The 69,594-nt window shown below is 46.8% G+C and overlaps 5 protein-coding genes across 5 annotated transcripts; 3 read left to right on the plus strand and 2 right to left on the minus strand.

Moving 5' to 3' along the window:
• Positions 1-5,063: 5,063 nt before the first annotated feature.
• On the minus strand, positions 5,064-25,414 carry BKA58DRAFT_450075 (uncharacterized protein; the record flags this gene model as incomplete). The annotated part of the gene is made up of 4 exons (XM_046174338.1): positions 5,064-16,877; positions 16,937-21,376; positions 21,489-24,765; positions 24,980-25,414. 4 exons carry the CDS (start codon positions 25,412-25,414, stop codon positions 5,281-5,283), a joined length of 19,749 nt encoding a protein of 6,582 aa, XP_046020667.1. The 3' UTR covers positions 5,064-5,280.
• Positions 25,415-26,041: 627 nt separating this feature from the next.
• Positions 26,042-27,543, plus strand: BKA58DRAFT_325289 (dimethylallyl tryptophan synthase GliD1; the record flags this gene model as incomplete). The annotated part of the gene is made up of 4 exons (XM_046168002.1): positions 26,042-26,230; positions 26,284-26,813; positions 26,874-27,381; positions 27,451-27,543. The coding sequence occupies 4 exons, from the start codon at positions 26,042-26,044 to the stop codon at positions 27,541-27,543; spliced, it is 1,320 nt and encodes a 439-aa protein (XP_046020668.1).
• Positions 27,544-27,766: 223 nt separating this feature from the next.
• Positions 27,767-29,309, minus strand: BKA58DRAFT_444614 (cytochrome P450; the record flags this gene model as incomplete). The annotated part of the gene is made up of 2 exons (XM_046174079.1): positions 27,767-29,028; positions 29,108-29,309. 2 exons carry the CDS (start codon positions 29,307-29,309, stop codon positions 27,767-27,769), a joined length of 1,464 nt encoding a protein of 487 aa, XP_046020669.1.
• Positions 29,310-31,693: 2,384 nt separating this feature from the next.
• On the plus strand, positions 31,694-33,360 carry BKA58DRAFT_424733 (uncharacterized protein; the record flags this gene model as incomplete). Its single annotated transcript, XM_046172904.1, has 4 exons — positions 31,694-31,934; positions 31,998-32,111; positions 32,176-32,308; positions 32,361-33,360. The coding sequence occupies 4 exons, from the start codon at positions 31,694-31,696 to the stop codon at positions 33,358-33,360; spliced, it is 1,488 nt and encodes a 495-aa protein (XP_046020670.1).
• A 3,704-nt stretch (positions 33,361-37,064) lies between these two features.
• On the plus strand, positions 37,065-41,952 carry BKA58DRAFT_450092 (ABC bile acid transporter; the record flags this gene model as incomplete). The annotated part of the gene is made up of 2 exons (XM_046174339.1): positions 37,065-37,135; positions 37,197-41,952. The coding sequence occupies 2 exons, from the start codon at positions 37,065-37,067 to the stop codon at positions 41,950-41,952; spliced, it is 4,827 nt and encodes a 1,608-aa protein (XP_046020671.1).
• Positions 41,953-69,594: the final 27,642 nt, after the last annotated feature.

The following is a 69,594-nucleotide window of genomic DNA, read 5'->3' on the forward strand; positions in this document are numbered from 1 at the left end:
TAGGCTTTATAATAGGCGTAATATTAACTAGAGTAGTAGTTATAGGCTTAGACTATTAAGAACAGCTAAAGATAGTTTAGTAGAGTAACTAGAAGTAGGTAATAGTTATCTAGAGTATTAACGCTATAGAATAGGTAATTCTACTCTTTATTATCTTTGCTAGTAAGCACTACCTCTCTACCTAGTATAAGAAGAAGAATCTATTTTATAATTAGGTTATTAGAGTCTCTAAGAATAGCTAGATAATAAATAAGCTTAGTCTTAAGTAGCTAGAGCACTTTAATAATTATACAAAGAGAAGAGTTGTTAGTAGCTACTACCTACTAGTTATTAATAGTTATAAGAGCTATAACTTACTTAAGTTCTAGTAATACTATAAGAAATAAAAGATTATTACTCTATATATACCTCTATACTTATTGTATCTACTATAGCCGCTTAACGTTAGGTGTTTTAGCCTATTAAAGAAGGCGTATAAGTGCTAAGCTAAGAAGCTAATACGTAATAAGATTACTTATATTACTAAAACAGAGTTCTTACTATACTTTCTTGCTACTTAAAACACTTTAATTATAAAAAGTAATATTCTAGAAGACTTTTAAGGCGCTAGCTTAGTTCTATTTAACCTAAAGGCTATAGTATTAATACTTAATATCTGTCTACATACTCTACTATTACCTACTATTAAGAATAGTCTCTAGTAGTTGTAAACTCTAAGTAATACTCTAGAATTAGAGTCTTAAACAAAGCTAGTTCTTAAAAGGTTTTAGAGGTATATAGATAGCTTACCTACTTTAATAGTTAAGGTAGTAAAAAGCCTCTTAAAAGGCGCTAAGATAATAGTATATACTTTAGTGTTATTCTAAAAGTATATTACTAAGCTTAAAGTAGCTAATAAGACTACTACGCAATATAGATTATATAAAAGAAAGTAGATATAGTAGAAAAAGACTCTTATAGTTAATAATAGTTAGTAACTATTAACTCTAAAGAAGTTTAGAGCGCGTAGCGATAAAAAGAAGGTAAAGAAGAGAGTATATATTAAGGTAGGCAAACTATTACAAAGACGCTATAGACGCTGTAGTAAGGCTAGTTATAACTTACGTACCTATAAGTAAGATATAGTAGTAGATTTTAAGTAGAATAATCTATTATAATTTCTAATTATAGTTCTAGATAGTATTATATAGTAGTGTATAGTTACAATTTTTAGTAGAGTCTTAGCGAAGTAATTAACTTACTTGTATAATTAACTTACTTGTAGAGTATATTAGAAGTTTATAAATTCTAGAAATTCTTATACGCCTTTAACTATAGTAGACGCATTCTAGTCTTAGATAGCCTATACCTTCTCTAAGTCTATAGATACGCTCTTCTCTACTTTTATAATAAATTCTAAGTACTTTATACACTAGATATTAAATTTACACTTCTTTAACTCTAACTATAGTCTAGCTACTTTAAGTTAGTCTAGCACTACCTATATATAGCTATAGTACTAGAATAGTAGTCTATCTATAAAGATAATAATATTATTAAGATACGCTAAGGTAAATTTATCTAAGAAGTCTCTTAGAACCTAGTTTACGTAGCGCTAGAATATGCTTAGAGCGTTTATAAGACTAAAGAGAGTTACTAGCTATTTATATAAGCTAAATCTTATCTAGAAGACTATTATCTACTTCTATCTCTTTTTAATTCTTATCTTATAGAAAGTAGCTATTATATTAAGCTTAGTGTACTACTTAGCCTATCTAATTTAGTGTAGAGTTTCTTTAATAAGAGGTAGTAGGTATTAATTCTTCTTAGTAATAGCGTTTAACACTCTATAGTTAATATAAAATTATAAACTACTACCTAGCTTCTATATAAATAGAACTAGTAACGCTATAGAAGAATTACTTACTTATATAAATTCTTTGTCTAGAAGCTTATATAGTATCTTCTATAGTACTAATAGTTTATCTCTTAATATACTATATAGAGGTCTATACAAAATCTTTAGATTCTTACTATTCTCTTATTCTAGCTCTAGTTAGTAGTCTACCTTAAGCTCTTATAAGAGTAGAAGGTTCTCTCTCTTCTTAGATTAGAAAAGGTGTACGTATAACTATAGGTATTCTAGAAGTTACTAGTAAATTTACTCTACTATTAAAGAGGTTTTAATTTAGAGAGCTTTCTTAATATTATAAAGACTTACTATAAATATCTATACCTTATTCTTTTCTTACTAATTTTGTTATACGTGTAGTTAAAAGGTTATAGTAGAGATTAGAGAGAAGTCTATTTTCTCTTTCTATAACTCTATACTACGTATAGTAATACTATATTAGAGTAGCCTTAACGTGTACTAGCTAGAATTAATAATTCTACTAATTTATTCTAGCTATAACTTTCTAAGAATTATATTATAATTATATATTATAGAAATAATATATACTATAGTGCGTTGTTTTAATTCTCTAACGTTTAAGTTAAACTTTATAATAGTGTTAATAGAGCTCTTCTACTTATTTACTCTATTAATCTAGATTTAGAGTATCTCTATACGTAGTAAGCTCTTTAATTGTATAAGCTTCTTAGTTACAATTCTATAAGTATAATAACTATTATTAACTATAGTAGTAGCGTATTCTAAGCTATTTATTATAATATCTATTAATATAGAGAAGGTTACTACTAGCTATAACAGAATCTTCTAAGAAGATTATACAGCCTAAAAAGACTTTACTATACTTAGCTCTAGCTTACGTCTTTAAGCTAGAGCTTTTCTTTTTCTAACTTTTTAGAGTTAGTATCTATTCTTATAGAAGTAACTATAGCGACTATAGCTTCTTTTTCTTCTATATAAGTAAGTTACTTTCTAATCTTAACCTAGCACTAAGTAACTTTATAGCCTTAGTGCCTATATCTTAAATAGTCTTCTCGCTCTCTTCTTTTCTAAACCTAGGTCTATGTTCTCTAGAATTCTCTTTTTGTATAAGGCTAGAACGCTACTATAGTAGAAGTCTAATCTATTATATTATTATTACTAGGCGTAATATGTAGAGAGGTTATTAGTAGCGTATAGAAACTAAGTTAGTCTATAGCTTTAAGGTTCTTCTAGGTAACGCGTATTCTCTAGACAAATTTCTTATATAACTTATCTTTTATAGGCTAAAAGCCTACTTAGTAATGTAATAATTTCTTATTAAGAGAGTTTTTAAGATAGTTAATCTTCTAGATATTACTTACGTTCTCTAGGTCTACTTCTAGAAACTTTAGGTTAAAGGCCTATACGTAGAGAATAAACTTACTTTTTCTCTATTTAGTTATATAGATCTACTATATTACTTTCTTATAGATTATAGAGTCTATAAAGAACCTATTAAGCTACTTCTAAAGCTATACTAAAGATAGTTAGAAAGAGCCTTCTATTATACTTGTAACGTATATTCTTAAGGTAGTAAAGGCCTAACTCTTTGTATAAGTAATAATATAGTGTACTTAGACTTCTTTAGAAGAGTAGACTTACTAGTTTATAAAGAGTTTTGCTTATACGCGCGTTTTCTATTAGGTATAGTCTTTATATAAGCCTTTCTTAAACACCTCTATATTAGGTAGTCTTAGTTTCTTGTATTAATGTACAGTGTCTTAGTAGAGCGAAGGTAGTGTAGGTGCTAATATATTATAGAATAATACTCTACTTAGAGTTAGCACGCTTAGGCTCTAATAAGACACTACTTAAGCTAGAGTTTATACCTATTATTATAGCGCTTTATATAATTATTATTCTACTACTATTTAGTTAAGATTTTCTCTAAGAAGACTAATTATGTTAATAAGCTCTTATTATAAATATCTGTATAAGTTACTCTATAGTTAAGAGAAAGTCTCTACTTCTCTTACTTTGTTTACTTTATAGGTCTTAGCTAAGTCTATTACTTTATAGCTATTGTCTAGCTATATTATAGTTATACACAAAAGTGTTATTCTTAATTCTAACTTTATTACGTACAAGAAGAAAGAGTAAGAAATATATAATCTTTCTTCTTATATTATAGGTAGAAAGAGGCCTACTAATAAGTATACATTTGTTCTATATACAGAAGAAGAAAGATAAGAGAAGAAAGATTCTTCTTACGCGTATAACTTACCTCTTATAGGCCTTGTGCTTTACTACTTTAGTTAGCGCTAAGTTATACGTTATATAACTAGAGTAGTCTACTTAATATAGCGTAGCCTCTTACAAGACGTAGTCTACCTCTTTTATCTTCTTTATAGCTGTATGTTGCCTCTTGCCTACTTCTAGTAGAACGTTTACGCCTTTCCGCTTTATCTCTTCTACTAGAAGTAGAGAGTACACATAAAGTAGTGTCTGTAAAGATAAAGATTAGGTAAAGAGAAGCTATAGAGTGCTAACGTAGTTATAGGTAGAGTTAACGTATATAACTTCTAGCACAGACCTCTTTGCCTCTAGAGGCAAGCACTGCCTAGCCTTGTTAGCTCTTGTTAGCTTATTCTGCTAGAGGTAGCTTCTGTCCTTTGCCCCTAGAGGTAGTCTTTATCTCTTGCCCCTAGAGGCAGCCTTTATAGTCTCTTACCCCTAGGGGCAGTCTTTGTCTCTTGCCCCCAGAGGTAGCCTTTGTAGTCTCTTGCCCCTAGAGGCAGCCTTCGTCGTCTCTTGCCCCTAGGGGCAGCCACGTTTTTCGCCCCTAGGGGCAACCTAACCCTACCCTATCACTACCGTTTCGGCACATAGTATTACACTAGATATTGTACGTAGTTACAATTAACGCTTCTAGCAAGCTTATAAACACGTGCTCGTAGCATCTCGTGACAGAAGAAGAGCCTTTAAGCTTGTACAAGACCAAAACTAAGAAAATCCATTATTTATAATTGTAGTGGTGGTGCGCAGCTATCTACTCGCCCAACAAGCCCACCACCAATTCAATCGCGACGTAGGCGCGATATTAAGTTGCCAGCTAGATTTAAGTAGACAGAATTCTGCAATACTATCTCTTAATCGCAACACCAAAAGACCTTGCAATAATAGCTATTTAGTGCGACTTAACAGCCTCATCTTTGTAGTAGATTTGGTGGGGCGGAGCGGGCGTTTCGCCGTCCGGCACGGTAATCCTTGGTATCGCGTCCGGCCGCATCGAAGACTCAACTAAAAAGAAGCTTCTACCTAGTAAAGCACTACAATCTCCTCTCGTTATATTATACATTGTACTCATCTCTATAGACCTGCAAGAGAGCTACACCGTAAGAAGGAAATAATAAATCAAATTATCTTGGCTAAGATTCTGCCGTCATATCAGTGACATCCCACTCCAATGCGTTCGTCTTTGCCATGCTGTGAGAGCCCTGCTCGATCCTCCGGACTTGTTCACCAAAAGTCTCACATTCAACTGCGTCTTGAGGACTCAATGAGAAACCTTGTGCTTGCGCAAGTCCGGCGACCATGGCTGCCCCAATTGAATCACCACCTTGCATGTAGAACGAATCCGAAGGTGCAAACTGTTTTTCCGGTGCAAGACCTAGCACCCGGCACCATATTGCCTGAAGCGAGCGGGATGTTCTCGGTAGAGCTTCCTGGATGATAGTGGCGGCCTCAGCTTGAGTAATCCTTCGCAGTTCCCGGCGAGCCTCGATCGGGAGTCGAACGCCACCCAGACGCTTTATTGACTTTTCGGAGAGCTCTGTGACACTTTCTTGAGCGCCCTTCAGTATGGATTCGAAGTTGACAGTCAGGACACAAAGCAAGTTCTCTGCGGCTTCTTTGGGCAACGTCTCCTCACTGAAGAGCATGGTCAAGTCTGTCCTATTCTCCCCCCTCGACACGCCCGTTACCCATACGTCCACCTCATCACATAGGCCCTTGTACGCTATCGAGCCCCGGTTTTTCCATTGCAGAACGCCGTCTGATCCGGGCTTTGAGGGGAAGGATGAATCTGAAGATGGATCCCAAGGGTCGATATTCTGATATTGGACCATACTAGAGAAGCGCGTTGTAGATGGCCAATCCGTGCAGCTTTTGACTATCCTCCGGAGCCCTAGATGCTCAAACGATTGGGTCTCGATATGTTCTCCATGTACCTGATCAAGAGCCTCGCCGATCGTCATGGTATCTTTGCTGGAATTGATAGATTGTTGCGCGCCCAAGTTGACACGTACCGGGATCGTGGTAATACATGGTCCAGTCATGGAATATACATCCTGGATTGGAGCACTGCGCCCGGAAGTGAGGGTCCCGAAGACTACGTCAGAGACACCAGTTGCGGCTTCCAAGGTAATGGCCCAGGCAAGGCAAAGCGAAGCGTGAACTCTCCGCTCTGTTGTTGACGGATTGGGCAGGCTTATATACGCGGTGACTTTGCGGTCTAGTAGCGGACGGCTGGTGTTCGGGCATCTGACAAGATTTGTCATGGTGCTGCCATGAAGTCTTGTGCTCCAGAAGGCCTGCGCTTCGGCGACCTGGGTTTGTAGATTCAAAAGCTGGACGAGACGCGAGAAGCTTGGCTGTGGTGCTATCGTACTTCCATTGTAGATGGCGATCAGGTTGTCCAAGACACTTGATAGACATATCCCATCGTACTGAGCGTGGCTCAATCCAATAGCCAATAGACCATGGGTCGTTGTATGCTGTAGCAAGCGAAATCGAGTCGGGTTGTAGCAAGCTGACGGTTCACCTGGGCAGCTCTCTTCGATGAGATGAGGTACATGTGACATGTCACTATTCCAAAGAATTTCTTGGTAGTCAACCGCCATATTCTGAACTTGCGCTTGGTACAAGGTGGCCCCACTCTGGAAGAAAAGAGTCCGAAGCACAGGGTGTATTTCCACAACTTGATTGCACGCAGCTCGAAGCTTGGATAGGTCGTGACCACCAGTCACCTCGATGACAAACCATGCGTAGTAGGCACGATGCCATCTGTGATTCGATACAAGGGCCACTTCCTGGAGTGGAGTGACAGGGAAAATGTCCTCTATTGTTGTGTGATCTGGCATGTTCTCTTCCAGATCTTCCTTGGCTAAGCTGAGTGCATCATGACAGAGTAGGGAAAACGCTGGCGGGTCCTGTCGTATCAATAAGGAATCAGGGGACTTGTTGTCTTGCATCAAGAGAGCCATCTCCGATAACCCTGAATTCTTGTATATAGACGCCACAGACACATGATGTCCGAGTCTAGCCGCAGCAGCGACCAGTCCAATCGCCGTAATGGAGTCGCCGAGATCAAAGAAACTGGTGGACTTGTTGAGTTCAGACTGGTCGCATTTCAACACAGAAGCCCAGAGATTCCGTACGATATTCTCGGCGTCCGTGAATACCTCATTGCTCTTTGGGCGTTTCTCCGTTGACAACGTCTGCATGTGTGTTTGGAAAACTTCCTGGACAGCCTTGCGATTTACCTTTCCTGTCGATGTCCTTTGGGCGTTGGACAGCGGGATCCAAACACGTGGAATCATTGTCCTGGGGAGGATTCGCGCCAATTTGCCACGGATGTTCGCACAATCATCTTCAAATATGGTTTTTCTGATGGAAGATGACGGCCCCTTGTAGCAATCCTCGCTAATAAATGCCACCAGGATTTTGGTTCTTTCTTCATTACCAGAATCAAGGGCTGCAACGATTGCATTGACGCTCGGGTCTACTTCGGTAATGGCACTCTCAATCTCTGCAACCTCGATTCGTACCCCGTTGATCTTGACTTGCGTATCTGCGCGACCAAGATACCGGAATGAGCCGTCGAGATCCTGGCACACTAAATCGCCCGTGCGGTACAGCCGTGGACACAGTCCGCGCACCCACACTGGGCTATCGAAGAAGGCCTCACGCGTCATCTCTGGTCGATTTAGATAACCTCGAGCTAAGGTTCCCCCAGCCACAAGTTCTCCGATTGTTCCAATCGGGGCCAGACGAGAGAGACTGCCAGGCTCGACGGCCCAGCAATTGCCGAACAGCGCTCGACCGATCTTGTTCTTTTCCTGATCACCGAGAGTGAGCTCATGACCTGTAACGCAGCCGGCTGCTTCTGATGGTCCATATTCGTTGAAGACGCGCAAACCCGCCTCGAAGAGCGGCAACAGATTGAAATTGATGGATTCCCCACCCATAGCAAGAGATCGAAGGGAGGGAGTCCTGCTGAACTCAATCATGTGCGCCTGAGTTGGAGTGAAGAAAGCGTGGTGCACGTTGTATCTCGTGAGCGTAGCCTCGGCACTCTTGTGCATTTCATCTTCGGATGGCACACAAATAGCACCGCCAGTGGTCAATGGCTCCCATATTTGTGACAGGTGGACATCAAAGCTCCACGTGGATCCCCAGAGTGTGTTGAACGTAGGGTCGATCTCCTTCCACTCAGTAAGCTTGAGTATCGTGATTGCCAGGGGTCCATGCTCCATAACACAGCCTTTGGGGCGACCAGTACTTCCACTCGTGTAAGTGATGTACGCAACGCTGTTCGCGTGAGGCTTTGCATCTTTCGAGTCACGATCAATATCTACAGGCAAGTCATCCAATATCTGCCTGCTTATCTGCAGGATATCTCTGCCTGAGGCAATGTGCTCTGCCGAATTGATCGCGCATGGTGAAAACAGTACGATATCGGCATCTGAATCTTCCACGATCTGCGAATTTCTCTCCACGGGACTTGTGGGATCCAGAGCAATGAATGCAGCGTCTCTGATGCTGAAGATTGCAGCTTGGATTACAACCGCCATGGCATTTCTTTCGGAACACACAGCAATACGAACCTCCGATCCTGCTCGTCTCCTGAGGCGGAGTCGCAGCATCGCAGCCAGTTTAGTTGCTTGATCCAGTAGCTCGCTGTATGTCAGAGTCCCATCGTGAGCATTGATCGCAATAGCGTTGGGGTATTTTGCTGCGACATGGCGCATAGCATCCACAACAGTGCCTGTGGGGGGCATTGGCGTACCACTGCCTCGCATTGCAATATTTTCGTCGTGCTCAGTGATCAAAGAAATGCTCCCGAGACTCCGCTTGGTGCCCATCTGCGGCTCCGTCAACTGTTCAATCGCCCGTTGTAGATGGCTCATGAACAGCTGAACATGAGCCTTTTCCATTGCCTCGGGTGCATATTGTATCTTCAAACTTACACTACTTTCGTCTTCGATCGTAACAGCTACTAGAAGTAGTCCAGGCTGTGCCATCTCGGTACCTGTACGACTGAACAAGTCAAACTTCGATTCAGAAAGCCGGGTACGAGGTTGGACCACCAACATGCTGCCCATCTCTGCTATTGACTGGCCAAATATTCGAGGAACGACCGTATGTGCAGCGTGTTGGTGACTGGCCGCGTCCAAAAGGAACTGACTGGCGTCTTCAAACATTTCGTCTACTGTACGATCATGCGAGCAGTCGGCGCGGAAGAACGACGTTGTCATGAGCGGTCCAACTATATCTGAAGCGGCCTGAAGCGGAATGTTGCGCCCTGATTGAACGGAAGGATAACAAACGTCGCTCGCATAACCGTATCGAGAGAGTACCAGTGCATATGCGCAATGTATGATCGTCGCGATTGAATGGGCGGATGTTCTTGTGTGCGGTATCTTCACCATACGCTCTGCAGTCATGGTCATCAAAGTCTCGCCCGGGTTCTGCACGGTCCGATAATTTGGGAACTTTACAACAGACGCGCCCTGCACTGATTTCTTCCAGAATGCTGCAGAGTCATCTTGCTGTTGTTCGAAGCGGATAAAGCGACTGAAAGAAGGGTTGCCTTCCAATTGTTTCCCGTTGTATATTTGACTGAGTTGACCGAGAAGTGCTTCCTGTACCCACAGGTCATAGATGACATGGTGCATCGTTAGTCGGAAAACCTTTCGTCCCGTACGAGAGGAATCGAGGCTGTAACTGGACAACGGTTTGTTGAGCAGTACCCGTTCTTTGTCCCAGGCGCCAAGGACTATCCGAGGATCTGAATCAACGACAACTTGAATGTTGCCATATTCTTCCGTGTGAATGATCACCGTACGCATAATGGAATTCTGCATGACCACTGCTTCCCAAGACGAAAGCAAACGCTCTGCATCTATATCAGGTGCCAGTTCTAAATCGATGGTGCACCAATATGCCTTCGGGGTTCGCAATGATGCTGCAATAAGTGAAGTCTGCATATCAGAGCACGGATAGGCATCGCAGATATGACCCGCCGGTATGTTCAGCACATCCGCGAGACGGGTCTGGAGACTGTGGCGATTACTGGGTCCAGCTACCAGCATCTCGAAGGGTTTGGGGTCTTCGAGAGCGTTGCATTCTTTACCGACTTTGTGCATCAGCAAAGCCATGTGCTCCAAAATTGGTTGGGCGAAGACGTCCTTGTATGTGACCGGGTACCCAGCCCGCTGCATCATCGAGACCAGTACAATGACTCCGACTGAGTCTCCTCCAATGGAGAAGAAGTTGGTATCCAGCCAGACATCTTCTTCTTTCACACGCAATGCACGCATCCAGAGTGCTCGCAGTTCTCTTTGCTTCATCGTTTCGGGGGTCCGTTTCGAGGAGTTTGGAGCGTCGATAGTGAATCTGCTCAGCTCTTCCGCATCATAACCCTCCATTTGTTGCGCGATTGCCTTTCGGTCAATCTTACCGGTCCCAGTCATGGGTATCGTACTACAGATATACAGAGACGGAATGAACGCTGGGGGAAGCGAGCATTTCAGTTGTTCATAAATCGCTCTCTGAATCATGACATCTTGACCGTGGAGAGAATCATAGAATAGTGATATCTCGTCACGGCCGCGCTTGTTCGAGACAACTGCGACTGCGCTGTTGACATGTTCAACTCGACAAGCAACCTCTTCGATTTCTCCCAGCTCGATTCGAATACCATGGAGCTTAACTTGTGCATCGATCCGGCCAATAATTTCGATAACACCATTCGCGGCGAAACGAGCAAGGTCACCTGTCCGGTACGCTGTCGACGCAAAGCGGGTAGGAAGCCACGAAGGAGCCTTGATAAAGGCTTTGGCAGTCTGATCAGGAGCATGCAAGTATCCATCTGCCAGGCACGGACCGGTGATAATCAATTCCCCATCACAGCCCAAAGGCGCTAGTCTGTCGCAGTCATCAACCTCTGCGATCCACAGTTGGCTACCCAGAACTGCTGAGCCAATAGTTGAGGGACGGGTCTTCGAAGTCATTCGGAAAGTGGTGACGTTTACACTCGCTTCTGTTGGGCCATAAACATTGTACAGCGTCCGCTCTGGTACATTGGTAGGATCCGTCCACTTGTTTCTGACTGCCTCTGTCATCGGTTCACCACCCACAACAAGAGTGCGGAGGTTGGATACTTCTGCTGGGTCTAACATGTCCGCAACGGTTGGAGTGAGCATGGCCAAGTCCGCCCTGGATCTTCGAATGAAGGAAGAAATATTGTCGAATCTGTCGGCTTCAGAAGGAATGCAGACGCAGCCGCCAAAGCTCAGCGTTGGGAAAATATCCATTATAGACACATCAAACGTGTAGTTGCAAAACTGTAAGCTGCGTAATCCATCTCCTAACGCGTGCCCGAAGCAGTCTGCGTGTCTGACCATGCTACGAGCAACTGCACCGTGACTCACAGCAACTCCCTTGGGAGTACCGGTGGAGCCCGAGGTGTATAGAATGTACGCCAAAGACTTGCTAGTAGTAGCAGGGTATTCTGTTGAAGGTGGGGACATTTTGTTGACCGGTTGACGGTTGAAAAACAGCTGATCAACGCAGATGAATGTCTTGGTAGTATGCAGTGCCTCACGAAGCACCTTGGCTTGCTCACTTGATGCCAAAAGAAGCTCTGTGTTGCATTGTCCTATGATGTATGCCTGTCGCTTCGGTGGATGATCTGGTGATATTGGAACGTACGCCCCACCTGCTCTGAGCACAGCAAGTATCGTAACGAGCATGTAGCTACTCTTTTCGAAGCAGATCGGTATCGTAGATCCAGCTCGTACTCCAGCATTGGCAAGTTCGTCGGCCAAACTTGAAGACTCCTGGTCAAGTCGCTTATAAGTCATCGAACGATCATGTGCGAACACAGCTTCTCTGCCTGGCCACCTCTTTGCGGCGGCTAGAAATCGTTCGTGGAGGAAATCATCGGGTATAGCGGGTATTTCATTCCAAGAGCATACTAAGCTCGACTCAGCATCATTGCTTAAGTAAGAGAGGACTTCGGACACCTTGGCGGTACTGCTGTCGCGCAACTCTATGAGTCGCCCAAATGCGGTTCCAAAATGGTCAAGCAGCCTGGACACTGCGAGTTCCTCCAGTTCAGTAGAGTCGTACGAAGCTGAAAATGTCACGCCCGTTGGTGTGGGGGTACACTCGAAGACTAACCCGTAAGGGTGCTGTAGCTCTTGCTTGAGGCGAGTAAAGCCTTCGATTCGGTCGTTTTGGAGATAATCCTCTTCAGGTTCCCCGTTTGCAATGACGAACAAGTTGTTGAAATCACATGCAGAGGCATGCGCGGGCCCGATTGATCTGATCTTCTTGAGCCCAAGATGACCTGAGTCCATCGCTCGCACATACTTTGCACGTATGCGCTGGAGAAAGTCGGAAAGGGTTTCCGTTCTGTTGACGAATTCGACCACCGGTACAGACTGGATCATGGGTCCTATAACCTGTTCGAGCCCAGGTACAGCCGACGTGCGACTGGAAAGAACCGTACCGAAGCAAACATTCACGCCGTCACAAACCGCGTGTTGGTGGCGTGCGATAGTGAGCAACCAAGCGGCTCGAAGGATTGATGTTTGATTCGATCGCCAGGGGTCACCGCTACGAGCATTTGCAGTGAGAATCTCCGTAGTTCGATTTGTCAGCGGCTTGTAGCTAGGCGACTTTCTCGGCGGAAAGGGGAGGGCGATCGCTCCCTCTAGCAACGTCTTCCACTCTTCGATCATGCCGCTTTCGTCTAGACTCTCCAAGAACCCTATGTAATGTTGCATGCCGAACAGCCTTGGCGCCACGTCCAGAAATCCTTTCGTATACAGTTGCGCAAAATCGGAAAATATGTTCTTTAGCGTGATATCGTCGTAGAGGGCGTGATGTATGAAGAGCATGAATCGTCTAGCGCCGCCCTTACCGTTGAGTATGATCCACCGAGTAAGCTCTCCGCCTAAAGCCACATCGAACTGCTCAGTGGCTGCCCCCTCGGTATCGACTATCCTCCACCGCAGTTGCTGACGTATTGCAGCTTGGAGGAAATGGGTAGTCTCTTGATAATCGCGAACGATGCGTGTACGAAGAATTGGGTTTGACTGATACACAGTTTCCCACGAGGCACAGAATTTGCCTAAATCCACCTCTGGAGCCAATCTATACGCCAAGCAAGCGCAGTAAGATCCGCTTGAAAGCAAAGAGGCTGTGAAGAGTCCCTCTTGCAGTGGGGAACATGGGAAAACATTCTCAATTTCCTGCATACGGACGCCACAAATTTCGGCGACACTCGCGAAGAGATCCGTTGTTAATCTCAATCGTGATTGGTAGTGTAGTCCGAGAGTGGCATTAGACCCCGTTGCTCCAGCCAAACTCACAGTCTCGACTGCTTTTGCCATGTCGCCAAGAGCAGGATACTGGAAAATTGACTTTACGGAAAGTCTCCGATTGGTGTTGAACGCCGAAGAGAGCTTCATGGCGGAAAGAGAGTCGCCGCCCATAGAGAAGAAATCCGAGTCAGGGTAGATCTCATTGACGTCTACGCCCAAAGTTCGAGCCCACTGATCCCGCAGGTCATACTCTGATTGCGCAAACACTACGATTTTGCTAGTGTTCGAAGAAGATTGACACTGGCGCATCAAAGGCCCTTTTTCAACAAGCTTCCCTGCAATCTCTCCAAGCTTTCGTCGATCAAGCTTGCCAGATGTCATAGTCGGAAGGTGTGTTAAAGGAACAATGCTAGATGGCCGCATATGTCCCGGTAGAACCTTCGCAACATGCTTTGACAGCAAATCAATCCAAGAGCTTAACTCTTCCGTGAGCTGCAGCGCACTGGACTCCGAATTTCTTCGCCAAACATCTTTGCTCACTACGGCGAAGAGCGAATCTTCACCACTGGCTGATCTTGTCAACAACACCCCTGCCCTCAAAGATGGCTCAAAGCCCTCAAGGGCGTACTCTATCTCTTGAACCTCGATTCGGAGTCCTTTCAATTTGATTTGACTGTCGATCCGACCCAAGATGTTAATTTCACCATCCTGGGAATATCTTGCCAGATCTCCAGTTTTGTAAAGTCGACTTGGGTTAGCGGTCATCTTCTGAGCCCAGGGTAACTCGGTGCCATCAATAAACGCCTGTGAAGTTCTCTCGGGATCGTTTAAATAGCCATTGGCGAGCGTCGGTCCCGATATCAATAGTTCACCGGCAACGCCTAGTGGACAAAGCTGTCTGGGATCGGTTTGTCGTGCAATCCACAAGTGCCCAGATATTGACCGCCCAACATTAGTAGCTTTCGTTTTCTTGGTGATGTTTGTGTTCGTGGCGGAATCGATCGTAGTCTCGGTCGGCCCGTAGTCATTGATGAGCTGCACACAGCTACACCATTCCGATATCAGATTCTGATTGCAGGGCTCCCCGACTAAGATCAATTGACACAAGCTAGGAACTCTCTCCGGCTTGAGAAAACTTCGAACCACGGTTGGCGTGAGAATCGCAGTCTGAATCTCATTCTTCTGCATATACTGCACCAGACTCGACATTCGATCTTGCTCCGACGGTATGAAGAGAGTTGCGCCTGACGTAAGTGTGGCAAAAATCTCCATAACGCTCACATCAAATGTGTATGAGCAGAAGTGCATGATCCTGGAACCAGATCCGAAATTGAACGAAGAGATTTGATCGCGAATACTCGTAGAAGCTGCTCCATGAGAGATCACGACGCCCTTTGGCGTTCCAGATGAGCCGCTTGTGAACATGATGTATGCCGGGTCTTCAAAGCTCACAGTACCCGTCAGCTGGTGCTTTTCTCCTTGAGCCTGGAGCAATAGCAACAATGAATGATCAGTCAGGATCTGGCGATTCCACAATTGGCATCTGTCTTGCATTGAAGGATCACAAAGAATGATATCGCTCCCGATGGCGTCCTTCATAGATTGAAGCCGGGCTTTTGGTTGCAGTGGGTCCAAAGGCACATACGCAGCGCCAGTCTTCAGCACAGCTAACATAGCTACGACCACGGTTGCAGATTTCTCGAACATGAGTGGAACCCGGTCCCGACGCTCTACACCGTGACTGACCAGGTGGTGTGCTAGGACGGATGATAGATGATCCAACTCATTATACGTGTATCTCGTGTCGTCGAATACGATTGCTTCTGCTTCGGGATACCTAGTAGCGGTCTCTGAGAAGCGTGTATGCAATGATCGTGTTTCCGGAACGATAACTGTCGAGTTCCAAGCATCGATCTGCATCTCATCTTCATTGGTAATCATCATAGAGTCTTGTAAAGGCTGCATCAGCTGTTCGTTTCCAATTAAATCTCTCTCGACGATTTGCTTTAGGTGATTGCTGAGCCAGTCTGCTTCCTTTGCGCCAATAACTTTTCCGTCGTATGCCATTTTTATTTCTGCAGCGCCCCTAGAAAGCTTGCATTCTATCTCCAGTGGGTATTGGGCTGTGGGACGTAACGCTTCGCAAGTGTGTTGATCGAAAATTCCTTGGTTATTCGCCTCACTCTCAGGTTGAATAACCATAAGAGTCGTGAACGAGGTTGCCTTCCGAGCGCAGTCATTCAATTTGGCTATGTTACTGAGCCCGAATTGCTGGTGAGTCCTGATTCTCTGAAGATCATCTCGCATTGCTTGAAGGAGAGCCTGCTTCGACGCCATTGGCTCGACATCACACATCATAGGAATGGTGGTAAATGTCGGCCCAGCGACTTTCTCAAGTCCATCGAGATTGTCTAAGCGGCCTGACAGTACTAAGCCAAAGCAAATCGAGGAAGCGCCACTTTTATGACGCAGTAGAATGGCCAGCGCAGCAGTGAGTAACTCAGATGGAGACCACTCGCTTTCTGTCGAAGGCGGCATTTGCACTTGGACTATGCATTGCCCAGGCTGCCCAGGAGTCTCGAGACCCTCTGGGATAGGAGTTTGCGTTGGAAGCGTGCGATCCGAGAAAGCTTCCCATGCTTCTCTAGTATCGTCTTTCGAATGGACCATCTCTATGTGCCTGATGAACGTACGGTATGCCGGCCGCTCCAGTAGTGGCTGGGCTGACCACGTACAATGCAAGTCATGTGCAAGCATTTGTATCGAAAACGCGTCCATTGCTGCGTGATGGATGATGACATGCAAATAGACACATGCGTTCGTCCTCTCAAGGTAGAATACAGCCGGAAGATAAACCCGAGGAACTTGTTCATTTTGAAGGGACTCTTCAGTACTCGGAGGACCTCGTTGAACTACAGACCCGTTGCGCAGCACAGCTTGGACTGAAGCACCTTCAAATTCCGCAAGAAACACAGTTCGGAGAATCTCTTGGTGCTCAACAGTCTGCCGTACGGTTGTGTCCAGTCGGTCGAGATCAACAGATTTTGGAAGCGTGAAAGTTATCTTGTTGGTGTAGGATCCCGGGCTCTTTGCGGACGAAGCAATAAGCGCTATCTGCATAGGTGACATAGGGTAGGCATCGACTATATCGTCCAGGGGGGTATGGAGATACCGTCTGATGGTTTCGCGAAGTGATGCAATCGACACGTTCGCCAACAGTGAGAAGGGCTCAACATCTGGCGGTTTCCGTGTCTCACGCGCTTGATCAATTCCTGTGAACAGCTGGACCATTTGCTTCAGTGTCAGTCCCAGATGAACCTTGCTGACATCTGCGAAGTGGCCTTTTGCTCTCAATGAGAACGCGAGGCGCATGAGGCTAAGAGAGTCGCCCCCTAGTCTGGCGAATGTATCTACTATGGTCAACTACACGTACAGTGGAATAATAATAACATAAATGAAATCCACTTACCATTTGATCCTACTCCCTGTTTCTCGATACCCAGTACTTCTGACCACAACTCCTGTACGGTGAGCTCGAGTCGAGACATTGTTCCGGAACTAGGCGACTTGAGTGCTGCATGAGTTGCTTCTTGATCTTCAGGTGACCATGTCTTCGCAATACTTTGCAGCACATGACGATCGACCTTCCCTGAACTGGAACGAGGAATGGCGTTGACTACGATGATGGCCCATGGCTGCATGTATACCGGCAGATCCTGTTGAATGGAGCTTCTGATATGTTGGACGGTCTGAGTTTGACTGTGAGAGTTCCTCAATACAGTAGTAGTCGTCGTAGATGTCTCTGGCATATCAGAAGCAACGACTGTGATGAACGAGACCAGAAGAGGGGTTTCGTTCCGTCGAATAACATCCGTTACGACTTGATCGACGACTCCCGTGCGTATGATCGCAGTGTCAATTTCTGCAAGCTCAACACGCTTTCCACGAAGCTTTAACTGTCTATCAGCGCGACCTAGAATACGGATAGAAGAATCCGCATTGTATCGCACCAAGTCACCCGTTCGATATGCTTTCCATGCCTTGCTTTGTTGGTCAACCCAGGGTGGTGGCGTGACAAACGCCTTAGAGGAGCCTTCAGGGTTGTTCAGGTATCCATAAGCCACCGCTGGACCGACACATAGAAGTTCGCCCACTGCTCCTATTGGAGCGAGGCGAGTATGGTTGTGCGGATCGACAATCCAGGTGGACGTTGTTCCAATTCCGTTGCCAATACAATAAGGATCTCCCGACAGATGACAAACTGTAGTGGTTATAGTGGTCTCGGTCGGCCCATACTTATTGATGAGATGAACCTTATCCACCCATGTATCCAGGAGACTTTGGGAAACGAGTTCTCCGCCTAGAGCCAGCGTCTTCACTGTTGGAACATTTTCGGGGTTCAACAAACTAGCGACACTAGGTGTGAGAGAGATCCAGTTTGCTTGCCTCTCTTGAATTGTCTTCTCAAGCTCGAAAAGTCTTTCGTGTTCGGTTGGAAGGCAAATGCAGCCACCGACTGATAGAGTACCGAATATGTCTGTGATGCTCATGTCGAATGTGAGAGATGCGAACTGGAAAACTCGAGAGTTGAAGTTGAGATCTAGATGGTGCTGGTGGGCCACAATTGCCGTGCACGCAGCTATGTGAGGTATGAGAATCCCTTTCGGCTCTCCAGTAGATCCTGATGTATAGACTATGTACGCTAGGTCTTCTGGCTCTACTAGGTCAGGTGGATCATGGCAGCCGGCTGGGTCAGGAGTTTTGCTTGGAAGTGCATGAACAGCAATCTGTAGTAGGCTCGGTGGTGTTTCGAAGAGAGATTTACCAAGGTCGACTAGAGCGAATGCTGCAGCTGTATATTCAGCAATCCTCTTAACCCTTCTCTGGGGCCACTCGATATCGATGGGCACGAATGTCGCGCCAACTCGAAGGATAGCGAGGACGGCCGAAATCTGGTGCGGTGATTTGTCCATCCGGATGAGGATCTTATGGTGTGCTTTCACTCCATTACTCTTCAAGATATCGGCCACAGCGCAGACATGTAGCTCAAGATCCCAATAAGAGATGACCTGTCCACCGGGTCCTTCAATGGCTGGCGAGTAAGGGTATTTCCGTGCTGCAGCCTGAAAAAGCTCATAGAGATTCTTCTTCTGAGGCTTCAATTGGGTAGAGTTCCATCGCTGGATTTGCTCCAAGTCCTGTATAGGGACCATGTCGATATCGTTCAAAGTTGATTCATCATACACGCGGATTGACATTTGCTTTACCACGTGAAGATACTGCTCAGCGAGCCGTTGCACTTCCCCGAAACAAATCCATACAGTATCGTACGAGACAGAGAGCTTGATTCCTTCTTGCGTTGGGACACAATCCAGGGTGACCGCGTAGCCCCCGGGCATGGTTTCTTCGATCAATTCGAATGCAATCTTCCGTGTAGACTTTGGCTCTGAGATCTCCATGGGCTGTATCACCAACATCGTACGGAACTCGCAAGCATTGGCAGCGTCCTCAGAGATCTTCCTAATGTTCTGTAGGCCATAGGCACTGTGAGGTGACATTGCCGTAAAATCGTCCTGCTGCCGTTTCAAAAAGCCTGCGACGGATTCTTCTGGGTCCAGGATCACATGTGCAACAACAGCAGACATGGTAGGGCCGCGAACGGACTCAATATGTGGGAAGTCACTGGCTCTTCCAGAGAAAATTGTGCCGAAGCATGGATCTCTCGTGTTCTCATACTTCGCGAGAAGAAGAGCCCAGGCACCGCGAAGTATGGCTGACTTCAGTCTTCCTTGGCTAGGCCATGAGACTTTTGCTGCAGATGAATAGCGCTGATCTGCACGTATAGACTCGTGACTGTGGCGCGGCTCGTATGGCCAAGACGAACTCTGCGCATTCGAAAGATAAGCCGACCAGAACTGCCTTGTGCGCGGATGGTGCAAGGTCTGATGCTGATAGGAGATGAACGAAGCGAAAGTGGCTGATGGAGGCAGCAAACTTCCTTCGCAGTAGGCTGTGGAAATGTCTTGCAACAAAAGCTCTTGACTCCATCCGTCATAGGCGGCGTGTGACATGGTCACGGCAAATGTGTTGATCGATCCATCTTTCACGACAAGATCGAAGTTGAATAGATACTGGTCCTCCAATTGTACCGGTTGAGATTTCAGATCGGCGATGGCGGCGTGGAGTTTGATCCGGGGTGATGACGGGGCCTCTGGGCAAATTACTAACTGTAGGGCTCCTAGAGTCTTGAGTGCCACGATGGTAGTCCTGAGGATAGCGCTACGCTCAATGACAAGTGCTAAAGCCGCTTTGAAACGGGCTTCATCACAAGGAGTAATTGCAAATACGTGACGAGTCACGTAGAGGCCTTTAGATAGCGACGCGAGGGCAGCCACACCTTCCTGGAAGGGGGTACACGGATAAATGTCGTCCACAAGACTCAGAGCGAGCCCCGTGAGGCTCTCAACCTCTTGCGGGTCGACGAAACTTTTCAGTGAGAACTTTTGAACATCGGTACTGATTTGCGCAATGTGCTCTCTGGCCTCGGGTTTCTTGCCAAACATATGGTCGTACATAGCACTTAGAGTAGGATTACGGAAGATATCATGGACTGATATTCCAATGTTGTCTGTGCGAGCTGCGGCAACGAATTTCATCGCAGCAAATGAATCCCCCCCGATGTCGAAAAAAGAGGCGAATGGATCGATGCGGACACCATGGGATAGACCAAGGACGCGGTGGAGCGTGTTCCTAAACCAAGATGAATTCTTTGACTCTTTGCGGCCTGATAAGTCTTCATATGCAATTTCCTGGCATTTATTACCACTCTGTGAATGCGAAGTGATCATGGAGTGCTCATTTCGATAGGCTGCGATGAGCGCGTTGCGGTCGGTCTTCCCATTCGATGTCTTCGGCCATTGCGTAACGAAGAGAAACTGCGAGGGAAGCATGTACGTCGGTAACCGTGCTTTGAGATGGGTCCGAATAAGTGAAATTGTGGCGTTTCGACCAGGAGTTATCGTGTGGAAGGTGGTTTCCCCGTTCACAGATGCACCCATACCGTCGTCGATGAAAGCCACAAGCCTGTTCGAGATATGAATGACGGCCACGCTGCGAATATCCGGTGATGCACTGACAATGCTGTCATCGATTTCACCGAGTTCAATCCTGATACCATTGATTTTCACTTGGTAGTCTTTCCTCCCCTGGAACAAAATGTCCCCATTTCCTGTTCGACGCCCAAAGTCACCCGTCAGGTACGCCGTCTGCTCGGATTCTCTACTTCCGGATGGCATTATGGTGATGAATGAGTTCCTTGTCCTGGCAGGATCTTTCAGATATCCTCGGGCTACGGTTGGTCCTGAAATTGCAATCTCACCCAGATAGCCGGAAGGAACGGGTTTGCGATCTCCGTCCAGGATCCAGATCCTCGCGTTCATGGAAGCTCCAAGGTTTTGAAGCTCAAGGTAGTCCGGGAGTATTCGTGTCGAAGTTACCCCGATACAACCTTCAGTAGGGCCGTAGAGGTTGTACAGGCATATTCTGGCGGCCCAGCGGTCCGCGATTTCCCTGCTAAGTCTCTCACCCGCGAGCACCATTGTCCGAAGCTGCGATGCATCCTCTACCCGAATCAAACTTGCAACTGTTGTAGTGGCAATAACAGTGTCCACTTGCATCTCTCTCAGAGATTCCGAAGTTCGGTTCATACGCGAATACTTGGAAGGAATGCATACGCACCCACACCGTGCCCATGAACCGTATATCTCTAGCAGACTCAGATCAAAAGCAAGACTCGCAATTTGAAACATTCGGGTGCCCTGCTTCAGCTGGAATGAATCAATGAGACTGTGGACAGCGGTCGCGATATTTTGATGGGTGAGCTCTACGCCTTTCGGCACACCAGTCGAACCTGTACATGTAAATGTCAGCGATGTCTCATAAAACTACAGAAATTGAAGATGACCCGGCATAGCCTGAATGTTCAGGCTACCACGTAGGTCTGCTTCACTCGACTATCTTACCAGATGTGAAAAGGACAGACGCTGTGTCTGCTGATTGCCCCACGTGACTGCCCGGAGGCCTGACTTGAACCCCGTCTTCTTCTGGATTCGAGCTTTCGTATGTTTCTGGTTCAGCCATTTCCCATTCACTAACTCCTCGATCTACCGATGCTGAAGTCTGTCTGGGGGATAATGGAACTATTTTGTCTACATTGATGATCTGGCCTGCAAAATGGGAATAATTCGCACACGCATTTGATGTGCAGAGCAAGATGTCCGCTTTGACCCGTTCCATGACAACGTCTTGCCGTTTCATCGGGTGTTCGGGGTTGATGGGGACATATGCACACCCAGCTTGATGAATTGCCAGAATAGCAAGTACTGCGTAAGCACTGTTGCCAATGCAAAGTGGAATCATGGAGCCGGGTTCGGCGCCACGATGGAGAACGGTACGTGCAAGTATCATCGAAAGCCGCTTAACATCAGAGTATGTCAATGAGATACCCAGCTCCTGGTCGAATATTGCGGGTTCTTGGGGAGCTATAAGGGCAGATGCGTCGAAAATGCCCTCAACGCGCATCTCTACAGCGGCAGGTGCAATAGTCGACGTAATTATGTGCTCGAGATGGGTTTGCGATGGTGTTTGGAGAGATTTTACAGTGCGTTGGATGCCGAAGTACTCGAGTTGCCTGATAACGTCCTCAACGCGGTTGAGGATACAGCGCACTGCTTCTTCGGAGATGAAAGTCTCTTCGTACCTAGTGTCGATTACCAGGGTTTGATTCGATTTCATGGTCAAGCAAAGAACAAGAGGATAATCGTAGCGAGCCTCAGAGACACTCTCCAATACCAAGGGTCCTTCATGTATCGGTAGATCAAGTTCCGATTGAATGACTAGGAGTGCTCGAAATTCGCAAGCCGTTCTGTAGTTGGGTCCTAGTGCTTGTATATGTTGGAGCCCAAAATGGCGATGGGGTATCATATCGGACAAGGCTTTATGGTAAGATGCCGCGAGGTTGACGAATGCCATTCTGGGGTCGATCCCGGCTACGATTGGTGTAATCGCTATTGTCGGAGCGACAATGCCTTCTATTCCGTCAACAGCAGCATCTCTACCCGAGTGAACCATTCCGTAAACTACAGTTGGTGTATCAGCAAAACCACTGTACACTATGGACCATATGGCTCCTAGAAGTGCTCCTGGAGGTACATCACTTTCGGCGGCCAATTTCCGGTAATCACTTTGAATCGTCAAATTGAGCGCACGACTCTTACTGTGCCTTGGAACAGTGGATGTGACGGTCGGGTAATCTGTGGGAGATTGGTCCTTCATCATGTCCAGCCAGAAAGTCCGGGAACCACTCGACGCAGCATTTCGAATGATTGAGTGCACGAATTGGGTGTAAGGAGTCCCCCTCATAGCATCGAGCTCTGTTTGAGACGGTGACATCTCCTTACTTTTCATGCGCTTGTCGTAGAGATTACTAAGCTTTTGAAGCATGAGGGATACCTGTGCACCGTCCAGGATCGAGTGATGGATACGAAAATGGACAGTGGAGTCTTCATATAGGTAAGTCCATAATGGAGAGCCGAGTCCCATATCGAACAGGCGAGCATCCATTGGATTCAAACATTGGGCGGGAGCCAGGACTACCTGAAACATACCAAGATCGGGAATCATCGCAATCCTGGTCCGAAAGATGGGTTCCAAAGCAACAAGCTGCGACCAGGCGACATCGAAAGCAGGTTGGTCTAATTCATCCCTTGTACCCAGGGTCATGTCGCAGATGTATGTTCCAGGATGCTGTAGTGAGGCGGCCATGATTCCGCTTTGCATCGGTGTGCATGGATAGATGTTGTCAATACATTCTTGGGGGACGGAGCACACCGTGGAAGCCGCTTCCATTAGCCGGCACCGATCGATCTCAGCGTTTATCAGGGCATAAGGAACCTCTGCTTCATATTTCGAAGCTGTGTTGAGCCGACTTCCCGGATAGGTGAGCAAAATGGCTTGCTTCCTAATCGTATCAGCATCGCCAAGCGTCCGCATGGTGAAGTTGATCCCGTGAGCCCGTATTGCCGCGACCAGCCTGACAGCCACGAGAGAATGAGCGCCCATGGCGTAGAATGATCGATCTGTGGGGATGTTCATAGTATCCATGTTGAGTAACTTGGCCCAAATTGATCTGATCACTTGCTCGGGTCCGGCCGAGTCCAATATACTTGTGTCCACGTAGGTGTCGGATGAAGATGGAGATTCGCCTATGCTAGATGCTGCAGGATATGTTCGAAGCTGAAGTTCGGGTTGGGTGCACGACTCGAGCCATTGCGACAAGGCCTGGCGATCGACCTTCCCACTTGTGGTCAGCGGCGTATTTTGGAGGAGCCACCAACTTGTTGGGACTGCTGCAGTCGGCAATGACTTTTCCAATTCCTCTAGTACCGTCTTGGTCACATGCATAGCTTCTGCAGAAGTGTTCGGCTCCAGCGTGGGCACTGCTCCGCGGTGCGAACTGCACCCGTCCAGATCGACTTGTAGGAAACAACAAAGTTCGCCTTGAAGAGGACCGGCGCTCGGTAGAAGCACGGTAGTGGATTCTATGTCCGACATACACCGAATGGTATCTTCGATATCGACGAGATTGACTCTGTTGCCTCGTACCTTCACTTGGTGGTCTTTGCGGCCGAAACAGAAGATGTCTCCGCTAGATACGGTCTTTCCCAAGTCGCCGGTGCGATATATCCGGCCCTCTGGTCTCCCCAAGTGCCAGTGCGTCTCGTTGAGCGCATTGAGGTATTGGTTCATGACTTGGATTCCCGACACGCAGATTTCCCCAATGGTATCTCTAGGCAGCTCGATTCCGTGATCATCTCTGATGGACACCTTGCATCCAGCTAGCTCCTTTCCAATACAATGCGGCGATGAATTCGCCGTTATTCGATGAGCAGTAACAACGTCAGTCTCAGTCGGGCCATAACAGTTGAACAGCTGTAGTCTACCCGCCCACGCGCGAACGATGCCCTCCGTTATAGGTTCGCCAGAGCTAGCCAAGATTTGAAGTCTGCCATTCGCATTGATCCGTTCTGGATCAAGCAACTGAATGACAGATGGAGTCAATTGCGTGTAGTTCGTTTGCGTAGAGATCATGAAGGACGATATGTCAGTAAGAATCTCGGCGGTATCCCCAAGGATTAGACAAGCACCAATGCTGAGTGACATGAACAAATCCAGGGCAAATATATCAAAGGTGATATGTGCAAACTGAAGTATCCGAGTTTCCGGTCTTAGATGGAAAAGCTGTACCAAGGTAGAAGCATTATTTGCGACGGATTGGTGGGGAATCACTACCCCTGATAGGTGTTATGTGTCAGCCACTTGATGCAGATAAGGGAAGGGAAGGTTCAGACTAACCCTTGGGAATTCCTGTCGACCCGCTGGTCCATAGAATGTGACATGGACTCTCTGGGCTACAACTAACTTTCTGCAAGTTTTCACTGCGTTGAACACACACAGCGGAGCAGATCGATTCGTCCCAGACAAAGACACTCGTGGACAGCGGAAATTGCTGAAACTCAGCTGCATATTCCGGTGCTATCAAGAGGTGGCAGTCACCAAGCGATTGCAATATTGCGTTTTTCCGCTTGACCGGAGCTTTTGGATCAACTGGTGACCAAGCACACCCTAACTTCAGAACGGCCAGAATGACCGCGATAAGAGTCGGCCCTTTATCCATACAGATGGCAAACGTGTTTGCTTGCGGTAGCTTGATGGATCCAATCAACCTCGCTATTCTGTTTGCTTCCGAGTTGAGTTCATCGTATGTGATGGACCGGCATGATCCAAGAGTGTATATTTGGATGGCATTCCTATCCGGTGACGAAGAAACTTGACTCTCGAAGATGGTATGTAGGAGCCTCCGGCTTCTACTATGTTCGTCGTATTGCATCGTACCATTGGTTTGATGGCAGTAGAAGGCGTAAAGGTTGAAGTTTTTCAAGTTGTGAAAGTCTCTTGCTTGGAGAGCCAAAGAAATCTCTTATAGCTAGTGCCTGCATGGTTGGTTAAATTATCACACCACTACACATAGCTTAGTTACAATACTGCAGATACCCAGTCATCTTGGCAATGCAGGCGCTACTGCAAATTATGATCGAGCATCGCCGCATTCAGCTAGAAGGCATTTCGATATGTCATCAGGCTATACTGCATAATGCTAATAGGCACTACTGCATGCAATCAACAGCCACCACTGCATGCATTCAATAGCTGATACACATTGTAGTGAAATGTGGATGTTACGCAGACTACGTGCATTGCAGAAGCACTGCATATGCGTTGGGATGGAGGGAACTCACTTCAAGCCGGCATTCTGCGGGACACCCACTAGCCCACCACCCACCAACAGGAGGTACGATCATGCCTAGAGTAGGAAAATGGGCTTTGAGGCAAGATCATTGAAGCGCGTGATCGTGCTACATGAGATCATTAAAGGGTGCAAGAAGCGATTTCCGTTCTTCTAGCATCAGACACAACACACCGACCTTAGCCTTCCCTCATCGTTCTTTCTACCAATATGAAGTCTAGTACCATATCGCCAACCACGAAAATCTGGGAGTCTTTGCGGCCGTTGCTGCCGTCTCGCGGATCTGACTGTGATTATTGGTGGAATTACACCGGCTTACACCTTGCCTATCTCCTAGAGGCAGCTGGATACTCCACGGAGAGGCAGTATGAGGCTCTCCTTTTTCACTACCACCTAGTTGTAGGTCAAAACCTTGTCTGAATGGTAATCATGTTTTGCTAAATATGGTCAAGGTCCCGTACCTGGGACCAGCACCTGCCAGCGACGGCACGTTCCATTGGCCGACGGTGAATACGATTCAGGGCCCTCCGGTCGAATACTCGTGGAAATGGAACACAGGTACGGGGGCTCCGGAATTGCGCTACACCTTCGAGGCTGTGGACAAGTTGAGCGGCTCACCGAAGGATCCTCTAAATCAGGGTCCGTCGCGGGACATGCTGTATCACATCGCAAGCGCGTACCCCAGCGTCGACCTGGCGTGGACGAACCACTTCCTTGCGACACTCTTCGACCACGATCAACACCGCTATGCGCAGGAACAAGACGACGATCAGATCACTACGACCGTCATGATTGCTGCCGAGTTCGTCGAGCCGGGCCCGAACATCAAATTGTACCTCAAGTCTCGCCGTCTCGGCATGCGGGATATCCCTCTCGAGGTGTATAAAGAAGCCATCTTCCAAGCCAGTCCTACAAGTGCAGCCGCCACTGCGCTGTATGATTTCCTTGAAGATGACCCCGAAGGCCAACTCCTCAAGCCTGCGTACGTGCGATTCCACCCCTTCGCTGCCTCTTTCCTCATCATCTGACGTTCTTCTCTCAGAATCCTCGGCCTCGACTGCGTCGCCGCGCCAAACTCTCGCATTAAGCTATACTTCCGCACTCCGCACGTACGTTTCTCTACGATTCACACCATCATGACGCTCAACAACCGCAAGGCTGTCTCTGCGTCGCAAACCGAATCTCTACGCAAGCTTCTAGCCGCTGTCACTGGTCTCCCCCTGGATTTTCCAGATGAAGCGGACTGGCCCATCAATTCCCGCTTTGGAGATCTCGTGCACAAGCGGTCAGCCAAAGTACCGCTGGTTTATCCTGCGTGTGGTTTCTACTTCGACATTGCGCCAGGGAGGGAGATTCCCAACGTCAAGGTTCAAGTGCCGCTTTATGTGTACGGGCAGGAGGAGCAGCAGCTAGCGGAGGGCGTCTCTCAGTGGATGAAAGACAACGAAAGAGGCAAGTTTGCTGACCAATTCCTGAAAGCTTTGCCGCGCCTAGGGGATAGAGGTACTGCTCATGGCCCGGACAGAGTGAAGGGACAAGTTGTGAATGGTGTACATGCGAATGGCATGCATGAGAATGGGACGCATGGGACGCATGCGGGATTGCCGCGGGGTTTGCAGTCGTACTTGAGCGTCATGTTCACGCCTGATGACCAACTGGAAGTTACGACGTATCTCACGCCAGTATTGAGTGAGACTCCGTGGGTTGCTTGAACACAGCTTTGTGTTCGCTATCTGGTAGTGCAATGTAACGCAAAAGCAAGCAAACATATCACTTCAAGGGACTTGAGAGTGCAGATAAGTGACTAGCCGTTGATGCAGACGAAGTCCCGAAGTTGGGGCGGATAAGTGAGGTAAATGAGTGGGTCGCTGGAAGATCCTGGCCGCTTCTAGTTTCCTAGTCGCCGTTGGACATGACGCTTTCATCTTCTCTCCCCTAAGTACAACTGACTTCGCGGAGCTCCACCGAGACGATAGCCTTTTTTAGATCGTGCACCCTGACGTTTGATCGACGAAATACTTCAAGGACTGCGTTGTGGATCTCCACTTCTACCAGGTTCTTGCCCAAGCATGTTCGCGCTCCGTATCCAAAACGGAAGTCGTACCTCCTCCTTGCCTTCGTTGTCTCTTCAGTTGCCTCGACCCACCTTTCGGGCGAGAACTCCTCCAGCTGGCCTCCGTACAGTTCTTCGTTTCTCGAGATAATGTAGCTTGAGCTGGACACTACAGTACCTGGGGATAATCGAACACCGTTCAGTTCCACGTTCCGCGAGTGATCGATTACACGCGGGAACTGGGTAGGGGAAGCGGAGAGGCGGAAGGCTTCCTTGATACATGCTCCGAGGTAGTTGAGGCTACCGCTGTATTCATAGTTGACCTCACGACCAACTTGGGGTTGGGCAGAGATTTCCTCTCGAAGTCTCATGCTGCATTCCTCCCGCGCTGCTATATTCAGCAAGGCTGCGTTAAGGACTCTAGTGGTGGTAGTTGTTCCGGCCAGGATGGCGATGAGAAGCTCGTTCTTGATTCGATCATCGCTCATAAAAGGGTCTTGTTTGGTGTTCGTTCTCTTGTCCAGTATCTGACTCAGAAGGCAGTGCGGTGACGCTACAGGTTTCTGCTCGAAATACCTGACCCAGCCCGCATCGCGCTCTGCTTTTATTACCCCAAGCCCAACCTGATCAGTTGGCCAAGGAAGAAATAGCGATTTCCCTATGCGTGTCTTCCTCACTAGGAAACTCAGCGTTGGCATGAGGTTGTAGTACTCCAGATATCTGCCGGAAGTAGTGGATTTGCTCGACCGCTCCAGCATTGCTCGGATGTCAGTCCATTCCTCAACAAATCCAAAAGGCTCCCCAAATACCATGACTCCGAGGACGTCGAATGCCAGCCATAGTACACGGTCAGATAGTACAAACGGTTTGTCCTCGTGGGTAAGAAGTCGAGTCACCCATACATCGATGACTCGTTGGATCTGGGGCTCAAGAGCTTTCACGTTAATCATACTGTACGCGTGAGCCAAAGATCGCCGCGCTGCAACATGAGCAATGTGATGCTTTTCGGAAAAACAGCTGTCCGAGGCCTCGTTCAGAGTGGAGTCGTAGAAGTTGGATTTGTTGGACTTCATATGGTAGACTTCGGGAAGCATGGTAGGATCGGAGAAGATGATTCGGGTAGGTCCGTAGCGCACTACGGGGCCTTGGTTGTGATTCAGTATGCTTCATTTTGCGAGCGAGACGAGTTGAGTGCGAACTCTGAATAATATGTGAACACGTACCATACTTTTCATGGAGACGGCGGTGGAGTTCGTGGTGGTCGCCGGCTATATAGTGATACGCGTGGTAGAAGGACGTCACCGAGCCCCAGAATGGGCCAGGAACCTTTGAGAGGGGATGGAAATATCTCCTTCGGACAGCAACTCCAATGAGTACTACCACCAAGATGGTCAAGGATAGCTCGAGGCTTGTTTGGCCGGCCATCATAGACTGATAAACGCTGGGGAACAATGGACGTGGTAATTATTGAAGGGGCATCGAAAGCAGGTGCATTAAAATTGATCGGCCGTGAAAAGGTTCTCGTTCAATGAATCTGTACTCACAAAGGCAGTCGTTGCATTGTCCTCGACCTCGTAAACGACAAATCGCAAGCTCCGCCCCTCACACGTCGGCAGTCATTTAGTCGTCGCAGAGCTGCAAGCAAGCAAGCGGTCAGACTTAGCGATGGGGACAGATGCGCATTGCCAAGCTCTCTGCGCATCGTATACTCCATTATGGTTATGACTCTGGGCCCGCAGGCAACCGTCCATTTGCCACAGTAGTTGAATTAATGACGCTAGGCTCGCGCATACGGCCCACCTAGACCCATCTACAAGTCGATGCGCGGCATCTTGCAGCAAAAGTGCTTATAGCATCATCAACATGAATGTTGTTTCGGTTAGGCGGTGTGTGATGACAACGAGGATGCTACTTGTGGTGCATCCACAGAGTGCCAGCTCTAGTAGCTGGACATCGATTCCATTAGCTGCTTGAGTAGCCTCTCTGACCCTGTAAGCGTACGCATGACATTAGTTCTGCGCCTCTGCTTTGACATTACATATCCAGAAGATCATTCGTCCAGCTTGGAGCGGCAAATGGGTCCGCACTCGGTTGGGCAAGCTACCACGGTGGTAACCTTGGAAGCATCATGTTGCCAACGGATACTGAAGCCACGTGGCTTACTGTGTGAATGTTGCACTCTCTTCTGAATGCATGGAACCCAATATCTTAGACAATATTTCGACTGTTGAGAAGGGCTGGCAGTGGAACTCCAAAGAGTTAGGGATCCATTTTGACATTTCCATTCTGAGCAAGGAGCGGAGCGGAACGGGAAAGCCGGCGGCTCTTCCCGACATGAGAAAATCAAACTCCACTTCTGCATGTCAAGAGGAGCCGGACGAACCCGTTCCGCAGTAGGGGTCCTCCAGTCCACCCACGTAGTCCATAGTATGCGGGAAATGTTCTTCGTAGCCGATAGCGCTCCCAGAAAGCCCTTCGCGACGCTCAAAAAGCTATGCAACTTTTCCAAAACGGTAAGCGCAAGGCCTCACAAGCCCACAAGCCTCCCAAAAAGCGTCAAAAAGGTAGTGGTGCTGGTGCAGCCCGTGTAGAAGCTCCTAGTGCTGCCATGGCTGCCCTACCACAAAAGACCAAAACGCGTACAATCCAGAAGCCTAAAAAATACTCTGAATAGCAGAAACTCTTCGCAGTATAGTGATTACTACTACAACAAAATATCGCAATACTATCACGATTTGTGGTGGTTCTACAGCCTCATCTTTTTGGTATACTGATGGTTGTTGCCCGGGCATTACGCGATCCGGGCATTGCGCCCGCCAAGACGGTAGTGTGCAGGCTCCTGTAAAGCTGGCGAAGCGACATGCCTCATCACATGCAAGCAGCACAGCGACGCCCCCCGAGGTCCTCTATGCCATCCTTGCTCGAACATAGCCTCGGTCATGGGATCATTAGCGCAAAATTCCATATTGCAATCAACGTTGTCTCTCCCGCGTCAGCTGCAGAGGGCAATGACCCGCTGACCCACGTCAGCTGCCACAGTAGGAACGTGCTTGTTTGAGATCGTACCTAGGTGGATCGTTGCGACAGCAAACTTGTCAACAAATTCCGCATCAGTATTCCGTAATACTCATGTGATACATGTAATATTTACAATAGTGGATGCAACTAATCTATGTTGCACATGTCGACCGGCAAGACATGTCTTCCAGACCATGGTACCTGTATAAGAGACGACTAAGAGATATAGACACCACAGGGAAGTACCAGTATAATCGCTTATTAGCGTCACATTCTGCGAAGGTGTTTGGCGAAGCTTGGTTCCTCTACAGGGCCTGATAACGGTAGATGGGCAGCCTTTGCTAGTACAGGGTCTAAGGTAGCCGGCACCGGCCAAAACGAAAATACCAAGCGTCCTAACGGTACACGGTGTTGCCAATGACTAGTCGTCTAGGGCGCTGTGGACGCCCCAGGAGTGCTAGGGAGCGCAACACGCGTGTGAGTGGAGAAGTCTCTAAGAGTGGTTGCAAGAATTTGGTACTACTCTCATGCCGTCCTTGTGTCTGCACGGGCTTTAGCTCATATACAAGTCCCTATGCATAAGTCGGACATCGGTGAAAGACTGAGAAACTTATGTTCCGCGTCCACCCGCAACCCGCAACCCGCGCAAAGCGGAACGGATCAACGGCAGAGCGTTCCACGAGACCCCTTTGCTACTATACGTACATCGAGTCCCGCAACGATATCGAAGAACTGCTCTGTGCAACCTATCGCGAAAGAGCCTCATTGCAGCTTTGCCCATAACCCAAACTATGCCTCGCATCTGGCCAGCTGTTGCTTTGCTCGCTGCAACTGCGGTGAGCAACGCAATGTTACGAAGTGCCAGGTTATTCTTGGCCGAACAAGCGCTATGCCGCAGATACTACGCCATCCACAATCCTGCAATCGTCGCTCCCGATGGACGAGTCGACGAGCAGCAATGCAAGCTCAACGTCATTCAGGCTGAACTATCAATGGTCATCGGCGTGTTTGAAGCTCTTACGCTACTTGGTGGTAAGATTCTGTGTATGAGCCTGTAAGCTGGAAACCTTGAGATTGACTTCACATCTGTGATAGGCATTCTTGGCACGCCATTGACAATGCGTCTGGCCCCATCTATAGGTCTACGCAAGACCATTGCCATCAACGTGTTCATGATGTGTTGTACTGCGTTCTACTCTACTATCGTTAGTAAGTTGCTGGGCCTCATGTGCACCTCAATACATTGAACTGAATCGCTGACATTTCGATAAAGCCTTACTACCTGAGGTCTTCAATGTTCGCATGATCTGGCTGACCGGCTTCTTTGAGCTAGTCAGCGGAGGTGCACCCGCTCGCAATGCTTTGATGTACATACATCTGGCCGAGAGAGTGTCGCCTGACGCTCTGTGAGTATACTCACTACATCTGTTTCTCATGCATCTACTGATGTCCATCCAGTAGCGGGAATCTCTATCGACTGAGCACACTTCTCATGGTCATGAGCTTCATCGGCACTTCCCTCGGAGCAATCCTACTCGCAACGGATCAGTGGCTACTTTGCTTCCTTGGCGTGAGCTTTTGCGTCCTCGGCTTCCTGTTCGTCCCGTTGCTACAGGAACGCTCTTGGAAGGCCGCTCTACCGCCTTCGACTCTTGTTGCATCTCCCTATATGCCTCTTATGCAATGTGCAGGCGCAGGATCGACCGCATCCGACACTGTGAAAAGTGAACCACCTCGGACCTGGATGCGGTCCCTAAAGATGGTACTGAGGACGACCAGAGCTGAGGGGTATCAATCATCACAGATATTGGTGGACCTGCTTCAAGACCGAGTAACATTATTGAGCTTACTCATCTACTTTTGTTACGAAACAGCAATCTACATCAGAGCCGTACTCCCGCAATGGGCTTCCAAAAGCTTCGCATGGACGCTTGCCGAGGTGAATGCCGTCACTGCGCTCCAGATCTTGATCAATGGCGGCGTGTTACTCTCACTGCCATACCTGAGTAAGCTGTTTCTGCTGCCACGCTTGTCATCGCAGCGAATGGTAGATCACTGGACGATACAGACGAGTCTGATATGCAATATCATTGGTCTCATTATGGTCAGCATCGCTCCAACTCGACGGTTATATATTGTAGCTTTGGGGGTCTACAACCTTGGGGCAGCGTTGTCTGACTCACTGCGATCTTTCGTGACTGCTTCTCTGAGAGACGAGAAACAGGTCAAAAAGATGTATACGGCCATCAGCATGGTGGAAGCCATGGCCGGTCTTGCCGGAACCACTCTCTGGAGCACAACATTTGCTGCAGGCATGCAATATGGAGGGATTCCACTAGCCAGAGCGTGCCTCTTCGCTGCAGCGAGTCTTTTTGTACTTTCGCTGCTCATGACTACTACACTAAACACAATTACTTCGGAAAAGTCACGAAGAAGTATCGGCGGTAGTGAAGTCTGAGTGGGGTGTCTCTTGGCCATCTGGTTATGTGCTGAGATACGTTACAAGACATTGGGATATTTGAACTTTTTATATAAGATTAGATGGATTAGTTGGTTGGCTGTTAGTGCTCATACAAAACGTTACACTTGATTTAAGAATTTCGCAAAGACAAGGAACTCGATACCGTGCGCATCCGCCATGAGTAGAAGTGTTTGTTCTAGAAATAAGTTTTACGGCTGTGTTGGTATTTTGAGGTACATGTTAGGCAGAGGTTTGATATAACTATCTCTTTCGAGTGAATGTCGTTCACCTCAATTGTAACTTAACTGGCGTACGGAGAACCGCCTCTGAACGAAGACCGAAATTTAGCGCCCGTCGTACAATGTTGCGCATACTGCATGGTGCGAATTGACAAAAAAGTGGGTAGCTATGCAGAAAGATTAGCGCGCTACGCAATGTCGTGCATGCGCCTGCTGTTAGATGATCATCGGTACGATGGGAGGGTCCGCCGCCTAGCCTTGAATCATCGGTGCACTTAATGTTTGGGACGAAAAGCCCCCTCCCAAACTACTTACATATGCAGATTAGTAGGCGCAAAGCCCATGTGATCGATATGCAGTGACGGGAGTCAACGGACGGACAAAACATTTCTTAATAGGGAATATGGGCTCGCATGATGTTAGCGCTAGTGCAAGGTGCGCGACTCATGTGATACTTTTGATTGTACTCGCGTCATAGGGTTACAGCAAAAGACAGGCCGCCTAACATTTTGCTTTTGAGCTTAGGATGGGTGTGGCGGGGACATAAGCTCTAGTCATCTGGCAGGCGCTGTCTTGGTATCATATATTGTTAGGCATTTCATCGGGAAGTGGTGAAAGCCATGTTGACACGTGGGTGGACTTTCTGGCCCACATTCGATGGACATTTGCTGCATGCGAGACCTACAAAGGGATTCTTTGAAAGGTCTAAGAGGATGCGACTCGACATGTACCGGATCCCTCGCCCGCGGACGGTACCCCGTAAGAGGAGTTTGGGTATGTTTACACGAGCCCACCAAGCCCTCGGTTTCAAGTATCCACCATACTCTCGCCACGGACTAACAAGCGATCTTCCACCAGCTCCTTCAATGACATGACCAGGACTTTGTGAAACTCCGCCTGGCAGACTACCAATCGACGCAGGGATGACGCACTTGTCGGCGCACGGCACCTTACCAACCTGCCAGGACGGCCCACCGGATAAACAACGGCTGCGACAGGCATTAACCAAGCTTCTAGGGCGGCAGCTGCAGGTCACCTCGGGACGCTCCGCCTTCAGCCCCGGAGTGAGAAATGCGTACAGTGCCTGACTCCGTTGGTGAGGCGAATGCGCTTGAATTAGCGGCCGTTGACTGATACGATGAGGCGCTTCCAGGCGCACAAGTCCAAGTCATCACGGTCGTGAACTAGTTTTATGCTCGCTGTACCACTTGTTGAGGTGCTGCGACGCAAGCAGTGTCCTCGGCCTGCTTGTGGCGCTCTGCGGGGGGTACCAGATGCATTTGTTGAGCCACGAGTCGTCTGCATGGCGCGGGCTCGGCCTTACGCCGGTCTTGTCGCTGCGTTGCGACGGCCTGACGTGTTGACTTTCTTCTGCAAATGTGGTGATGGTGTGGGTCCCCACGCCGCACCCTCACACACACCCAAAGCCCAACTCAATGTAACTGCAATCGGATCATCACGAAACGAGCGCGAACAGAAAGAAGGATGCTCTCAAGATACCTGGTCGTCCGAAGTGTTTCGCCTAGTCTTTGTCCACATGGCCGAATACACGAACAAAGGTCTCCACTGCACCGATCAAGCATCGACTGTTCCCGCCCCGCAGCCGTCACAGGCACATGATGTGCATCTGCTCGATCTGCCAGCATGCAAATCATTCGATCTATTCTTTAGGTGCGATCCATGTTGGCTATCGTTCTCCTCCGGTGCAGTCCCGACCTCTTTGCGCATGCTGCAGGCGCTCTATAGTGGGCTCGCTCCCGCAGACCTTCCTTGTTGAACACGCCCTTTATCCCGCTTTCTACATTGAGCACCACCCTGGGCACCTTTGTAACCCCCGACGGCAACATCCCCAAGGCAAGATGGGAACATGGGCGTTGCACTGCCTTGCAGTCTGCTTCTTCAACACCATCAAGGATGCCTACCGGGTGCTTCACCCTGCTTTCTTCGACCTGCTTAGACGCAAAATTATTGTGCGAGAGATTCTCCTCCAACTCTAGGTTTCCCGGAGCGTGCCTGAAGAAAGCAAGTGAGTGGTTACATTTCCCCCCACATTACTACTGGCTACCCTGGGTACCCCACTGTCACGTGTCCAAAGCGTCGTGGTGATGTTAGCTTTGTATTCATTCCTTGGACCACGCTTTCAGCCGTCATCTCAATGACAACGCTGTAGTGAGTACTGGGCATCCTCCATGTCAGCCTCTCCCACTTTGAACAGATTACAGCTATGAAGCAGAAACTGCAAACTGTTACCCTTCTTTATTATACTTACTCTCCGGTTACGCTCTATCAGCGGCTGTGGACGAAAAAGGTTCTTGATTGAGGCATTTTTGTTTGCTGCTTACTATAGGCAACTTTTTGAGTGCCTTAGTTATTGCTATCTATCCTGTAATTGTAGGCTATCGCTGCTTCGGGTATAGGTATTTTTGATGCCTCATCTGCCTTCACTACTAGTAGCCTTTCAAGCTAGGAAGTAGTCCAGAGGCTCTAGATAAGCATCCGCACGGTCTATATAATAGCTACTACCACTAGTAGACTACTACGAACCGGGCTTCAAGGATAGGTCGTTAGTAGTCCAAGCCTTCTGTAAGGTCTTCTATGGCTACGTGAATCAACGCCGTGTTTACACATCTTATCTGCACTAAGAAGTCTCTGCATGGTTCCGGCTAGCATGATCAGTATTCACACAATTAAACCGTTACGCAATTTCTTTGCTATGCGACTTATTCTCGTTGCTGTCAAAAGACTTCTTTGTAGTTTCGTGCCCCTTACGTTGCGCTAGATATTCCTTTTCTTTACTTTTTTTCTCACTTCTTTTGCCTTCTTTTTTCCTCCGATCTTTTGACTATTTCTCTTCCTGCCTTTCCCAACTATTAAAGCGCTGAATTCACGGCAGTCTTTACAGACCCCGTTGAAAACAAAAAGGTCACAAAATACGCACCTTAAATAATTGTATGCTTGTTGGACTGTCTGTCCCATTTAGTTGATGCAGCCACATCTAGCTTTGAGGGATTGTGCTTCGTGATTGTTGAACGCCACCTGTTTGCATGTACGGATCACTCTTGCCTTTCTTGTCGGCAGCACTAGTTTTTTCTTTGTGTTCGTTCTAAGTCGTGCAAAGGACGGAGATCATTGGTTCTGGAAAAGAAACAGAACCGCTGGCGCGCGGTTGTAGCAGAAGCTAATCGACTGCCAAGGCATCGATCGCCGTTCTAAGTGCACCTCTAAAGCATGCTCCTTCCATGGAGAATATTCTTATTGGTTCATCTCATCGACTGTGTCGTTACTTTTGACACAAAATCTGGCGCTTGACCGCTCCTTTCCTTTTCCTTTGGTGTTACACTTTGCCTTCTTCCATGTACTTTTTTTCGCCCTCAGGCGGCCAGCAATGCGCATTCCGATGACATTGAGCAACCTTAAGAACTCACTTTGTACACAATCCGCCCATTAACACCTTTTGACGCGATGGTGGGCGCTACGTTCTGTGTATCGCCGATTTGGCAGGATGCCGACTTTACTGCATGCTTTCGAGAGAAGTAGGTTCTGCGAAGCTTGGTCTTGCTTCGATTATAGTCGTGCTCAGGCTGACGTATCCAGATACATCAACTTATTCTTTCCGACTTTTGTCACTTTGGCCTCCGCTTCTTCTCTGCTGATCAGCATTCGTGTGATTGCACGTCGGGCTAGTTGCGATAAGGCTCCGCCTCAACAACAGCTTGGGATCGCCAGCATTTCACCGGATGAAGCTGGCGCAGTGTTCGAGAGAAGCACGTGCTGTAGATGCCTGGAATTGCCACCGAGTTCAGTCCGAAATCCCGCAGTCGTCTTGGATGGCGCTACCTTGGGCGAGCTGCTTGTGCTTGGTGGACTGCTTAGCGTCAATATCAGCTCGTTCCTACGCGCATTCTCTGGCGGATACAGCCTCTTACAACCAGCAGCAGCGGCTTCATCTTGGCTTTACGCTGCTCTGATCCTTATCCTACCTCTGCTTGTACAGAAGGCAAGGTCGCAGCAACACAGACCTTGGGTGCATTCTGGCATCATATATCTCACCCAATGGCTCTTAACAGCGGTGAATCTTCGCTCTGCACTGCTAGACCGCGGGCCAAGCCTCACTACATATACACTTTCTCTTGAAATTGGTCTCCAGACAATACTAGTTGGCATCATACTCTTCCGAAGAGGTCAAGACGGAGCAGAACCGACATCCCTAGAACAACGAGCTTCAACCTTTTCGCGCCTCACCTTCTTCTGGATGGATGCGATGTTGCTAAAGGGGTACACTAAGGGAATTAGCATCGACATGATGCGGCACTTCGACCGAGCAGACATGGCCCAAACTATTCTAGCCTCCTATCGACAAGTCAGGAAGGACGCTGCGTTATCCTGGAAACTGGCGTCTCTTTTTAAGGGCTTGCTAATCTTACAGGGCACATGGGCATTCGTCGCGGGTATCCTCACCGTCGCCCCCGCTCTACTTCTTAACCTAATCTTAACCTCCATCGAACAGCCTGGACGCTACCCACAACACCTAATATGGCTTCTTGTCATACTATTCCCATGGATCGATCTCGTCAAATCGGTTGCAGAAGGACAGGCTCTTTGGCAGGGTCACAAATTATGCCTCCGTACGCGCGCTTTGCTGATTGGCGAGGTATTTCGTCTGACCGTAGACCGGAAGCCAAGCCAAGAAAAAGCGTATTCGATTTTGGCCACAAAAACTACCTATACCATGCTAGGAAGGTTGAAAAGATGGTTTCAGCAGATGCTACCAGCGGAAGAAGGCGCCATTACCTTGCCCATCAATGCATCTATCGCCGGCCTACCTGACTCAGAAGACCAGACGACCCACTCGGAGACTGGTGAAAAAGGTACCGGAAACATCATAAACTTGATGTCCATCGACAGCTACAAAATCGGCGATGCCATATCTAATTTGCACCTCCTTACTATCCAAGCGCCTGTGCAAATACTGATCACCATTGCCATGCTATATCGTATTCTGGGTTGGAGTGCCTTTTCAGGACTTTCCATGATGTTTCTCACGATTCCACTCAATATTACGCTTGGTAAAGGCCTGGTACGCAATCAAGAGAACATGATGGCCTCGACGGATCGACGGATCCATACGTCCAATGATCTTTTCCGAAATATCCGCACTGTTAAATTTTTCGTCTGGGAACGTCATTTCAGCGCACTAGTAAATGACGCACGAAATATGGAGCTGAAGGGTTTGCGGAAACGCTTCATCTTGTGGGCCGCGTTTAACACCGCCTGGTACGCTGTTCCTGCCCTAACGACACTGATATCCTTCTTCTGCTTTACGACTTTGGAAGGGAAACCCTTACGACCTTCCCTAGCTTTTGCTTCCGTATCCTTATTCACACTACTTTCTGTACCTTTGGGCAACGTGGGACACGTGTTGGCCCAAGTTACTGAGGCGGTTGTGTCTCTGAGACGTATCGAGGAGTTTTTAGGCAATGGGGAGGATATGCTGCCGCCTGTTAACTCTACCGCGGAAGGAAACACGGATGATCCTATGCTGGGCTTTCATGAGGCTCACTTCAGCTGGGGTAAGCTTGGTGAAACTGCATCAGCTGCATCCACAACTTTCCAACTGCACAACATGGACTTTTGTTTCCACACAGGTAAGCTTAATGTGGTCGTGGGCCAGACAGGTGCAGGGAAAAGCTCCCTACTACTCGCTTTGCTGGGAGAAATGCGGTTAGTGGAGGGCGACCTATCATTCTCTGATACCCGAACCCGCGCCTACGTTGCACAGACACCCTGGATATTCCATGGAACCATACGTGAAAATATTTTGTTCTCCACTCCTTACGATGCAAAACGATACCACCACGTCATCGAGATCTGCGCCCTCGAGAGTGACTTTCACGGCATGAGCGCCGGTGATGCCACGATCACAGGCGAAAACGGTGTCACACTTTCCGGCGGACAGAAACAGCGCATTTCCCTTGCTCGGGCAATTTATTCGCACTCGCGCACTGTGCTCCTAGACGATTGCCTTAGCGCGCTGGACCCACCCACCGCTCAGTTCATTTTCGAAAACTGCGTCAGAGAGCTCCCCGGTCAAGGTCGTACATGCGTCCTCGTCACACATAACACGGCACTGTGCGTGCCGGTAGCTGACTTCGTGGTTGTTCTGGACAAAGGTCGGGTTGTTGCTCATGGGCCTCCCCGTCAAATCTTTGCTGCGGGTTTGTTCCCTGTGGCTGACCATGGAGCGTTGGAGTCTCAGATGGTGAAGATGGAGCAGGCGCTCAATTCACCCAAGACGGCGCCGGAGGTCTGGCAGTTCCGACCAACCTCTCCAAATCAGATTTACGAAATCGCCGTACAGCCTGTCAACCAGATGCTTACATCCCAAGACAGTGCAAATGCCAACGGTGCAGGCGTCGTGGGGTGGTCCGCGAGTAAGCTCTACTTGTTTGCAATGGGAGCTTGGCCATTCTGGATAATTTTACTCCTCTTGTTCGCAGCAGAGCATATGGCTGGTGTGACGTCCACCCTTTGGATCGGGAGATGGTCCAATGCGTCTATGTTGAGCGGCAACATAAGTGATGCGGGTATACGGCCGACACTTCGCGCAAATGCCATGCTACATCTCTCTTCCCAGAGTCACCTTGGCCACTCTTCGCCGAACACTTATCACAACCTGATGGTAGCGAGCCAAATGCTACCAACAGATCCCTCCAGTTCGACGACCAATCATTTACCCCACATCTTGGTCCTCGCCATAATCAGTCTCTCGAGTGTCCTCTTCGTTATAATGCGAGAAGCTTGGGCTGCCTTTGGTTCACTGACGGCGTCGCGAGAACTGCACACCAGATTGCTCGAGGTCGTCACGAAGACAACATTCCACTTCTTTGATACAAATCCCCTTGGGCAGATCATGAATCGTTTCAGTAAGGATATGGAGATCATTGATCAACAAATGACGCCTGGTATTGTCTTCATTGTCAGCCTTGTCCTCGATACGATTGTTTCGATTGTTGTCATTGCGTGGACGACGCCGCAACTCCTGATCGCGGGCTGCTTGATCGTTTCTATTTATTTGGGCGTAGCGACATTCTACCTACGCTCTTCACGAGAGCTCAAGGAGCACGAGGCCAGGGGTCGGAGTCCACTGTTCCAGCAATTTGGTGAGGTGCTCACCGGAGTCGTCACGATTCGCGCCTACAATAACGAGAGGTTATTCATCGAGAGTAACGCAGAACGCATAGACATGCAGTCACGGCCCTTCTTACACCTCTGGGCCGCCAATCGATGGCTAGCTCTCCGCACCGAGTTTCTCGGAAATCTCTTGTTTGTCCTGACCAGTGTCTTCGTCCTGCTGAGCGACGATATAAACCCCGGCTTGGCGGCCGTCTCACTGACGTATGCTATGAGCTTCTCCACCAACCTCATCTGGCTTGTACGCCAGTACGCGGTTTTTGAGCAGAACATGAACTCTGTCCACCGCATCAGTGGCACGATGAGCGCGGAGCAGGAGCCCGGACCAGACATCGCGCGCTGCCACCCTCACGCTTCCTGGCCATCGCACGGCGTTCTCGAGTTTAGGCATTTCTCAGCGCGCTACCGACCTGACTTAGATCTGTGCCTCCGCGATATCAGTTTTCGCGCTAATCATGGGGAGCGAGTTGGCATCGTAGGCCGTACGGGGGCGGGTAAGAGCACTTTAGGCCTTGCCCTCTTCCGAGCCTTGGAAGCCGAAAAGGGTGCAATTTTCATAGACGACGTGGATATCAGTCAAATAGCGCTGGACCGCCTCCGTCAATCAATTGCTATAGTACCCCAGGACCCTAGCCTATTCGCTGGCACCATCCGGTCCAACATAGATCCTCTGTTCGAGCGTTCGGACGCAGAGGTAGACGCAGTGCTTGACCACGTGCAGCTGTCCGGCACGGCCGAAAGTGGATTGCACGCAGGGACGTCTATCATCGAGGGCGGAGCCAACTTCTCGCAGGGACAACGACAGCTGCTGTGTCTAGCACGGGCTCTCCTGTGGCGCAGCCGCATTCTCATCGTCGACGAAGCCACGGCTTCCATTGACCACGCCAGCGACACCCAGGTGCAGGCAGTCTTGAGCGGCCTCGACGCCACGATTGTGACAGTGGCCCATCGTATTGCCACTGTTGCAGACCATGATCGCATTGTTGTCCTAGATCAAGGTGCTATCATTGAACAAGGCGCTCCTTGGGTTCTACTTCGTAACCCTCAAAGCGCCTTTCGCGCTATGTGTGAAACGAGTGGCGAGTTCGATCGTCTAGTGCATATATCTGATTGCGCTCGACTCGCTAGTAATATTATAGACATAGATTTCGTTAGTTAATAGTCTTTTTTCAAGTTGCTTATAATGTAGGTAATAAGCGAGTAGAACCTTTTTGCTAAGACCTACCCTAGAGAACGTCTGTGTAGCTAGTGGCCACACAGCGCTGCTAGGTGTAAGAGGCTACGCTATACTAAGCAGACTGCTCTAGTTACATAACGTACAACTTAGCGCTAACTAAAGTAGTAAAGCATAAGGTCTATAAGAGGCGAGTTATACGCGTAAGAAAAACCTTTTTTCTCTTATCTTTCTTCTTTTGTATATAGAACAAATGCATATTTATTAGTAGGTCTTTTTCCGCTCTTAACATAAAAAGAAAGATTAACGTAGATAATAAGCAAGTAGAACCTTTAAGCGAGTAGAACCTTTTTGCTAAGACTTAACTAAACTTTAAGTACACTATAATATCTTAACTAAGCAACGTAAAAAAGACTTTAGATAAAAGAGATATATAGCTTACCTTATAGACTATCTAATAAGACGTAATACTTAAGCTATAACACGCTGTAGCTACTTATAATGTTACTAAGAGTACACTATAAAGATAACTTACTAGAACGCCTTAATAATATAATATAATATCTAAATTAATAGCTCTTTAAGGCTTAGAAGAGGTAGTAATTATCTAATATATTCTAAAGCTAGTAGAGTAAGAATACCTACTTTAGCTTACTAACGTTAAGAAGATAGCTAATAATTTACTCTAAGTCCGCAACTAGAGCCTAGTTAATAAGAGATAGGCTATTATAAGAGGCTACGCTATATTAAGTAAACTACTCTAGTTATATAATATATAACTTAGCGCTAACTAAAGTAGTAAAGTACAAGGCCTATAAAAGGCAAGTTATACGTATAAGAAGAACTTTTCTTCTCTTATCTTTCTTCTTCTGTATATAGAATAAATGCATACTTGTTAGTAGGCCTCTTTTTGTCTATAATAGCTATAAACTTTATTAAGCGCTGTCTAGAGCTTAAAGTTAAGTTTAATTAAAAGTATAACTATTTTTAAGCTCTCTGCGAGAATTCTAAGATTATAGAAGACTAGTTCCGCCTAGTATAGAATACTAAAGCTAAGTATAGTATCTAGAATAAAGATACCTATAACTTTAGTAAGATAGGCTTTATAATAGGCGTAATATTAACTAGAGTAGTAGTTATAGTAGTAGAGCGTTAAGAATAGCTAAAGATAGTATAGTAGAGTAATTAGAAGTAGGTTATAGCTATTTAGAGCATTAATATAATAGAGTAGATAATTCTACTCTTTATTATCTTTACTAGTAAGCACTACCTCTTAGCCTAGTATAAGAAAGAAGACCTACTATAGAATTAAGTTATTAAGGTCTCTAAGAATAGCTAGATAATAAATAAGCTTAGTATTAAGTAGCTAGAGCACTTTAATAAGTATATAAAAGAGAGAGTTATTAGTAGCTATTACCTACTAGTTATTAACAGCTACAAGAGCTATAACTTAATTAATTTCTACTAGCTCTATAAGAAGAAGAAGATAATTACTCTCTATATACCTACGCACTCTTCGCACCTACTATAGCTACTTAACGTTTAGTGTTTTACGTTACTAAAGAAGGCGTATAGATACTAAGCTAAGAAGCTAATATATAATAAGATTATTTATATTACTAAAATAGAGTTCTTGCTATACTTTATTACTACTTATAACACTTTAATTATAAAGAGTAATATTCTAGAAAGCTTCTAAGACGCTAGCTTAGTTCTATTTAATCTAGAAGCTATAGTATTAACGCTTAATATCTACCTACGTACTTTACTATTACCTACTATTAAGAATAGTCTCTAGTAGTTGTAGACTCTAAGTAATACCTTAGAATTAGAGTCTTAAACAAAGCTAGTTCTTAAGAGGTTTTAGAGGTATATAGATAGCTTACTAATCTTAATAGTTAAGGCTGTTAAAAAGCTTACAAAGAGAGCAAAGATAATAGCGCACTGTTACGGTAACCACCGTGGTTCCCCTAACACCTGAACGCACAGATTTCGGGTGGCTCGCCAGTCCACCCGAAATCTGTTAATTGGCCAGCTAAGGCCTGAGCGCCGCGCACGGCCCTAGCTATATCTTTCACCGCTTTGCATTCTGTTCTGTTCCTTACGCAACGTCTTGTATTACACTAGATATTATACGTAGCTACAATTAACGCTTCTTGTAAGCTCTTAAACACGTGCTCGTAGCGTCTTGTGACATTACGTTGCGTCACACCACTATGACTACTCAAGGGCAACCTGACGCGTTGCAATTGATCCTGAATCAGCTAAATGCTATCCAAGCTGATTCCGCTGCATTGAAAGCTAGCAACGAAGCACTACTTGCCAATCTAGCTGAACAAGAAAACCGACACTCTCAACAGATTCTAGAGCTTCGCCAAGAGCTTGAGTCTATTAAGACTAGGTCTGCTCCTGCTGCTACCCCAGCCATTACTCGAACCAGCGCTGAGGGAGATCAAGTTCGTCTAGAAGAGCTATCTGGAATTGGCTCGAATCCTGCGACGCCGCCCAACGCGAACCTGAAGGACCTTCCCCGAACCGACCGTCTGCCTGACCCGCCTCTGTTCAATGGCCGACGAAAGGACCTCCCTGCCTTCGTCCGCAAGCTTAGGTACAAGCTCGAGGGAAACGCAGACCGATACCCGAACGAAAGATCCCGCCTGCTATACGCTCACTCTAGACTTGAGAAGGACGCAGTAGCTCTTATCGACCCGCTTATGGACAAGGATATCCATAATGTAGACCAGCTTGTTACCTTTCTTGAAGCTACCTACGGAGACCCAAACAAGGAGCTGACAGCTCTTAGTCGATTAAGCGGACTCCGTCAAGGAAAGCGCAGCTTCACCTCCCACTTCGCCGAATTCCGACGACTAGCTGCTGACACTGGGTTAAATGAGATTGGCCTGATCGCGTCCCTCCGGAACTCTCTATCCCACGAACTTCAACGTGCAATGGTTGGAGAAGCCTTGCCTAGCGACCTTAACGATTACGCTAACCTGATATCTACGTACGATAATAACCTCCGTTTCCTACCAGACCGCCCACGACGCTACCCTGTAACCCACCCCGACGCAATGGAGATAGACGCATCAGCATACGCCCCCGCTGGTTCCTCCGAACGACAGAAGAGGATTAAGGAAGGCCGCTGCTTTAAGTGCAACCAGAAAGGTCACATCTCTAAGGATTGCAGCGCTCCCCTACCTACTCAGCATATCCGATCCTATAGCGCGCGTGACCACGACCGTACCCAGTCTACTAGTTCTGTCTCGTCAGGATCCTCGCGACCTTCGCGATCCCGAGGACGACGTTCTCGTAACCGATCCCAGAAGGGAAAAGCCTCGTCCCGAGGATAAGTCGCTCCCCGGGACTGCGCACCCACCGAATCTCTGCTGAACTCTGGTCTGAATCTCAGACTGATACCTGGAAACGTTGTATTACAATACCTTGTACGGTTCAACAAGGCGGTGTTAAGAGTAACCTTAAAGCCTTAGTTGACACTGGAGCTACTGGTATTGGATACATTCACAGAGACCTCGCGCGCAACCTAAAACTACGTCAAGACCCGCTGCCCTACGTTATTTACCCGACTGGATTTACTGGAACTGTACTCGACGGTGGAGAAGTGTCTCACACTGTCACCCTGAAGCTACAACACAACAATCACAACGAATCTATACGACTCTACGTCACGAACACCGGCCGTCATAATTTAATACTTGGCCAACCCTGGATGAACAAGCACCGAGTAAACCTAGACTACGACAAGGAAAGACTAATCTTCACCGCTCAACGATGTAAAGAACGTTGTCTTAGAACTACTAGAACTCCTGTTCTCTCTCCTGAGGTACAGTGGAGCAACAACAGGCATGATGAAGCCTACCCTCAAAACCCAAAACTTAAGCATGTGCCACGACAACGGCACGACCACTGGCTACCTAAGATGAAGCGCCAGTTGAACGAACTTGTACCCGAACCTGTACCCGACCCTGATAGTGCCCAGCCAACAGACGAGCAGAACGACTCGTCGAAGTTGCAGCCAGAACTCGACATCTACTGTATAGGTGCTGCTCCGTTTATGAGCCTAGCACGCAAAAGAGGCTATGAAATCTGTGCTGTTAGCATTGCCGACATTGACAAGGCACTAACTGAGAAGAAGCACACCGATCCACTCACGAAAGTCCCTCAGGAGTATCATGACCTGATAGACGTCTTTTCACGAGAAGAGTCTGATAAGCTGCCTGTACGACGGCCTTACGACCACAAGATCAAACTAATACCCGGCAAACAGCACGGGTTCGGCCCACTGTATGGCATGTCTCAGAACGAACTCAAAGTGTTGCGCAAGTACCTCGAAGATCACCTGTCGAAGGGATTCATTCGCGCAAGCTCCTCCCCAGTCGCCTCCCCTGTTATCTTTGTTAAGAAACCCGGCGGCGGACTACGCTTCTGCGTCGATTACCGTGCCTTAAACGCCGCCACTGTTAAGAACCGTTACCCAATCCCGTTGATCCAAGAGACCTTGAGCCGACTGAGCAAGGCCAAGTATTACACGAAGCTCGATATTATTGCTGCCTTCAACCGATTGAGAATTGCTGAAGGAGACGAATGGCTAACAGCCTTCCGCACTCGATATGGGTTGTTCGAATACCTAGTGATGCCCTTTGGACTAGCTAATGCGCCGAGCACGTTCCAACACTTCGTGAACGATGTACTACGCCCGTTCCTAGACGTCTTCTGCACGGCCTACCTCGACGATATCCTGATTTACAGTGAGAATCTCCATGAACATAAGGAGCATGTACGATCTGTTCTAAACGCCCTTCGAGAAGCCGGACTCCAACTAGACGTAGACAAATGCGAGTTTCACCAGACTGAGGTGACTTACCTTGGCTACGTAGTTGGAGTAGACGGAATACAAATGGATCCGAAGAAGGTGCAAGCTATTGTAAATTGGGAGTACCCAAACAACGTTAAGGACATCAGAGCATTTCTAGGCTTCGCAAACTTCTACCGACGGTTTATAGACGGTTTCTCCTACCTAGCTGCTCCGCTAGTAGCGCTGACTAAGAAGGATACTAAGTTCCTCTTCAATGACGACTGCCAGAAGGCTTTTGATGCTTTGAAGCATGCCTTCACTACTGCACCAATATTACGACACTTCGACCCAGACCTGCCAATTGTTATTGAAGCCGACGCTTCCGACTATGTTACAGCAGGAGTGCTGTCCCAATCTGGACCTGACGGCGTCCTCCGTCCGGTCGCGTACTACTCGAAAAGAATGAACCCCGCTGAGAACAACTACGAGATCTACGACAAGGAGCTACTTGCTATTGTTCGCTGTTTCGAACAGTGGAGACCAGAATTAGAAGGCGCTGCCTTCCCTATCGACGTGCTCAGCGACCATAAGAACCTGCAGTACTTCGCCACTACGAAGCAACTGAGCCACCGTCAAGCCCGCTGGTCTGAATACCTATCACGATTCCAGTTTACGATTACATACCGACCCGGCAAGCACGGTGAGAAGCCTGACGCTCTTACCCGTCGCTCTCAGGACCAGCTTGCTCAGGAGGAAGCGAGACAAGCTCGGAAACAGACCCTACTGCGTCCTGACCTGTTTCGAGAACCCGTAGCAATTAGACTGGTAGAGACAGATAGATCTATCCAGCAGATCATCGACGATGAGTACCGTCCTACAGGCGATGGGCTACCTGAAGACCTGTTTATTCGAGAAACGCTGAAGCTGCTGCGCGACGGCGCACGACGGTCTAAGACAGTTACACTTGGTGACTGCGAAGACCGTGAGGGTCGCCTCTACTATCGCAACAAGTTAGTGATACCTGACAGCGACGAACTTAAGATCAAGATCCTGCGAACAGTCCACGATTCCCCATCAGGAGGCCACCCTGGCCGAGGGAAAACACTTGAACTAATCCAGCGGGAATACTACTGGCCCCGACTGTTTGAGACCGTTCGCCGTTATGTTTCTTGCTGCCACGTCTGCCGACGTTCGAAGGCTTCTCGTGAGAAGTACCACGGCCTGCTGAAGCCGCTACCCGTACCCGAACGACGTTGGGCAGACGTCTCTGTCGACTTCGTCGTTGACCTGCCAGAATCCGAAGGATGCAAGAACATCATGGTCGTAGTAGACCGCCTGTCTAAGTACCGATACATGATCCCCTGCGATAAGATGGAGGCTTCCGACGTAGCACGTATGTTCCTGCGCTACGTCTGGTGTAATCATGGCCTCCCTGATACGATAGTCTCGGACCGTGGCAGACAGTTCGTATCTGCTTTCCATGATGAGCTGTGTGCTCAACTAAGGATAGACCCGCGCTTCTCAACCGGCTACCATCCTGAGACAGATGGACAAACAGAGAACGCTAACGCTGCGATGGAACAAGTCCTACGCGCGTATACGAACTATCAACAAGACGATTGGGTTCAATGGCTCCCCACCGCTCAGTTCGAAGCCAATAATACCGTCTCTGAGTCTACTGGAGTAACCCCGATGATGGCCTGCTACGGTCAGAATCCCCGAATGGGCTTCGAGCCGCCTACCAACAAGACACGTCCCGCCTACCAAGCTCTCCAAGCTCGTGAGGTGAACGCGATGGTGGATAAGATGCGCGACATTACTGAGTTCATCCGTGAAGAAATGACATGGGCTCAAGCCCTACAGCAAGAGTACGCGAACCGCAAACGCCTACCTGCGCCAACATACGAAATTGGCGACGAGGTATGGTTAGACGCGCGTAACATCCGAACGCAACGGGCATCTAAGAAGCTTGATTGGAAGAATCTAGGCCCGTACCGAGTAGCTAAAAAGATCTCTTCCCACGCGTACCGTCTCGAACTGCCCGATTCCATGAAGATACACCCAGTATTTCATGTGTCCTTACTCCGGCCTGCTGCGCCAAAACAGGAGTACCTGCCAGGACAACTTGTCCTACCGCCCGAACCTGTTGTTGTAGACAACGAAGAAGAATACTTTGTAGAAAGTATCGAAGACCTCCGTTACAATAAGCGTCGTAGACGACATGAATACTACGTTAAATGGACAGGCTATGACGAGATGACCTGGGAACCCGCTGCAGACCTGAAGGATAACGCAGCCGTAGCTGGTTTCCATAAGAGGTTTTCTGACATCTTGGAGCCACCCGAAGTAATGCAAGAGTAAGAGACATGATCTCTACTCACAGGAGCTCAAGAGTAAGAGGGGGGTACTGTTACGGTAACCACCGTGGTTCCCCTAACACCTGAACGCACAGATTTCGGGTGGCTCGCCAGTCCACCCGAAATCTGTTAATTGGCCAGCTAAGGCCTGAGCGCCGCGCACGGCCCTAGCTATATCTTTCACCGCTTTGCATTCTGTTCTGTTCCTTACGCAACGTCTTGTATTACACTAGATATTATACGTAGCTACAATTAACGCTTCTTGTAAGCTCTTAAACACGTGCTCGTAGCGTCTTGTGACACGCACTCTTTAGTATTAATAACTAAGCGTAATACTAAACTTAAAGTAGCTAATAAAGTAGCTACGCAATATAAATTACATAAAAGAAAGCGTATACAAAAGAAAAGAACTTTTATAATTAGTAAAGAACTTTAACTAACAACTCTAAAGAAGTTTAGAGCGCGTAGTAATAAGAAGAAAGTTAAGAAAAAAGCGTATATTAAAGTAGGCAAGTTGTCTTAAAAACGCTGTAGACGCTATAGTAAGATAGAATATAACTTATATATATATAAGTAAGATATAGTAGAAGTTTCTAATTAATTTAGTCTACTACAAATATTAATTACTATTCTAAATAGTGCTGTATAGTTATATATAGTTATAGTTTTAGTTAGGTCTTAGTAAAAAGGTTCTACTTACTTAAAGGTTCTACTTACTTATTATCTACGTTACTTCTTATTAAGACCTCTTATATAATATCTTAATAATAGCTACTTCTACTTATAGTATCTAGGCCGCTAATAGTTCTAACTACTTTACTTTTGCTACTAGTAGTTAGGCTAATAGCTTGTACGCTAACACTGCGACTAACCTCTAGAATATTACCTATTACCTACTTACTCGTAACTATTCTAATACTATAATTATAGTTATTAACGTATAAAGTAGTGTTAATATAAATAACTACTCTATCTAGTATATTCTTAATAGAGAAGTTACTAATAAGCTTTATTATATACTTATAATAGCCTCTAACGTATTTTATAAGCAAGCAGCTATCTTAAGTAAGTAGCTAACGCTAAACTATTATACTACCTACGCTATATTATTATATAATATCTTAACTATAATATAGCTAAAAGACTTATACTAAAGCTAATATATAGCTTACTATCTCTAATATTAAAGCGCAACGTGTTTAAAGTATAAATTACGCTATAGATATATACAACGTACCTACCCGAGAGAACGTTCTTAGGTCTACTAGCTCTAAGCGAATTTTTCGTGAGAGCGATAAGGCTAATAAGAAACAGAGAGGGTAGCTCTAAGAGAGTAGCTCTAAGCAGTTAGAGTTAGCTATCTAAAGTAATATTTAATATTCTAAAGAGGCTATTTTGTGTAGAATTATAGTATAATTCTAAATCTACTCTTAGTTTATCTCTATCTAGTTAGGATAGAAAGTTAGGTAGGTGTAAAGGTAGAGGCTTAATTTTAATGTTTCTTACGTAACTGCAGCGCGCGCCGCTACCGCTCTAGCCTATGTATAGCTAGGTGTTAGCGCCTGCAGCTAAATATTTAGGCTTAAATTTAAATTTTAACTACCTATAGCTAAGTATATTAGGTTTGCGACTTTTGCTATCAAATTCTATAAAATATAGTCTATGCGTCTGTAAATTGCAGCACTAGCCTTGCAGCTTAAGCTAACCCCAGAAGCTTACTTAACAGCTTAAGCCAACTCTAGAATCTAACTTAACAGCTTAAGCCAACTCTAGAAGCTCATTTAATAGCTCAAGCCAACACCAGAATCCAACTCAACAGCTTAAGCCAACCCTAGAAACTTATTCAATAGCTTAAGCCGACCCTAGAATCTAACTTAACAGCTTAAGCCAACTCTAGAATCTAACTCAATAGCTTAAGCACTAAAAATTCTAGGCTGTATTTCTACTATATTATAGACGGAAATAATATTATTAATAGTGTACTTGTAGTTTATACTTATATTTCTAAAATAAAGCCCTAACGTCGCGTGCCTACAACTCTCTAGGTATTAGTAGGTAATGTTTAGGTCTTATCCCTATAAGAACCTAGGTGTTTCTATACGCAAATTAACAGGGTTATAATAGTTTAGCAAGCCTAGAATTACTTATCTAGTTGTATTGTTACTATCTACGCTAGTAAATTTAGCTAACTAGTATTGTTTATTAAGTCTAGAACTGCTTAAAAATCCCGCTAAGTATTCTGTCTAGGGGCGAGCAGATCCGCGAACGTTTAATTAACAAGGTTAGATTCTTTAACAGACTCTAGCAATAGTTCTGTTAGCGGGGACTTCTCTCTTATACAACTAGTAAAGAGCGGTCCTATAACCTTTACTATATCCGCAGCATTGCTATTATAGGTCGCTACTATGTTCATCTAGTTCTATAGACGCCTAATTAGTCTCCACTTAATAAATAAATTTAGCACTCTACCTCTTAGAAGCAAGGCGAAGATGCCTACTTCAAATTTCTTTCGCAGCATAAACTACTATTTTCCGTACTCTAACTATCTATTCTATATACAATACTAGGCAAAACAATCTTCGTTTAAGCTAGTAGAAAGTAGAACGCTACTAATCTTAGCAAACAGCTATTCTTGCGCTACTATCGCTACACCTCGCTCTTATATACTTTTTAATTTAATTCTACTACGTAAAAGACATTCTAGACGTTCGTATTTAGCGTAGAGCGTTAACATAATCTAGTAATACTGTATGTTGCCAAGTATATCCGCAGTTTCGCTCCTCTGTACAGTCGCAATTAACCTTTGGAATTCTTTAACTTCACTAGCGGTTAGCGCGTTAGTTAATATTTAACCTGCGTTAGTCTAGAATAACACTAGCTAGTTATTTTGTGTATTAGGAACTAAATCTATATTATCGCTTAGCCTAGGGGTTGTGTCTTTTGTAATGTTGTGTGTAGTTACTTCTATAGTCGCAAATAAACAGGAACCTTTCTAATACAACTGCCTTTACGTACACAGAACTACCTTCTACTCTTGTAAATAGTTAACTATAGCGACTACCTTTATACAGTTAATTATTTTAGCTACCTTACTAATACCTATGCGCTTAAAAGTTTTAGCGGCATTTTAGTACTTTAGGTTGTAATTAGAATACGCAATCTTATTTGTTTTTGTAGCAACTATGTTCTAGGAATTTACTACTATTTCTAATAGCGCATAATTAAGTTAGTCCTTTAGGCGCTTATTTACTTGTTTAGTAGTTGTTTCCTTGCGTACGCGCTTTAAGAGACGCTCGCTGTCTTTATTAGTTAGATTAGCAGAAGCGCGTTACGTGTCTACTTAAAGATTATCGTAAACTTACTAAATATACTTTAAGAGTTAGTGCTTACTAACTTATTAATAGATTTAGCAGATTGCATTATCTAGAGAGCGTGCAAGAAAGGCCCAGATAGGTTCTACTATGTCTAGCAGGACGTAGAATACTACTATATAGGGTTCTAACATTATAAAAGCGTCCTAGACTAGTAAACTAACGTCTTTATCTTTATGTATAGAGACTAGAATAAGATTAAGCTTCCGCGGCTATATAGCTATATTAGTTAGCGCACGTATTTACAATAGAGATAGTGCATAGTATTAAGAATAAGATGTTACCTAGCGTCTATAGTATAGGCAACGCTAAGAACGCCAAGGTTCAGACTTTAGAACGCCCAGCCTCTAGTAACCTAGGCGCTACCTAATCTGCGAAATCTATTTAGCTAGTGTTTCTAACTACATACAGACTAAAGCAATAGAGCTACTAGCGGCAGTATATTTTCCTACAACTTATACAAAGGGGCACCTATTATGCGCACCCTTATAGCACAATAGAACGGCTGTATTATACTATTTTGTAGCTAGTTTCCCCCTCTATACAGGTTGAAAGACTTTGTTCTCCTCTTAACAATAGCCTCTAACACGCCTTACTACAATATTGTTGCCTAACTTCTCTATCTATTCTAGCCAACGTTAAACTATATTTGCTCTACTTAATATGTTTCTCTTAAACGCTAAATATAGTATTCTTATCTACTTCTTTTACTTAAAAGTTGTGCTACTGCGTAGTGTTAAGGCCTATCTTAATAAGCACTATAGTTATAACGTTATACTAAAGCAACGTACTATTATATAAGCGGAAGCCCTTACTCTTAAAGCCTCTTATCTATTAAAAGCTAATTACAACAAGTTCTCTTTTGTCTAGCTAAACAAACAGCCACTTCTATAAATTAAGCATCTCTCTATATACAAGAGCTATATGCAGCGTATACGAGCACATTACTATCTAAAAGAGTGCTAACAAGAATATAAAGAACTACTTACAAAAGGCTTACAGTATACATCTAGTTAGTAAAACCTATAGCACTTCTCTATTACACAAGTACACGCGCACTATATCTACTTAACGCTATTTTAGAGGCGTGTTTGTAGAAACTAACGCTACTATGCAACGCTTCTTTAAAGTAACACGCTCTACTTACAGCAGGAACAAGCCTCTACTAATATAGGCGCGCAGCTCTACCCCTAACGCAACTAAACTTAACAACAAATATATACCTATAGGCGTCTAGCTAGAGTATATTAAGCTACTACTTATAACCCTACTAAGTTACAACAACAGCGCACTCCGTAATGTAGAAGAACAACTACAGAAAGCAGAGGCATAGGCAAAAGAAGAACGTTAAGCCTAGCTTACAGCTATACCCTCTACACTAACTATACAAACTAGCCTATAGTTATTCTACACACGCTTCTTAGAGATATTGCTATAGACTTAAGAAGAGGCGTACACCTTAACTAATACGCTAACGTAGGTAACTAAGCCGTCTCTCTTCTATCTATACAACACAATTAAGAGCATAGTGCGCACCTAGCAGAATTTAATAACTAAAGTGTTACGCTACGCCTATATCCGCGTAATGCAAGAGGACAAGAAACATATACCTGTACACCTACTTAAGGCGTACTAGAATAAGTCTCTTTAATACGCTCTTTCCTTATAAAAGGTCTTTGTCTTCCTATTCTAGGTGTTGGTATGCAAGAAGCCTAGTCCTAGCTAGCTTATACTATCTATTACGTAATAACACGCGTAGAAGCGCATTATAGAGTAACTAGATAGCTATTATAGAGTCTTTCCCTTAGTTAACGCTAAATATAACTATACCTACTTAGAAGCTCTAGAATAGCTATACTACAAATTCTAGCTTACTCTTATTAAACACACGTCTGTTTAGAACGAGTTTAAACATCTACTTATTATTACTACTAGATTTTAATATATTTCCTAGGAACGTTAGGGACTACGCAAAGTATATAACTTTGCTACTAATATTAGCGCGTTAAAGAAGATAGTTCGCCTAGCTAGCATTTAAAAGTTTAGGGAATCGTTTACTATACCTTACTAGGTATAGAAAGAAGCTAATGCAGACAGTACTATTAACAAGAGCGAAATACACCTATTAACCTAAGAGAGCTAGGCTATTACAGCTTAAAGCCGTAGAGACAATTATAGTAACTAAAACGCTGCAGACCTTTTTAAGAACTAGATCTACAACTATCTAACGCGAGAGCACGCTACCTCTATAGGTTAGCTTATTAACACTAGTTAATACCTAAGCCGCTTCTAATATAGGGATAACCTTAACGCCTTTATAAACTAGAATAGTAACACTGTAACCCTTCGCAGTATCTATACAACACTCTCTAAGTATACGTCTATAGTCCACAACGTGTATAAAGAGGCTACTACCCTTCTGCGCAAGCTCGCACTTGTGCTAGATTAGAGGTCTATACTCTCTATTCTATAGAATAACATTATTAAAAACCTAAGCAACTGTAATATAGAATTTAGATTGTTTAGCCCTAAATCTCCTACATTAGCGTTATAGTCCGCCTTTGTCTATAACTAACTTGTAGACTCTATTCGCACTTAGCGTAAGAATGTTCTTCTTCCTAACCCCTAGAACGCCACCTAAATTAAAGCCTACTCTAACAGCGTTTAAAAGTTTCTTAACCTCCTTCTCGCCCTTATACATACTACTAGCAGTTAGCTAGCATAAGGCATAGAACTACTTAGTGTACACTACAAGAATTTAGGCAATAGGGAACTTCGCAACATCTTTTTATATAATAGGCTTGTTGCTATTATGCTATAGTACTATAAGGGATACAATATAGACAAGACAGTTAAGATTGTATATTAGTTTCTTCCCCGCCCTATTAGTAGCTTATTAGTGTAGTACCTTTAGCTTATTTAACTCTTCTATGTCCTCCTCTAGTATGCAGCCCTAACTAGTTTTAAAGAACTACATCTTCCCTATACTATAAGTAGTCTTCTTTAGGCCAACAAAGATAGTTAGCAACTAATAAATTTCTAGCGTCTGTCTAGTGTTATTATTAAGGTTACTAAGAAGTAGATAGGTTACCGCATTAGTATTAATATAATGCGGCATCTTATTATCGCATTTAGACAGAAATTTAACGTTAATAAGCAAATACCTTAGGAGCTTGCGCTAGAAGAGATTAACAAAATAGTAAGCGCCGCTAACATAAAAAAACGCAAAATACAGGCAGACTACTCTGCTAGAACAAGAACCACTATCTATAGTTAGATAATTATTACTATGTTTTAAAAGAAATTTAAACGCGCTAAAGCCTAATTTAAAGTCTCTATTAAATAGCACTTAGCCTTAGAGTTTAAGTAAGAAGGCAAAGATAGCTAGTCCGCTTAGCCGCTGCTAACCCTAACTATTAACTTACAACAGCGCATTTAGTGCAACTACAAGGTCTTATTGCGCGAGAATTTTAGTAAAAAGGTAGTGTTTCGCCTAATATAAGAAGATATTATTTAAGCTATTATGCGTAGCAACACAGTTGTTACCTATATTATAGGCATAGAGGCGGGTAAAAGCCTAGTATTTCTTCTACCTTACTACTACCGCGACTACTAGTAGAGCATAGTTATTATACTACTCGCTACATTATAATAAGATATCGCTATATACTATAAGGCTCTTTAAATTTGTGCTAGCATTTAGAAAGATAGGCACTACAACTAATCTACGTCTATTATTCTAGCAACACTAGAGGCACTCTGTCACAAGACGCTACGAGCACGTGTTTAAGAGCTTACAAGAAGCGTTAATTGTAGCTACGTATAATATCTAGTGTAATACAAGACGTTGCGTAAGGAACAGAACAGAATGCAAAGCGGTGAAAGATATAGCTAGGGCCGTGCGCGGCGCTCAGGCCTTAGCTGGCCAATTAACAGATTTCGGGTGGACTGGCGAGCCACCCGAAATCTGTGCGTTCAGGTGTTAGGGGAACCACGGTGGTTACCGTAACAGTACCCCCCTCTTACTCTTGAGCTCCTGTGAGTAGAGATCATGTCTCTTACTCTTGCATTACTTCGGGTGGCTCCAAGATGTCAGAAAACCTCTTATGGAAACCAGCTACGGCTGCGTTATCCTTCAGGTCTGCAGCGGGTTCCCAGGTCATCTCGTCATAGCCTGTCCATTTAACGTAGTATTCATGTCGTCTACGACGCTTATTGTAACGGAGGTCTTCGATACTTTCTACAAAGTATTCTTCTTCGTTGTCTACAACAACAGGTTCGGGCGGTAGGACAAGTTGTCCTGGCAGGTACTCCTGTTTTGGCGCAGCAGGCCGGAGTAAGGACACATGAAATACTGGGTGTATCTTCATGGAATCGGGCAGTTCGAGACGGTACGCGTGGGAAGAGATCTTTTTAGCTACTCGGTACGGGCCTAGATTCTTCCAATCAAGCTTCTTAGATGCCCGTTGCGTTCGGATGTTACGCGCGTCTAACCATACCTCGTCGCCAATTTCGTATGTTGGCGCAGGTAGGCGTTTGCGGTTCGCGTACTCTTGCTGTAGGGCTTGAGCCCATGTCATTTCTTCACGGATGAACTCAGTAATGTCGCGCATCTTATCCACCATCGCGTTCACCTCACGAGCTTGGAGAGCTTGGTAGGCGGGACGTGTCTTGTTGGTAGGCGGCTCGAAGCCCATTCGGGGATTCTGACCGTAGCAGGCCATCATCGGGGTTACTCCAGTAGACTCAGAGACGGTATTATTGGCTTCGAACTGAGCGGTGGGGAGCCATTGAACCCAATCGTCTTGTTGATAGTTCGTATACGCGCGTAGGACTTGTTCCATCGCAGCGTTAGCGTTCTCTGTTTGTCCATCTGTCTCAGGATGGTAGCCGGTTGAGAAGCGCGGGTCTATCCTTAGTTGAGCACACAGCTCATCATGGAAAGCAGATACGAACTGTCTGCCACGGTCCGAGACTATCGTATCAGGGAGGCCATGATTACACCAGACGTAGCGCAGGAACATACGTGCTACGTCGGAAGCCTCCATCTTATCGCAGGGGATCATGTATCGGTACTTAGACAGGCGGTCTACTACGACCATGATGTTCTTGCATCCTTCGGATTCTGGCAGGTCAACGACGAAGTCGACAGAGACGTCTGCCCAACGTCGTTCGGGTACGGGTAGCGGCTTCAGCAGGCCGTGGTACTTCTCACGAGAAGCCTTCGAACGTCGGCAGACGTGGCAGCAAGAAACATAACGGCGAACGGTCTCAAACAGTCGGGGCCAGTAGTATTCCCGCTGGATTAGTTCAAGTGTTTTCCCTCGGCCAGGGTGGCCTCCTGATGGGGAATCGTGGACTGTTCGCAGGATCTTGATCTTAAGTTCGTCGCTGTCAGGTATCACTAACTTGTTGCGATAGTAGAGGCGACCCTCACGGTCTTCGCAGTCACCAAGTGTAACTGTCTTAGACCGTCGTGCGCCGTCGCGCAGCAGCTTCAGCGTTTCTCGAATAAACAGGTCTTCAGGTAGCCCATCGCCTGTAGGACGGTACTCATCGTCGATGATCTGCTGGATAGATCTATCTGTCTCTACCAGTCTAATTGCTACGGGTTCTCGAAACAGGTCAGGACGCAGTAGGGTCTGTTTCCGAGCTTGTCTCGCTTCCTCCTGAGCAAGCTGGTCCTGAGAGCGACGGGTAAGAGCGTCAGGCTTCTCACCGTGCTTGCCGGGTCGGTATGTAATCGTAAACTGGAATCGTGATAGGTATTCAGACCAGCGGGCTTGACGGTGGCTCAGTTGCTTCGTAGTGGCGAAGTACTGCAGGTTCTTATGGTCGCTGAGCACGTCGATAGGGAAGGCAGCGCCTTCTAATTCTGGTCTCCACTGTTCGAAACAGCGAACAATAGCAAGTAGCTCCTTGTCGTAGATCTCGTAGTTGTTCTCAGCGGGGTTCATTCTTTTCGAGTAGTACGCGACCGGACGGAGGACGCCGTCAGGTCCAGATTGGGACAGCACTCCTGCTGTAACATAGTCGGAAGCGTCGGCTTCAATAACAATTGGCAGGTCTGGGTCGAAGTGTCGTAATATTGGTGCAGTAGTGAAGGCATGCTTCAAAGCATCAAAAGCCTTCTGGCAGTCGTCATTGAAGAGGAACTTAGTATCCTTCTTAGTCAGCGCTACTAGCGGAGCAGCTAGGTAGGAGAAACCGTCTATAAACCGTCGGTAGAAGTTTGCGAAGCCTAGAAATGCTCTGATGTCCTTAACGTTGTTTGGGTACTCCCAATTTACAATAGCTTGCACCTTCTTCGGATCCATTTGTATTCCGTCTACTCCAACTACGTAGCCAAGGTAAGTCACCTCAGTCTGGTGAAACTCGCATTTGTCTACGTCTAGTTGGAGTCCGGCTTCTCGAAGGGCGTTTAGAACAGATCGTACATGCTCCTTATGTTCATGGAGATTCTCACTGTAAATCAGGATATCGTCGAGGTAGGCCGTGCAGAAGACGTCTAGGAACGGGCGTAGTACATCGTTCACGAAGTGTTGGAACGTGCTCGGCGCATTAGCTAGTCCAAAGGGCATCACTAGGTATTCGAACAACCCATATCGAGTGCGGAAGGCTGTTAGCCATTCGTCTCCTTCAGCAATTCTCAATCGGTTGAAGGCAGCAATAATATCGAGCTTCGTGTAATACTTGGCCTTGCTCAGTCGGCTCAAGGTCTCTTGGATCAACGGGATTGGGTAACGGTTCTTAACAGTGGCGGCGTTTAAGGCACGGTAATCGACGCAGAAGCGTAGTCCGCCGCCGGGTTTCTTAACAAAGATAACAGGGGAGGCGACTGGGGAGGAGCTTGCGCGAATGAATCCCTTCGACAGGTGATCTTCGAGGTACTTGCGCAACACTTTGAGTTCGTTCTGAGACATGCCATACAGTGGGCCGAACCCGTGCTGTTTGCCGGGTATTAGTTTGATCTTGTGGTCGTAAGGCCGTCGTACAGGCAGCTTATCAGACTCTTCTCGTGAAAAGACGTCTATCAGGTCATGATACTCCTGAGGGACTTTCGTGAGTGGATCGGTGTGCTTCTTCTCAGTTAGTGCCTTGTCAATGTCGGCAATGCTAACAGCACAGATTTCATAGCCTCTTTTGCGTGCTAGGCTCATAAACGGAGCAGCACCTATACAGTAGATGTCGAGTTCTGGCTGCAACTTCGACGAGTCGTTCTGCTCGTCTGTTGGCTGGGCACTATCAGGGTCGGGTACAGGTTCGGGTACAAGTTCGTTCAACTGGCGCTTCATCTTAGGTAGCCAGTGGTCGTGCCGTTGTCGTGGCACATGCTTAAGTTTTGGGTTTTGAGGGTAGGCTTCATCATGCCTGTTGTTGCTCCACTGTACCTCAGGAGAGAGAACAGGAGTTCTAGTAGTTCTAAGACAACGTTCTTTACATCGTTGAGCGGTGAAGATTAGTCTTTCCTTGTCGTAGTCTAGGTTTACTCGGTGCTTGTTCATCCAGGGTTGGCCAAGTATTAAATTATGACGGCCGGTGTTCGTGACGTAGAGTCGTATAGATTCGTTGTGATTGTTGTGTTGTAGCTTCAGGGTGACAGTGTGAGACACTTCTCCACCGTCGAGTACAGTTCCAGTAAATCCAGTCGGGTAAATAACGTAGGGCAGCGGGTCTTGACGTAGTTTTAGGTTGCGCGCGAGGTCTCTGTGAATGTATCCAATACCAGTAGCTCCAGTGTCAACTAAGGCTTTAAGGTTACTCTTAACACCGCCTTGTTGAACCGTACAAGGTATTGTAATACAACGTTTCCAGGTATCAGTCTGAGATTCAGACCAGAGTTCAGCAGAGATTCGGTGGGTGCGCAGTCCCGGGGAGCGACTTATCCTCGGGACGAGGCTTTTCCCTTCTGGGATCGGTTACGAGAACGTCGTCCTCGGGATCGCGAAGGTCGCGAGGATCCTGACGAGACAGAACTAGTAGACTGGGTACGGTCGTGGTCACGCGCGCTATAGGATCGGATATGCTGAGTAGGTAGGGGAGCGCTGCAATCCTTAGAGATGTGACCTTTCTGGTTGCACTTAAAGCAGCGGCCTTCCTTAATCCTCTTCTGTCGTTCGGAGGAACCAGCGGGGGCGTATGCTGATGCGTCTATCTCCATTGCGTCGGGGTGGGTTACAGGGTAGCGTCGTGGGCGGTCTGGTAGGAAACGGAGGTTATTATCGTACGTAGATATCAGGTTAGCGTAATCGTTAAGGTCGCTAGGCAAGGCTTCTCCAACCATTGCACGTTGAAGTTCGTGGGATAGAGAGTTCCGGAGGGACGCGATCAGGCCAATCTCATTTAACCCAGTGTCAGCAGCTAGTCGTCGGAATTCGGCGAAGTGGGAGGTGAAGCTGCGCTTTCCTTGACGGAGTCCGCTTAATCGACTAAGAGCTGTCAGCTCCTTGTTTGGGTCTCCGTAGGTAGCTTCAAGAAAGGTAACAAGCTGGTCTACATTATGGATATCCTTGTCCATAAGCGGGTCGATAAGAGCTACTGCGTCCTTCTCAAGTCTAGAGTGAGCGTATAGCAGGCGGGATCTTTCGTTCGGGTATCGGTCTGCGTTTCCCTCGAGCTTGTACCTAAGCTTGCGGACGAAGGCAGGGAGGTCCTTTCGTCGGCCATTGAACAGAGGCGGGTCAGGCAGACGGTCGGTTCGGGGAAGGTCCTTCAGGTTCGCGTTGGGCGGCGTCGCAGGATTCGAGCCAATTCCAGATAGCTCTTCTAGACGAACTTGATCTCCCTCAGCGCTGGTTCGAGTAATGGCTGGGGTAGCAGCAGGAGCAGACCTAGTCTTAATAGACTCAAGCTCTTGGCGAAGCTCTAGAATCTGTTGAGAGTGTCGGTTTTCTTGTTCAGCTAGATTGGCAAGTAGTGCTTCGTTGCTAGCTTTCAATGCAGCGGAATCAGCTTGGATAGCATTTAGCTGATTCAGGATCAATTGCAACGCGTCAGGTTGCCCTTGAGTAGTCATAGTGGTGTGACGCAACGTAATGTCACAAGACGCTACGAGCACGTGTTTAAGAGCTTACAAGAAGCGTTAATTGTAGCTACGTATAATATCTAGTGTAATACAAGACGTTGCGTAAGGAACAGAACAGAATGCAAAGCGGTGAAAGATATAGCTAGGGCCGTGCGCGGCGCTCAGGCCTTAGCTGGCCAATTAACAGATTTCGGGTGGACTGGCGAGCCACCCGAAATCTGTGCGTTCAGGTGTTAGGGGAACCACGGTGGTTACCGTAACACACTCGCCAAACTCTCTTTTATAGAAATAGTGCAACGCCTAAATAGTTGTAGCGACTTAGAGCGTATTATACTAGACAAAGTTTATTTTATTCTCTTAAATAATTAGACGTACTAACCTTACCTAGGTAAATTGCAAAGAGTAGTGCAATTTAGCGTTCGCCTTACTCTTCTGTTAGCGACTATACCTGTTAAATAGGAAGTCGAGTTTTTCCAGTTGCTTTCTCTACTAACAAACACTATTCTCTTTTGTACACTAACTAATTAGACAAACCTAGCATAGCAAGTGCGTTGCCTTATGCTAACAGAAGGAGAAGAAACTAAAAACCTCGCTAGCTATATTTAAACCAAAGCAACCAAGGCTAAGAAGCTTCTTATCTACGTACTCTTTGTTAATATAGTAAATAATCTAGGCACAGCCTTAAACTACAGAATATATTATAGGAAAATAGATATAGAAGACTACAAGGCCTCCTAGATAAGCTTCTCCTCTTACAGTACAGGCGTGCTTATTACAACATCTACATTCTTAGTTAGCATCTACATCCCTAACATCAACAGCGTTCTCTAGGTAACCCTTCCTAACTATCTTATTAACCTAGTGCAAGGATTAGAGCGTAGTGGTAGAGACAGATAGCCTTGTTTTGCACGCGTACTTGTATTAGCACAATTGCCTAACCAATATGAGGCGCGGTTCGGACCCCGACCCGCGCTACAATAGGCTTAGCGTTAGGGTTACGTGTCCCGATTAAGCGATTTGCACCCCCCGAACCGCGAATTCCGACCCCCCCGAACCATTACGCTACAGCGGTTATCAGCACTACATTCGCATACAAAAGTTTCTCGCGCATACTTAACAAGCGTGTCTGCAAAGTTTCTACTTGTTGCAGGTAGATTTACGTTGTGGGATCTAGCTTAGGGTTAGGGTTATCTAACAATGGAGCTGCCCGTCTGGAACACTCGCGCGCCCGCATCGCAGAACGCAGAGAGCAGCAACAGCAGCCCGCCCGTACGCAGCAAGCTGCAGGCAGTTTCGCTAGACAACTGTGCTGATATTCTCTGCTTTTTAGCTGATTTTTGTGTGCTAGTCTGCAAGCAGCACTGCAGCGGCGTAGTTAATTTAGACAAACATCTCTTAGAGCGACACGCGACGCCCGCTAATGTGCGAAAGGAGATTCTTCAGCGATTTGCGCGTTGCGAGAGGTTAGATCCGAAGGATGTTAAGCTTCCCGAGCAACCCGCTCAACCGATTAAAGAGCTAGGGACGCCGCTGGATGGGCTCTGTTGCAAGACATGCTCTTTTCTTACAGTAGACAAGAGCGTGTTGCGGAAACACTTGAAAAAAAATCACCAACAAGCATGGAAGGGAGAGAAGAGCGAGCTGTTCGATTCTGTCAAAGTTCAGACGTTTTTCCGTGGTGGGGGGTTGCAGAAATATTTTGTTGTCGATTTGGGCATTGGGGAAAATGGAGAAAAACTCGATCAAGATCAGGTCGTTCAGCAGCAACTCAGCGGATGGCAGACCGTGCGACAGCAGCTTGAAGAAGACATGCAAGTGATGGCCGAGGCTGCAAAGACGGACAAAACTGGCTGGTTTAAGAGAACCGGGTGGTTGTCGTTTCTGCAGGGCCGAAATCTGGCTCATCTAGGCTATCAAGCCCGCTTGCCCGACCGAAACGAAGCAAAGCTGCAGCTGGCTGCTAAGCTGACAGAAGAACTAATTGAAAAATCCGTTCGTGGCTTGGCAACGCTTCCACAGGAAACACGACGCTGGCTTCGTAGTGCGCAGCAGACGGAAATCGATCAACGGCCGCTAGCGCGACTGCAGAACCCCGAGAGTCAGGCAACGTACACTAGCTACATGGTCCGATTTGTCTGCTTCTATCTCCGCATCGTTGCAGACGAAGAGCGTCGAGTAGATGAATATGTAGCACAGCGGGATCAAGCTGTTGGCGTGGACAGTGCAAGCGACGAGGATGCTGGCACAGAGAGCGAGTACGACGACAGCGACATGGAAGGCACTGTCGACAGCAACGACAACGACGGTGTTGTGCTACCGCGGCAACCGCGTCGCGTTGTACAGGCTGACAAGATGAAGGATGCGCGCGAGCTGTTCACGTGGAAGGACAATCAGAAGGCGCTAGCAATCCAGCTATGGCTTACGCTGGGTAACCGCGACGCAGCTGCTCAGACAAACGCGCTGCTTGACTCGCTAGCTTCGTTTATTCTCACAGGCTATGGCAGCGATGAGTTTTCGAGTGGTCTGGTGCAGTATCTGGCTGTGCTGGGCATTGACACGCAGACAAACCGCTTGCGTACAGCAAAGAACTTCTCGTACATGCTTGCTGGCGTGGTCTACTGCGTTCGCGTACTAGCAGCGGAAAAGATTCTGCCCGCAGCCGAGCGCGACGATCAGACGGAAGAAGACCGCGAGCGATTCTTAGAGATGCGCAAGCAGTATCTAGCGGATGGCTCGTATAGTCCGATGAGCATTATGCTTAGTCTTCTTGCGTATGGCAAGCACGCAGCGCTGAACGAGGGCAATGCTGGCAACGCATACTGGTCCCCCGACAAGAAGGTGTTTTATCTGAGTGGCCGGCCGATTGTGATAGAGCGTTTCCGCGCAATGGCGCAGAGCATGGAAGCGGAGGTAGAGGACACGTTTTGGCAGATGTGCTGGGTTGATCGTATAGCTGACCGCTTTACGGTGGATCTGGCGCAGATTCAAGACGACGTTACATTTACGACTCGGGGCAGGTCGTTTGTTACTACCCCGGGTAACCGTCTGTTGGATGGGCTGGCTTGGATGCTTAAAAGGGCGCGGAGCACAGAGAGCGGCATGCGGCTACAGACGTCTAACGGCCGGTGGAGAAGTAAAAAGGTGCGGGAGTATCTACGGGAGGTAGATCGCTTCTTAGCGCTACTGCTAGGCTGTGTGCACATGGAATCGGGACAGCCGGCTCGAGGCTCTGAGATTATCACGATGCGGCACCGCAATGGGCTGCTACAGGACCGCAATGTTTTTGTTGTAGACGGTGCTGTTATGACCGTCGTGCGGTATCACAAGTCACAGTCTCAGTGGGACAAGCCGAAGGTAGTTCCGCGCTTTCTGCCGCCGCGATTAGGGCAGGTGATGGTGTTGTACTTGAGCTACTTGCAGCCGTTTCGAGAGTATCTTGTAGCAACTGTGCTTGGGGGCGGGTTGGACGACTACATCTGGAGCAATGAGCAAGGCGCATGGGGTACAGATCGACTTACGAAGGTGCTGCGGCGTGAGACAGGTAAGCGACTTGGCGTCGAGCTGAGTACGCTAGGCTACCGTCACACGGCTGTCGGAATCGGGCGGGTGAAGGTGGGGGAGTCGTTTGGCAAGGGGTATCAAGACGAGGTTGGCGAGATGGATGAAGCAGAGGTAGACGAGGAGGAGGAGGACTTGATTGAGCTGCAGAACTCGCGAACGACGGTTATGGGAGTAGGCAACTACAGCGTGTCGATTGATATCGTTAAGCATCTAAGCACGCGGTCTATTGATGCGTTCCGGGCGCTTAGTACCGCTTGGCACCGCTTTTTAGGTGTAGACGGACAGGCTAAAGCGCCCGAGGAGCGCCGACTGCAGCGGAAAAGGCCGATGCGAGAGAGTATCTCAGGGCTTCCGATGCTCCCGAAAGCAAAGGCTGTTCATGTAGAAGATGCGCGAGCTGCGGCTGTGCGTCGGGCGCTGCAGCAGGTGCTAGGGAAGCAGGACGTCGGGTTTCGCTCAATAGAGCAGGAGCAGGCTCTGTACGCAGTGCTGGACAAGACAACACCGCTTGTTGTTGTGCTTCCGACAGGAGGAGGCAAGAGCTTGCTGTTTACGCTGCCGGCATGCATAGAGGAGAGCGGGGTGACGGTCGTCGTTGTGCCGTACCGAGCGTTGATCGAGGACTTGGTGAGCCGGATTCGCAACTGTGGTATAGACTGCATAGAGTGGAAGCACGGCGAGAGCAACCCGGCGTCTGTAGTGGTTGTTAGCGCAGACGTAGCAGGCGATATTACGAGCAACGGCAACTTTCTAGGGTATGCTCGACTGATGAAGGACAAGGGGCTGCTGCAACGAGTTGTGGTGGACGAGTGTCATCTGCTCTTTACAGCACGGCACTGGCGGGCAAATCTGCTTAAGGTGAAGAACTTGCGACTGCTTGGATGTCCGATTGTGTTGTTAACGGCAACGCTGCCGCCGGTGCAGGAAGGGGAGCTCGAGGCAAGCATGCTGGTGCGCAACGCAACGTATATCCGGGCAAGCACAGCACGACCGAACGCGCGCTACTTTGTGTCGTGGTGTCAACGCAAGGCATTGGAGGACACGGCGGTGGTGGTATGCAAGCGATGGGCCGAAAAGCTAGAGCGGACAGGGCAGAAGGGGGTAGTGTACTGTCTGAGCAAGGCGCAGTGTGAGTGGATAGCGGGGGAGGTTGGCTGTGCGCACTATCACGCCGACGTAGAGGAGCGAGGAGAGCGGCTGCAGGAGTGGGTAGAGCAGGGAGGGCTAATTGTGGCTACGTCCGCGCTTGGGACAGGAGTGGACTATGCGGGGATTGTGTACATCTTGCATGTAGGGATGCCGTGGAGCATGACGGATTTTGCTCAGGCAAGCGGGCGTGGAGGGCGAGGCGGAGAGACGTTTGACGTTGTGGTGATGATCGAACAGGGGGAGGTAGAGAAGAGAATCGAGCAGGAGAGCGGCGATATTGACGTGCAGGCAATGGGGGCGTTTTTGATTGGGAATGGGTGTCGGCGGGCGCTGATGAGCTCGTACTTGGATGGGCAAGGGATAGGGTGTAGAGAGATGGATGGGGTGTGTTGTGACCGGTGTGGGGAGGGGGAGGAGGTATGGTTAGAGGAGCACGAGCATTGGGCACGGGAATGGGCGGTAGTAGAGGAGACGTTTACGGAGTTGCGGGGTGGGTGTGCGATATGCTGGGTAGTTGGGCAGCAGTATGTAACAAAGGAAGAGGAGCAGTGGAAGAAGCACTGGGTGCTAGGGTGCACAGCGTGGGAGAGGGCGTCTGGTGCAGACGCGGATACGTTTCGGAAGAAGATTGTAGATCGGACGGTGAAGAATAACTGTCGGCGATGCTGGGTGAGTCAGAAGTACTGTGCAACGGGAGAGGGCATGGAGAATTGGTGTCAATGGCCGAATGTAGTGATACCGCTGGCATACGCAGCGCGGCTCACACGGCTTGGGATTCAGACGATAGGAGAGGCAGGGTTTAGGGAGACAGGAGACGATGCATATGCAGTGTGGCTAGGGAAGAGGCATAGAGAGGAGGTATGGGGGCAGGTGTTTACGAACGCGATGGTAGTAGGGATTCGACTTGTACTTAGCATAGTAGAGGGGGAGTAAGCATATCTAGAGAAAGGTAGCATAGCGTGTAACGTAGTGGGTTACGAGAGAACAAGAGGCATATACATGTACCCGGCTAACTGCTTGGGAGTTACGAGAAGAGAGAAAGAGAAGAGAGAAAGAGAAGAGAGAAAGAGAAGAGAAGAAAGAAAGACACACTTCGCTAACTACTCAGGGTTTCTAGAAACGAAGTAGAAAAGAGTAGAGGTAAGGTAAAGAGAGCTAAGAGAGAAAAAAAAATATGTGTAGTAAAGACTACGTTACAAGAAAGTAGAGTAGAGAAAGTTAGAGGTAATAGAAAAGGTTTAACGAGAGTTGTAGTACAAAAGAAATACGTGTGTACAAGGAACTATAACTAGAAGAAAAGAAGAAAAGGCAAACGCTATGTTATAAGAAATAGCGGTAGAAGAAATAGGTACTTATAGAAAGACAGAAGAATAGAGGGACGTAAAAAGAGAAGGTTAGTAAAAGGTAGAAGGTAAGGAAAGAGTAGAAAGAAAAGAGTAAAGAAAAAGAAGAGGATAACAATCGAATATACTATAAAGTAGAAGAAGAGAGAAAGTATAGGAAAAGAGCTAAGGATTTACATAGCAAGGTAGAGGCGCGTAGTCTATCTTATTCGAAGTAGAATAAGTATATTAGAGAGAATTATAGAAGTAAAGCAGTAAGACTGTGTACGAAGTAAAAAAGAATAGAGAAGAACAATAGAATATCTACGCGGCTACGCGCTTAGGTAACGCAGAGTAGAAGAGAAAAAAGAAGGTATACTTAGCTAAGCGCTAGGAGATAACAAGAAGAGTAAGAGACAAGAAAAGAAAGAAAAGTGTACTTAGCTAAGCGCTTAGAAAATGCAGGGTAGGAGAGAAAAAAAGATATACCCGGGTAGCCGCTTAGGTATTACAAGAAGAGAGAGAGAGAGAGAGAAAAGAGAAAAAAGAGCATATACCCGGCTAAGCGCTTAGGTAATGCAGAGTAGAAGAGAAAAAAGATATACTTAGGTAAGCGCTTAGATACTACAGAAGGAGAGAAAGAGAAGAGAAGAAAGAGTTGCTACTTGGCTAAGGGCTTAGAAATAATAAGAAGAGTAAAAGAAAAGAGAAGAATAACTATATACGCGGCTAAGCGCTTAGGTAACGCAGGGTAGTATAAGAAAAAACATGTACCCGGCTAAGCGGTTTCGTGTTATTAAAGAGAAGTAGAAAAAGGTAATGTTACGGTAGAGAGACATAGAATAGAAAGAGTAGAATAGAGAGAGATACGTTTACAAGAAAGAGTACGAGATATTCGTAGTACAGAAGAGATATTTAGAGAAAGAGGAAGAGCTACTAGAAGAAGAAGAGAAGGCAATTGTTTATTTAAAAGAAATAGCGGTAGAAGAGACAAATGATAAGAGAAGAAGAGAAAAGGTTATACGTAGTAGAAGATTTTAAGAAAGAGAAAAGAAATTGGATACAATAACAAGGGTTAAAAAGTAAGAGAGAGGTAGTAAGAATTAAGAAAAAAGTAGAGTTGTATAGAATTTGTACTTGTTGTATTTATAGCCGGGTTAGGGTTCTGGTACTTACGGCAAGGTTAGGGTTCTAGTATTTATAGCAGGGTTAGGGTTCTGGTATTTATAGCAGGGTTAGAGTTCTAGTACTTACGGCAGGGTTAGAGTAGACAAGTAAAAGGCGAAGAGGAAGAAAAGAGTAGCAGGCGAAGAGAAAGAGAAAAGACAGAGGTTAAAGAAGAAGAGAAAGACGATAAGGTGTACGATATAGTAGAGAAATAAGTAGATAAAGAAAGAAAAGATAGAAGCGGCTACAAGGTAGTAGTAGAATAGATAGCAAGCGTTTGTTAGGTGTATTTTGTAGAGATAGAGTAGGGTTTTTGTATGCTATTACAAGCGAGTAGATAAAGACTAGATAAGATAAAAAAGAAGAAAGAAAAGAATGCAAGGTACAAGATTAGAGAAAGTAATTAGGGTATAAGTTTACAAGGTAATTTACTAGGTTAGAAGGTACATTTTAAGAGGTAGCGTAGAGTAGAACAGTAGTATAGAAGAATAGAGCAAAGGGTAGTAGACTAATAAGTAGATAGAAAAAGAGAGTAGGTAGCGAGCCCGTGGTACAGAAGAGGATAAGGGGTGGGCGGTAGGCCCGTGGTATAGAAGAGGATAAGGGGTGGGCGGTGGGCCCGTGGTACAGAAGAAGACGGGGGGTGGGCGGTGGGCCCGTGGTACAGAAGAGGACAGAGAGTGGGAAGGAGGAAAGAGAAAGAAACAAGCGCTAACCGCTGACCGCTTTGTGTTTAGGGTTAGGGTTAGGGGTTAGGGTTAGGGTTAGGGTTAGGGTTAGGGTTAGGGTTAGGGTTAGGGTTAGGTTAGGGTTAGGGTTAGGGTTAGGGTTAGGGTTAGGGTTAGGGTTAGGGTTAGTAGGG

Source organism: Alternaria rosae (genome assembly GCF_020736505.1).
Source record: "Alternaria rosae strain MPI-PUGE-AT-0040 chromosome Unknown BKA58scaffold_12, whole genome shotgun sequence".
Classification (NCBI taxonomy): domain Eukaryota; kingdom Fungi; phylum Ascomycota; class Dothideomycetes; order Pleosporales; family Pleosporaceae; genus Alternaria; species Alternaria rosae.